Source organism: Monomorium pharaonis, chromosome 1 (genome assembly GCF_013373865.1).
Source record: "Monomorium pharaonis isolate MP-MQ-018 chromosome 1, ASM1337386v2, whole genome shotgun sequence".
Taxonomy (NCBI): domain Eukaryota; kingdom Metazoa; phylum Arthropoda; class Insecta; order Hymenoptera; family Formicidae; genus Monomorium; species Monomorium pharaonis.
Genome location: NC_050467.1, coordinates 15,600,501 through 15,672,589, shown reverse-complemented (window position 1 = coordinate 15,672,589; position 72,089 = coordinate 15,600,501). Strand labels below are relative to the sequence as shown.

At 33.2% G+C, this 72,089-nt stretch overlaps 3 protein-coding genes across 12 annotated transcripts; 2 read left to right on the top strand and 1 right to left on the bottom strand.

Annotated features, from left to right (window-relative positions):
* Positions 1–17,315: 17,315 nt before the first annotated feature.
* Positions 17,316–24,700, top strand: LOC118648906. Of its 6 annotated transcripts, none has more exons than XM_036295468.1 (10): positions 17,316–17,498; positions 17,591–17,735; positions 20,519–20,755; positions 20,856–21,122; positions 21,187–21,318; positions 21,912–22,055; positions 22,141–22,373; positions 23,954–24,113; positions 24,394–24,493; positions 24,577–24,700. In XM_036295468.1, the coding sequence occupies exons 3-10, from the start codon at positions 20,566–20,568 to the stop codon at positions 24,650–24,652; spliced, it is 1,302 nt and encodes a 433-aa protein (XP_036151361.1). In that variant the 5' UTR covers positions 17,316–17,498; positions 17,591–17,735; positions 20,519–20,565; the 3' UTR covers positions 24,653–24,700. The 6 variants fall into 6 exon arrangements, 5 of the variants coding, with proteins under 5 accessions (XP_036151361.1, XP_036151362.1, XP_036151364.1 ...); XM_036295469.1 differs by having other exon boundaries at positions 17,583–17,735; XM_036295471.1 differs by having other exon boundaries at positions 17,317–17,485.
* A 1,404-nt stretch (positions 24,701–26,104) lies between these two features.
* LOC114255611 lies at positions 26,105–55,715 on the top strand. 2 transcript variants are annotated; one of them, XM_036295472.1, is made up of 5 exons: positions 26,105–26,259; positions 27,050–27,242; positions 28,493–29,887; positions 54,644–54,744; positions 54,953–54,975. In XM_036295472.1, exon 3 carries the CDS (start codon positions 28,747–28,749, stop codon positions 29,878–29,880), a length of 1,134 nt encoding a protein of 377 aa, XP_036151365.1. In that variant the 5' UTR covers positions 26,105–26,259; positions 27,050–27,242; positions 28,493–28,746; the 3' UTR covers positions 29,881–29,887; positions 54,644–54,744; positions 54,953–54,975. The 2 variants fall into 2 exon arrangements, with proteins under 2 accessions (XP_036151365.1, XP_036151366.1); XM_036295473.1 differs by lacking the exons at positions 26,105–26,259; positions 27,050–27,242; positions 28,493–29,887 and adding exons at positions 45,301–45,614; positions 45,693–45,830; positions 55,603–55,715 and having other exon boundaries at positions 54,953–55,182.
* LOC105832566 lies at positions 32,495–40,994 on the bottom strand. 4 transcript variants are annotated; one of them, XR_004965495.1, is made up of 7 exons: positions 40,834–40,994; positions 37,458–37,656; positions 34,727–34,980; positions 33,812–33,964; positions 33,477–33,714; positions 33,091–33,251; positions 32,495–32,706 (listed from the first exon to the last, which is right to left on the bottom strand). XR_004965495.1 is itself a non-coding variant. In XM_036295466.1 (6 exons), the coding sequence occupies exon 1, from the start codon at positions 40,032–40,034 to the stop codon at positions 37,875–37,877; it is 2,160 nt and encodes a 719-aa protein (XP_036151359.1). In that variant the 5' UTR covers positions 40,035–40,442; the 3' UTR covers positions 32,495–32,706; positions 33,091–33,251; positions 33,477–33,714; positions 33,812–33,964; positions 34,727–34,980; positions 37,458–37,874. The 4 variants fall into 4 exon arrangements, 1 of the variants encoding a protein (XP_036151359.1); XR_004965496.1 differs by lacking the exon at positions 37,458–37,656; XR_004965497.1 differs by lacking the exons at positions 37,458–37,656; positions 40,834–40,994 and adding an exon at positions 36,312–37,192.
* Positions 55,716–72,089: the final 16,374 nt, after the last annotated feature.

The following is a 72,089-nucleotide window of genomic DNA, read 5'->3' as shown; positions in this document are numbered from 1 at the left end:
AGTGGTTACATTAAACATTTATTATAAGCATATTTTTAAATAAAAAATATTTAACTTTGTTTTATAAATTTGTTGTCATTTGTTTAATGTTTATTAATTTTAATTGTTTAATGTTTATAAATTTAATTATTACAACATTATTAATATTTGTATTATTAAACATATTTATACCATTAAACATATTTTTTATTTATATTATATAAACTATTCCTAAGTAAAATCCGATTCCCCTTGTTTCACTCACCGTCGGACTTGCAATCTGAGTTCTATTTTCGAATTTATATGAAAAATTTTCGCATACGAAAGAGACGCTATAACTTTTACTAATTGATACATACCTTTTAGTTGTCATTATCAGTGAACGCGCAGCATCACTTTCGCACGCAAAAATTTTTCGTAGGAATCATTTTCCGTAGAAAACCTCAGATTGCAAGTCCGATGGTGAAGCAAGCGGGGGGGAGTCGGTTTTTACTCAAATATAATTAAATAATATAGATGAAAGATAATAGTTTAATAGTATAGATATGTTTAATAATACAAATATTAATAATACCGTAATAATAAAATTAATAAACATTAAACCATTGAACAAATAATACAACAAATTCATAAAACAAAGTTAAATATTTTTTATTTAAAAATATGCTTATAGTAAATGTTTAATGTAATCACTTCTTCAAGTATAATTCAACTACAAAAATAGTGATATCTAAATATTTTGCGCCAATTATAAGAACAAATATTTTTATAGAAACTAAAACATTATTACTATTCTTTAGCTAGTTTTTATAATACAAAACAATTTTTTAGATTTATACTATAAAATGAAAGTATTAATTTGATTGTTTTAAGTTGGATTGTTTTAAGTTTGTCTTTAGATACAATTTCGTTAATTACGAAGTATTTTAACGATAAACTTAAGAAGATTCTTAAATATAAGATTAAACTATAAATATTAGCCTTTTGTATTAAATTATTGGCTGCTGTGCGCCTGCAAAAAACAATTGTCAGGAAGCAAATTGGCAAGAAATAAAGGAGATAATATTGAGCTGGCAAGTAAGTTTTAATACAAATAAATTATAAATATTACAAATAAATACTTTAATACAAATAAATATTTTACTACAAAAACTTGGCGCTGCTAAACCGAATAATTTGCTTTAATACAAAATCATTTTCTTACAATCTAACTTACATACTAAAATAATACATATAACACACGCACTCATAAGAGAGAGAGAGAGAGAGAGATGGGGGGGAGAGGGAGAGAGAGAGGGAAAGAAAGAGGGAGAGGGAGAGAGAGATTGTAACGTATGCACGCATAAGAGACAGATATTAACCGCATCCTTAAAAATAAATCGCTTTTTTATATATAAATTAAGTTATATACTAAACACACACACACACACACACACACACACACATTCAGATGCACATACCAAAGAAAAAGAAAGAGCTGGCAAATTATTCGGATTAGCAGCGCCAAGTTTTTGTAGTAAAATATTTATTTGTATTAAAACTTACTTGCCAGCTCAATATTATCTCCTTTATTTCTTGCCAATTTGCTTCCTGACAATTGTTTTTTGCAGGCGCACAGCAGCCAATAATTTAATACAAAAGACTAATATTTATAGCTTAATCTTATATTTAAGAATCTTCTTAAGTTTATCGTTAAAATACTTCGTAATTAACGAAATTGTATCTAAAGACAAACTTAAAACAATCCAACTTAAAACAATCAAATTAATACTTTTATTTTATAGTATAAATCTAAAAAATTGTTTTGTATTATAAAAACTAGCTAAAGAATAGTAATAATGTTTTAGTTTTTATAAAAATATTTGTTCTTATAATTGGCGCAAAATATTAAGATATCACTATTTTTGTAGAGAAGCTTTAATTTGTGTGTGTCAGTATAAACTTTAAAAATTTCAGAAATATATATTACTTAGGTTAAATTTGACACACTTAGTATATAATACTTAGTATATAATATTTAGGTTGAACCATCCAAAAGTATAATACTTAGGTTGAATTTGATTAAGTTTTATCTTGAATTTGTTATTTTTTTCTTATATTATTTAGGTTAAACCATCCAATAATTATTTTGCTTAAAGGAAAAACCAAACACTTGGCGCCTTTTTTTACCTTTTTTAAAAAGGTAATTTTGTTGGGATATCACGTATTTTGTAGTGTTTATAAACCACTTAGATTGAATTTGATGCATGTATCACTTACATTGAATTTAATAAAAAATATCTTATTTGATACATAAATTTTTTTTTCTATTCCATATATCACTTAGGTTGAATTTGATCAAAAGTTTTATCTTGAATTTTGTAAATTTTTTGCTAAAGAAAAACCACACACTTGACGCTTTTTTTACCTTTTTTAAAAAGGTAATTTTGTTTGGATATCACGCATTTTGTATTTTTTTAATAAACTACTTAGATTTCTAGACCACTTAAGATTACACTCTAAAACTTTTTTTTTGAGAAAAATTTTACGAAGAAGCTAAAGTTTATATAACGGATATAATACTATAAATTTTTAAATAAAATTTTCCTTTAGGGCATATTTTGAAAACAGGCCTAAGTTGAATTTGACCAAAATGATTATTTTAAATTTGTGTCTTTCCTCAAAGAAGCCCACACATTTGAAGCCCTTTTACCTTTTTTTAAAAGGATAATATAATTATGTTTGGTCACTAAAATGTTATTTGATGTAACATAGACTAAGTGATATTTTATTTTAAAGAAAAAATCATAAATCCAAGATAAAACTTTTGATCAAATTCAACTTAAATAATATATATCTTTGGATGGAAAAAAATCACATTTATTTACGTATCAAATAAATTCAAGATAATACTTTTTATGAAATTTAAACTAATTCAACATAGGTAATTATATGTGTAAGCTCCTTTCAAAAAGCAAAAAATCACACTTTTGATTCAACCTAAATACATACATATCACATTTATTTATGTATCAAATAAATCCAAGATAAAATATTTTTTATCAAATTTAACCTATGATGTAACATAGATTAATTAAAGCGAATATTTTAATCATTGATTAATAAATTGCATTATGCACAAATACAACTTTATTGTATAAAAAGAACATTAACACATAAAACAAATAATCAATCAATGAAAAACAACTCGCTTCAAAATTTCTCAATTTTTTAAACATTTATAAAAATTTACATTTATATTAAATTAAAAATATATACTTAATAAGAATATATACTTAATGTAAAATTAAATTCAAAAAGTAAAATAGCTCTCAGATTTTACATTAGTGTCGATGAGATAGATGAGCTGTTGTATTATGTAGAAGAATTGGTTAAATGTTGCTGTAATTGTTAATCAATATTAATAACTAACTAGATTAATCTTATCCTTACAACATTATCATTGACAATTATAGCAATAAAAATACACAATTTTACATCACGCAAAATCTCATCTATTTCATCGACACAAGTGTAAAATCTTAATGAACGATGATTAAATAGATGAGATGTTAAAAATCATTAAATAAATGATTAACCACCACTACACATGTCACTTGACACGAACTGACCCGTGGCCCAAGCAACCTATATAACCCATTAATCATCAACACCAACATAAAATTAAAATAAAATAGCTCTCTGATTTTACATTAGTATCGATGAGAGATGAGGTGTGTTGTATGATGTAGAAGAATTGTGTATTGGTTAAATGTTGCTGTAATTGTCAACCAATATTAATAACTATCAATTATATCTAACCAAATTTCAAATAAATGATTTTAATAATACTATTTTTATTCTTTCCTAGTAACATATAATTATATCTTGGTGACAAAAGTGATATCTTGGTGATGGTGATAGTTCTTATCCTTACAACATTATCAATCATAACATTGACAATTACAGCAATAATATACATTTTACATCATGTAACACCTCATCGACACAAGTGTAAAATCTTAATGAACGATGATTAAATAGATGAGATGTTAAAAATCATTAAATAAATGATTTAAACTCCACTACACACGTCACTTAACATGAGCTGACTCATGGCCCAAGCAACCTATGTGACCCATTATAAAATTAAAATAAAATAGCTCTCTGATTTTACATTAGTGCCGATGAGAGATGAGATGTTGTATGACGTAGAAGAATTGGTTACATATTGCTGTAATTGTCAAATCAATATTAACAGCTATTAATTAGATCTAACAAAATTTCAAATGAATAGTTTTAACAATACTATTTTTATTCTTTACTTTACTAGTAACATATAATTATATCTTGGTGACAAAAGTAATACCTTGGTGATGGTGATAGTTCTTATCCTTACATTATCATTGACAATTACAGCAATAATACACATTTTACATTACGCAATATCTCATCTATCTACCTCATTGACACCAGTGTAAAAAGCTACGAAATGAAAATAATTTATTTCGCTTATACCTTTATGCCAGCTTTCTTACACTGGATTAATCCTTTTATGCCTAGTCTTACTTCTTATTCCATGCTTACTCCAGCTATTGTAGACCAGGCCTTATACCGTTATATCTAACAGTAACTGATGTCTTTTAAACAAACAATATTTTAAGAGGTAAAAGTTTTGAGAGGAGAGACCAGGCCTAATGCAATATCTATAATTTCAGCAGGATTAATGAAGTGAGGAATAAGAGTATAACAATTGATCATTTAATATTTTCTTACTTCTTATCTTACTCCTACTCCATTACTCCTGCTGACATTACGACTAGTATTCATAGTCGAATCTCATTTAAAGATCTCAAGTAATGTCTTAAGAAAGATGCTAAAAGATAGTACTTAAGATGATCTTAAATAAATCCGACTATACCGGCCGTAGATCTTGCATAATGATTGTACTATTACTTCACGAACTGTCATTATTAACATCATAACCTCACACCGCACGTCACTTTGCGCGAACTCTTGGCGACTCACATAACCCATTATTACACACGATGCAAACGCCGTAGTAACGATGCGAATGGCTGCGTTTCGTTTTATTACGCACATGATTAACGTTAGACATTAATAATTATGCGTGAAACGAAACATTGTCCAAGAAGCATGCGAATGTGACACCGCTGCTCATGCCACTATATTTCGTCGGTATGATAGATTCCTAAATAACCTGATGTTCATTCATTAGCACACAAGCGCCTCTCGTATCAAAAGTGTGAAAGTGACGTTTTCTGATCTGAGAAATCGACGACGATGACGTTTCTTACATGAAAATTTTAACATTTAGACTTTGCGTCGTGATATCTTCTCTCATAGGATACGTAGAGGAAAAATAAAAAGTTTTCTTATATAAATCGACCCCAATCTTTCGATTGAGCCTAGTTAGAACTCGATCCGTTTAGCCGTTTCTGAGATCCGATAATCTCGAGTGCTCGCAAGTCGTGTACTCGCGTAAAGAGCACGATCGGGCTCGCGCTGCGCTTTCACTTGGCGCGAGCCACTACCGTGTCTCTTGATAATACAGATAAAAATATGTTTAATGATATAAATATTGATAATAACATAATAATAAAATTAATAAACGTTGAACAAATAATACAATTTAATTTAAACACAAAACAAGGTTAACATTTTTTATATTAAAATATTATAATAATAAGCTTATAATAAATGCTCAATGTAACCACCATCTTCTTCTAAACATAACGCGACCCTGCGCATAAAATTTTCTCTTACTCTATTCAGCATAGCAGGAGTGATTTCTGCATATGCGTTGCGTATTCTATTTTTTATATCCTCTTTATTTATTGTGTTGTGAGTGCGCGACACTCACACAAACTCTACTTGTAATAACGAGAAGGGTGTCGAGTGACACCTCGCGCGACGACACCGTCCGGCCTTGCTACCGGGCATCGCACCGGCCTTCACACCGGACATCACACCGAGCTACATATCCGGTTACTCATTTTGCCACCCGAAATCTCCTGATTTCCGGTGGAATGCGCCTAGCTAGCAATTGCTGGCTAAGCTAGTGCACGGGCCAAAGGCCCGTGACCGCGAGTGACACCCCTTGGTAACAAGCCGAAAGGCTGAGTATATAAAGACCGCGGAAAGAGAACGAGTGGGCTCATAATCAATAATAATAGCGACGAGTATATGTCGCTCGTCGAAACTACAAACTAGACGAAGTAACTCATCTTTCGGGTTCGCTAACGAAAACTGTACAGGAAGAATAAATATATATCTCTTATTATTAACTCTCGGCGTTATCTCTTGGAAACCTGATCCCGAGGAGTCATCGGCAGCGGTCCCGCACTGTATCCCGAGACCAGGGATACAACAAATTGGTGGCAGCGGTGGGATTCACTGCCGAAAAATACCGAAAAGGGAAAAAACGCTCCCTAACGGACTCAGCGCACAGAAGAAAACCGCCGAAGAGAAACATTAAAGCCAGGGCGACAATTCACCCGAGGCGCAACAAAGCCGACCTGCTGATTCTCCGAGACAAGGAAGGAAGATAGCATCGGACAACAGCGATAGCAGTGTTATCTAAGACGACACCGACCTACCGCAACGTGACGCACCAGCCACAAGCAGCTGAGCGACGGACAACATGCGGCGATACATCGCGGTAATGTAAGTCCACGAAATTATTTTGTATACCAAAAACCTTGTAATAAAAACGACACGCGAACCCGAATTGATTAGGCCCCCGGTAACACTATTACCGAAACGCGTACTAACGATAGCGAATGTCCGACGACAATAGCACACCGATAAGAAACGAATCGTGGCTATTCAGTAGAGCGGCGGCGCGATCCATACACTATCGCGAGTTAGAACTAGCGTGGCGAGCGGCACAGGCCCTCCGTGAGGATCGAGATAACGATCGCAGGGCCTTAGGGCGTCTCCTAGACGGCGATAGCGAGCTACCCGAGCACGTCATACGTGAGCGAGAATTTCCTTTCGGGGCCCTCGACGCCAGTTTATTTTCCACCGACGCAGTTGACGTGACAAGACGAGACCGCGTGGACAGACGGACGAGACCGTACGTTAGTCGCACTCCGAGCCGCGTATCTTCACGAGATGAATTTTCGCTGACCTCGTACGATTCCGATATCTTTAACCCTGAAGAAATTTTCGAGAGATACGAAATGAGTACCAACGAACAAGCTCAACCCTCGGGAACTCAACAATCAGAGGCTCAACATTTCATAGCCGACGCAGAGCGGGAACTTCAAGAAATACACCATGAAATCCGCGAAAACCCAGTTGCACGAGCAGCACCGCCAAACGTAGCACAAGAGAGAGACAATGAAGTCCGAGACACTCTGCGCGCGGTGATTCAAGAATTACGTCGGTTACAAACAGACATAGACGCCGTACGGGAAACGCAAGTACACACTCAGCGCATTCACGACTATCGACCATCGCGACTCAGTAGGAGAGACACAACCTACGTAGATCACGATGATGTTCGCCACCAGCGAGGTCGCGGGTCCCTACCATTAAAAGAAGCGCGCTGCATGATCCCTGAATTCGACGGGAATGCAAGTAAACTACAAGAGTTTCTAAGCGCCATGACATATGCGGTCGAAAACATCGATCCGAACGATGAGGTAACTCTGTTAGGAGCTATCCTATGCACCAAGTTGAAAGGGCGCGCAATGTTGGATTTCCAAACGCGAAAGATTCGCAATTTTGAACAACTAAGACAGGAATTAGAAGCGTGCTACGTGAGTAAAAAGAGCACCACACATTTGCAAATTGAATTTAATACTCTCAAACAAAGAACCGGAGAAAATGCACGGACCTACGGACTTAGAGCCGACAAATTAACAATGGATCTGTATGAGTCCATGATAGAGGGTCGACAACATTACACAACGGAAAATAAACGCGCGATATTAGATATCCTACAACAACAGGCGCTTGAGAATTATCAGATAGGGCTAAACGACGACACAAAAGCCGTAGTCAGATCGCGAGGATATGCAACGTTGCAGGATGCGATAGCAGCCGCGACCGCAGAAGAACGAATAAAGGGAACAACAGTTTCCCGCCCGAAACCAAAATATTATATGCCGGCCGCAGATAATTACAAAAATAAGCTACAATGTCGAAAGTGCGGAAAGTTAGGACACCACGGAAAAGACTGTCGCAACAGTCGTTACTCGAACCGGTTCGCATTACCACAACCTGATAAAACACGTATAAATGCCGTAGAGAAATTCTGCAAGCATTGCAAAAAACGTGGCCATACACAAGCCGAGTGTTGGCACTTGAACGGGAGGCCTCGCAACAAAACGCCATATCACCCTCCTCGACCACAAAATAATGGGAATAAAAATAACAACCCTAGAAAAGCGATCGAACCGCGTAAAAAGAAGAATTCCGGATCCGAGTCTAGTAGCGAAGACGAAAGGAAAACAGCCGGAAAGAAAGATAAGCGCGCTCAGACGTATCAGGTCGCGCAAGTAACTCGAGCCGCCCAGCCGAGCAGCGGCCTAGATCAAATCACGCTTCCGATACAAGAAACGCGCTCAGGAGAAATAAACATGCTTTTCGATTCGGGCGCAACCCTTTCACTCATCAAGGTAAAAAACTTAAAAGGGAAAACTCGAATTTCCCCCGAAAAAATCACCCTTGCGGGAATAACGGGGCACAAAATGTATACAATCGGAAGCATGCAAGCCCACATTAATATAGGCGAACAGGTATTAAGACATACCATGTACGTGGTCAAGGATGACTTCCCCATGGAGTACGATGGAATACTGGGACTGGACTTCATGAAAAATCACCGCGTGATCTGCGATTACGACAAACAACAATTGAACATCGCCGGCGTCACTTTCAAAATAAAACCTTACGGTAAGATAATTCTACAACCGCGCAGCGAGACTATTGTCCGAGCAACCACTAACCGAAATCAGCCCGGAGTAATCCAGGCGAAGGAAACTAAGCCCGGCGTATATATCGGACGATGCATGGTCAAGCCGAAGAATTTTGCATGCGTAATCAGCATCATAAATACCACAGATAAGCCGGTAGAGATACGCACGCCGCACGTGACAATAGAAGATCCCGACGAAAGTGATCATCAAATATACGCGGTTATCAACGAGGCGGAACGCGCGAATAAACTCCCACGAAGCAAACGAATCTGACAAACATTGCGTACCCAGCATCTCAATTCGGAAGAACGACAGGCACTCACACGGATATGCGAAGAATACCAAGATACCTTCCACCTCAGTGGAGAACCACTGACATGCACTGCAGCAGTGAAACACGAGATACGTACACAAGCCGACTCATCGCCGGTCAACGTACGGCCGTATCGCCTCCCCGCAAGGCATAAGGAAGAGGTGAATACACAGATAAAACAAATGCTGCATGATGGCATTATCAAAGCCAGCACGAGCCAATGGAATGCGCCACTGCTAGTGGTACCCAAAAAGGCCGACTCGTCTGGAAAACCGAAGCTCCGAATCGTGATCGACTTCCGAAAACTAAATGATCTAACAATTGGCGATTCTTTTCCCCTACCCAATATTGAGGAAATATTAGATCAGCTGGGAAACGCCAAATATTTTTCGACGCTAGACTTAGCGTCGGGGTATCATCAGATACCGATGGCTGAGCCAGATAAACAAAAGACAGCGTTCTCGACACCATACGGACATTATGAATATAATCGGATGCCCTTTGGATTAAAAAATGCGCCAGCCACATTCCAGAGGCTGATGAACTCGGTACTCATGGGAATTCAAGGACTCAGATGCCTAGTATATCTCGATGACATAGTGATATACGGATCGAGTTTAAGCGACCATAATAAACGCCTAACAGAAGTATTGCAACGCCTACGAGAAGCGAACTTAAAGTTGCAACCGGACAAGTGCGAATTCCTGCGCAAGGAAGTAAATTACCTAGGACACGTAATTTCCGAAAATGGAATATCGCCCGACCCGGCAAAATTGCAAGCTATAGAAGATTTTCCGGAGCCCAAAAAGGTCAAAGATATCCAATCATTTATAGGCCTGGCCGGATATTACAGAAAATTTATCAGCAATTTTTCCAAGATCGCGAAACCATTAACAAAACTAACAAAAAAGACGGAAACATTCGCGTGGACTGCCGAACAGCAAATAGCTTTCAACACATTAAAAGAAAAATTAACTACGGCGCCCGTACTTCAATACCCAGATTTTACAAAAGAATTCAACGTGACTACCGACGCCTCAGATTATGCAATAGGAGCCGTACTGTCACAGGGACCGATAGGAAAAGACCGTCCCATTGCTTACGCGAGCAGAATATTAAACCGCGCCGAGCAAAACTACAGCACGACAGAGAAAGAATTACTTGCAATAGTATGGGCTGTAAAACACTTTCGGCCATATGTCTATGGGACAAAATTCAAAATCGTAACTGACCACAAACCCCTTATATGGTTATTTAACGTAAATGACCCCGGATCAAGATTGATCCGATGGCGATTAAAACTGGAGGAATATGACTATGAAATTATTCATAAGGCCGGTCGAGCGAACGCGAACGCCGACGCGCTAAGTCGCAACGTGAAGCGGGAAGCTCACGTTACCAAAGCAGCTGATAGAATCCTCACACTAGACGAAGACGGCGAATACGCACGTGCATCTACAGAAGATGAAAAGGAAGAAGACAACGTATGCGAACCAGCGTACACAGAAGAAAAGAAAAAACAAATTCTATACGAATATCATGATGCACCTACGGGAGGGCACCAAGGAATTGAGAGAACAATAAAAAGAATACGATTGACACATAATTGGCCCGGATTAACGGCCGATGTAGAGCGATACATTAAAAAATGTGAGCTTTGTCAGAAAAATAAACTTTCTCGGAGAATAAAAGCCCCTCTTGTCGTCACAGACACGCCTAGCCGACCTTTCGAAAAATGTGCACTGGATATAGTGGGACCACTAACAATAACGAAAAATGAAAATCGGTACCTACTGACATTCCAAGACCATCTTACAAAATTTAGTAAGGCAATACCTATACCGAACCAGGAAGCAAATACCGTGAGCAAAGAATTTGTCACGAAAATCGTCCTGGAATACGGAACGCCAGAATACGTACTGACAGACCAAGGCACTAACTTCCTGAGCGAAATTTTCAAGAATACGTGCAAGCTACTGAAGATAAATAAAATTCAGACTACCGCATATCATCCCGAAAGCAATGGTATCCTCGAGCGATCACATCGGACCTTAGCAGAATACCTGCGACATTATATAAATAAGGACCAAACCGATTGGGACGAATGGATCCCGTACGCGATGCACACGTATAATACAACGCCTCATACGGCGACAGGGTATACACCGTTTGAATTAATCTACGGTCGACAGGCAGAACTGCCGACGGCCCTGACAAAACCGCCTAAACCTACCTACAACTACGACGATTACGCGCAGGAATTACGGGAAAGGTTAAGAGCCACTAATCGTGTCGCACGCAAAAATATAAAAGACGAAAAGGCCAAGGCCAAGACGCAGTACGATAAAAAGACAAAAGAAATAAGATTTAAAGTCGGCGAAAAAGTATTACTTTACGACGAAACGCTCCGACGCGGAAGATCGAAAAAACTCGACGCGCAATGGACCGGACCGTATACGGTAACCGAAAAACATTCTAATATAAACTATACAATAAGGCGAGGGAGGACAACGACGCGCGTACACGTAAACCGTCTGAAACCGTTTATTGAGGCCTAACCCGCGGTCAAAAGAGAGAATAAAAAACATGCTCACATGCACGCACATACACAATAAAAAGAAAAAAGAGAAATATAATAAATAAAAAAGAATTAGACTCACCAAAACGAAGACCGCCAACCAGGAACATAATCCATAACAGCAAAAGAGGATACACTATACACTAAAACTAAACTAAACACTAAAACTAAACTACACACTACAAACTACTATACTACAAAGTATCTATGCACGGATTAGTCAACCGCGTCCATGTCTGGATCCTCCGGCGGAAGATCCAGATGAGGCAAGTCCCCCTCGCGCAAATATTGATCCACGGCAAACTCGAACTCCAGATCGAGGTCACCACCGAATTCTTCACTATAATCATTAGTTAAAAAACGAGCAAGCAAAGGGGCGGGCATCAAAATTTCCCCAAGCTCGTCGGTCGGAAAACACTCGGAGAACACCTCGCCCTCCGCACCGGCGGGAACAAACATTTCGGACTCCCGAGAAAGATCCATGAATAAATCTAAATCTCCATAAGGAGCACTATCAGGGTTTGATAAATGTTCAAACCCACTAACGAGCAATGGCTCAGCGGCACCTGTACACTCCTCATCAACGGACGAAAAACTTTCGTCCAAAAGAGCCACAGTGTCAAGATCACTGAAATCGTCGAAACTGTTCTCACTCTCCTCAGCACTCTCTTCACTGGAAGACGCGAAGAAAAACTCACGACGAGACATGATTATAAAAAACAAGCAAACGCACGAACAGATAGCCGACAAGAGACTAAAGGACCGGATCGTCCAGAGAAGAAAAGACACACGAAAAAAGGTGTAAATAGATAACAGGATGCAACGCTAAGCATACGATAAAAAATGAGGAATCAACGAGATACACAGGCAACGGAAACGAAAATATGACACATTTCGAAGTGCGAAATGATAAACGATACAAATTGGAGAATTCTTTTCCGCTCCCATCTGAACTTGAGAATCCTTTTCCGCTCCCACGGTCCCACAACGATCACCTATAAAAATACTTTTGTAGCAAGTAAAAATAATATTTAAAAAAAAAAAAAAAAAATTTTTTTTTTTTAAATAAAACAAAATAATTACAGATTTATAATCTGGGTGACGCTAAGTTCCGCAGAAGACCCGGACATGAAGGCACCGTATGAAATAGAAAAATTTACGCACCATCCAGGGATATATTTTGAAAAGCTAGGAGGATTACATCAGGTTGAATCCTTCTGGAAAGTGGTCATCAAGATAGACGTGACGACACTATCAAAACGACTCGCACAGGTAGAAAAATACGTACGCAAAACGGATAATCTATGCAAAATGATAGCAGTCATAGGGAAAGAAACATGCGAAAATTTACACAGCGTTATTGAAAAAGGGTGTGAAAGAACTAATAAATTAATAGAACGCATAAACTCAACATACAATACAAGAATACACAAAAGAGGATTAATCGACGGGATAGGATCAGTCGCAAAATCATTGTTCGGTACGATGGACGCAAACGATGAAAAATTAATTAACGAACAACTAACGGTATTACACGACTCACAGGAATTAAACAAACACGCAATAAAAAACCAAATAAAAATAATGCAAGCCACTATCGCTCACATTGATAACAGTGAAAGAACTATCCGACAAAACGAAAATACTCTCGCGGACGCGACAGACAAACTAAGAACAAAATTATTAGAAGACGAACGCCAAAGTAACTTACACGAAAATTTTATAATAATTAACGCGGTACTGTCTGATCTAACACGCGACGCGGAAGACGTACTAGAATATTTAACGTTTTTAAAAGAAGGAATTCTGCATCCTCGGTTAACACCTATATCAATAATAATAGAATCACTTAAAGACGCTAGCTCGCAATTGCCCGAAGGACTCTACTTCCCATTCAGAATAAAAGAGAATGAATGGTCGACAATAGAGAAATTTGCGACAGTAGGCGCATACTGCGATCAAATAAATATATATACTATTTTACGATTCCCTCTAATTTCGATGCCAAAATACGAAATACTAAGTGTAATTCCGCTACCTATCCCAAGTCAGAACAACATTTTTTCGTTCGTAGAAATTAACAATCCCCTGATTGCAATAGACACAGAACAGCGTACTTACATAACCCTCGCAAAGAACGACCTGCGGAAATGCATAGAGATAAATACCGAATACCTATGCACGGAAAATCACCCCGTATATCAAATAAACCCAGACTCTATCTGCGAGATAAAAATGTATCTAGAAACGAAAGATCATTATAAAAATTGTAACATAAAAAATGCGACGTCGAACCACAGTCTTTGGATAGCGTTAAGTAATTCACACTCGTGGCTATACTCGTCACCACGAAAGCAAGTAATTACTCTACATTGTAAAGACCATGGAAAAATAAAGGAAACAATTGAAAAAGTAGGTAAAATTACATTAAAAAATAACTGTAAGTTAGTGACAGAAAATACAATTATAAGATCACCCAAGATGTCACATGAGACAAGAGTAGAATCATATCTCCCTCAGTATAATATTTCACTACTACAGAAGCCTGGTTTAGAAAACGATACAGGTCTCAAAGAAATAAAATTAAAAAATATTATACCAAATCCGACGGAATTAAAAAATTCCAAGGATAAATTAGAGGAGATAGACAACGAACTAGATAAAAATTCAAGTTCGATTTTTCAGTCGCCACACTTTATTTTTCCAATGGCGACAAGCGGAACAACAATTGTAATAATAATAATAGCCGTAGTAATAGGATTTATTATAATAAAAAAGAAAAAACGGAATAACAATAAGCGGGTGACATTAGATATAGATACAGAATATACGATACCGAGATCTATCCTAAAACGAAGCAACAGCACACGTTTCTAACACAAAAAACATATATATATATATATATGTATATATATGTAATAGTAATTAACAACTATATGTAATAGTAATTATTATATATATCATATACAATTTGATCCATTATTTCCTGCGGGAAAAAACGTGGCATTAGTTTGCACAGCTCTACGTCTCGGATTAACAAAATCAGACCACACGATATATCGCGTTACACCGGAACCAAAGAATCAAAAAACTTATTTCTGCAAATTTCGCTCACACACCGGATGTGCATAGCTGAATTGACTATGACCATATATGGCCCGATTTAGGGAATTACACCCCACCACTTCCATTCCTACGAGATTATAAAAACTGACGACCCAATCGAGCCCCAAAGACTCGATACTGTCGTTACGATAAACAAAGTTCAAGCTCAAGAACAACAGCAGCAGCCAGGCGGAACCAGCCCCGCAAATTACCCCGGTGACATAGAGTTTACAACACACACACCAACTCCAAGGACAGGATGAAAATTCCTGTGGAATTTGAACTCAGTCAGCCCATCGATGGAGTGCGCCCATTGGACCACCCAGAAAGATACGAAAGACTTCTACGAAGCATCTGCCTCCAACCAACAGAGAGATGTCTAGTGGAAACAGAGTTTCCTTGGAGAAGATGGTGCCGAAGCTGTTATCGCCAACGATACCGGCTTTATTGCACCATACGAGATCCATCGGCACACGGATACCGGACGCAGCTCTCACCTGACGAACATTGGGAAACGATCACCGAGTGTTTCAAATGCGGAAAAGTGTTAATGAACGTGTGCCCTGCCAGAAACTGCCGGAAGTGCATCGAGATATTCCTCGACGAAGAAGAGGCCGTAAACGAGACCCTGGACATGAACATGTTCAGTTTTGAAAGATTTTAAAACCTGTGTGTACGCGAATCTGAGAACGAGCAATACCAGCTACAAATGGTATGTAATTATTAGTATAAAACAATAAAGAAATAGCGATTAGTATATAGTTTTTCACTAAGGAAAAGCGATAAGATAGCGTAAACTATTAGTTGCGAAAACTCAGCCCCTCGTTTTCTTTCCAATAAGGGGGAGGGATGTTGTGAGTGCGCGACACTCACACAAACTCTACTTGTAATAACGAGAAGGGTGTCGAGTGACACCTCGCGCGACGACACCGTCCGGCCTTGCTACCGGGCATCGCACCGGCCTTCACACCGGACATCACACCGAGCTACATATCCGGTTACTCATTTTGCCACCCGAAATCTCCTGATTTCCGGTGGAATGCGCCTAGCTAGCAATTGCTGGCTAAGCTAGTGCACGGGCCAAAGGCCCGTGACCGCGAGTGACACCCCTTGGTAACAAGCCGAAAGGCTGAGTATATAAAGACCGCGGAAAGAGAACGAGTGGGCTCATAATCAATAATAATAGCGACGAGTATATGTCGCTCGTCGAAACTACAAACTAGACGAAGTAACTCATCTTTCGGGTTCGCTAACGAAAACTGTACAGGAAGAATAAATATATATCTCTTATTATTAACTCTCGGCGTTATCTCTTGGAAACCTGATCCCGAGGAGTCATCGGCAGCGGTCCCGCACTGTATCCCGAGACCAGGGATACAACAATTGGTAGAGTTTGATATATTTTATTTTTTAAAAAGTCCATACAAAAAAGTCCATAGGCGTAAGATCCGGAGAACGTGGTGGCCATTCCTGAGGACCATGAAGTCCGATCCATCTCCTAGGAAATTTTTGATTTAATACTCTTCTCGCCAAAAGAGATGTATGGGCAGGATGTCCATCTTGTTAAAAGATCATATCTAACCTATTAACTAGTGGAACATCTTCCAAAAGCTCATCAAGCCGGTGGAGAAGAAATTGTGAATAATACTGTGCATCCACATTTCCATCGATAAATTCAGGGCCAATAACGTGATTTCCTATGACTCCAAGCCACACATTTAACATACGTATATTTAATTAGTTTTTAAATATTTATTTAGTTAATATATATATGTCACTAGGTATAAATATTCAATATTTTAATATCCCACACAGCATGTAACATTGCCGTAATATCACAGTAATATTATAATATTTCAGTAATATTTCAACGGAAATGTAATATTACAGAAATATTGCTGACATATTGTATTGTGATATGTCACATTGTAATATTACAAAAATATTGTTAAAATATTGTGTTGCGATATATCACGATGTAATATTACAGAAATATTGTTAAAATATTTTATTGCGATATGTCACGATGTAATATTACAAAAATATTGTTAAAATATTATATTGCGATATATCACAATGCAATGTTTCAGAAACATTGTTTTGTGATATATCACGTTGTAATATTTTAGTAATATTACTGCAATATTTCATTGTGATATATCGTATTATAATATTACTGCAATATCTTACGCATACTACAATGCGATATATGACATTGTAATATTACTGTAATATTGTAGAAATATTATAATGTAATATGTTACACACTACTTAATAATAATTATAATTCGACATGTATTCTCGGATCATTTGGGTGTTAAAGATACAGTAATTGACGCGGCCGCAATCGTTTTACGAACGCATTCGAAATACGACATATTAACATAGGTCAGTGCGTCATGCGCATGTCAGCGCATGTTAGCGCATGATATGTGGCAGCACTTTAATGTATATATACGGTGGTGTACAGATCGGTGTACATTAGTGTTAATCAGTGTGTACGAATAAAACGAAATTAACGCTAGAATATTTTCCAAAGTGTTGAAGAATTTCGATCGAGAACTTTTGGAGAAAAAGTTGTATGTAAGTACTTCTGGTAAGTCTCTACGTTATTATATAAATTTCTATGTAGGTTAGATTCAAGTCGTATACTTATAGTAGGCATTGCAATAAAAATCAGATTTTCAGATCATGGAATATAATAAAAATCGATTATATTCGGATAGACATATCCGTCGTCTCGTTGAAAAGAAAACAAATTCGGATTTGCAACGAATTTTCAATGAAACAATATCGGAAAGAGAACCTTGCCTTCGTCAAGTGTGCAATGATAGTGAGAAAATAAATGTTGCGCAAAGAGAAATAATTTGTCCCCCTCAAGATTTGACACAACTTATATCTAATCCGTTAGAAGATAATAGCGTTGATGCAAATATGTATAATGATGAATATAGATATCCTTCATCAAGGGATAATACATTCTCAAGTGAAGATGAACAATCTGAAATATTAGATAAATGCAACAATATGAAACATAACGATAGATTTTTAGCAGATATTATTACATGGGTGAAACAATGTAAACCTCCAGGAAGTACTGTTAATTCCCTTCTGAAAATTTTAAGAAAACATACAAATGTAGCTTTCCCGAATGATTATAGAACCCTTCTTAAAACTCCTACGTGTACGGAAGTGGCTATTATTGACAATGGCCAATATTGGCATTACGGATTAAAAAATTCAATTATGCGTCTGTTAATGAACTGTGAGGAAACTGATTATTCAGAAAATAGACACATTGATCTTTTGATAAACATTGATGGGGCAACATTAGGAAAAAGTACAGAAAAAAGCATGTGGCCAATTTTGTGCTCTGATACTGTTTCAAAAAATGTTGCTGTAGTCGGTATATTTTATGGAGAAGGAAAACCTAAAAATTGTAATGTATTTCTTAATAAATTTGTACATGAAGCAACAGAGTTAATTAATAATGGTATTATTGTCAATAATAATCATTACAGTATTAAGTTAAAAGCATTAATATGTGATGCTCCTGCTAAGGCATATGTGTTGCAAGTGAAAAATCATACTGGTTTTAACAGTTGCACAAAATGCGTTGTTGAAGGTGATTATATAAACAATAGAGTGACTTTTCCTGGAGGTGCACATAATACTTTAAGAACAAATGAACAGTTTCGAGATTATGCTTATAATTTTGACTATCAATTAGGTGAAACTATTCTAACGAAAATTCCACATTTTGATTTTGTTAAAAATGTTCCTCTTGATTACATGCATCTTGTATGTTTAGGAATCATGAGAAAATTATTATTTTTGTGGTTAAATGGACCACTTACTGTAAAACTTTCCGCGAATGATGTAAACAAAATATCCAATAGATTAATCAAGTTAAGGAAAATTATACCATTAGATTTCAACAGAAAACCAAGAACATTAAAATATATAAAATTATGGAAGGCAACAGAATTACGTCTTTTCCTTTTGTATTTAGGACCAGTGGTTTTAAAAAACATATTACAAAAAAACTTGTATGAACATTTTTTAACTTTGCATGTTGCAATCACAATTTTAGCAAGTCCAAGTTTGTCTTCAGATCCTTTAAATATCACGTACGCAGAAGATTTGCTGCGGAATTTTACTGAACAGTTTGAGACATTATATGGAGAGCAATACATTAGCCACAATGTGCATAATTTATTGCATCTTGCAGCAGATGTTAGAGAACATGGACCGTTAGATAACTTTAGTTCTTTTCGGTTCGAAAATTACATTAATATATTAATGAAATATGTTAGAAAAGGAGAAAAGCCTTTACAACAAATTGCGCGGCGAATAATTGAATATGACTTGCCTGTTAAAAATACAAAAATGAAATTTTCCTATTTACTTGAAAAACGACATTATGATGGTCCTTTAGATGCATATTGTGACATGTTATATGTAAAACAATATAAATTTATGCGTACTGATACATTTTTTATTAATTGTGATAATAATGCAAATAGCTGTTGTTTACTGAAACATGGGTTATTTGTTGAATCGGTTAATTTTATTAGACATCAAAATACATCTTATATTATTGGGAGGCAATTACTTCCTTGTGGTAGTTTATATTCAGTTCCAACAGATTCACTAGATGTTGGAATTGTAATAGTTAAGAGACAACATGAAATTAAATCATGGCTATGTTCTGATGTAAAAATGAAACTTATAAAAATACCATATGATGCAAATAATAAATTTGTTGTGTTACCCATTCTTCATACTAAAAATTAACAACTGTTTTGTATACAAAAATGTAATAAATAATGAAGAACAAATAATGTATGTTGCGCGCACTACACACACAAAGATTTATATATAATTTTATATAGTTTTATATATAATTATAATTATGGATTTATACCATTCAATTTTATAATAACAATATATTATATATTTTATGATTATTTTCTTAGAACTCTTCCCGATATCCTTAAATACTGCAGTAATGTGCATGGAATATTTTATGTAGCATATATGAAATATGCTCTTTTTAAATAAAATACATTTTACACAAATATTTTTTAGAGTGTTTATCAAAAGAATATACTACTTCTATGTGATGTTTAAGGCCGGTATTCATAGTCAGATCTTATATTTAAGATCATCTTAAGTACTGTCTTAAGATGTCAACCAATCACAGAGCCGTATTAGCATCTTAAGACATTGCTTGAGACGATCTTAAAATAAGATTCGACTATGAATACCGGCCTAAAAGTATTTGAAAGATAAAATAGAGTTAAAATTTTATTAAAGTCAATTTTTTTACAAATATAATTTTTAAAATGCTGAAAAAAAATAAAACAAAATATTTTTAATATTGCATTGCTTCTTTTTTTACTTACAAAATTATATACAATATAATACTTTATATATAATAAAATATATTTCCGACAAAATTAAATATCTACGTATTACAATTTAATTGTTATATAATAATCTACATATTGTTTTATGTTAAATTTATTTTGAATATATATATGTACGTATATGTATAATTTACATGTGTATAAAATGTGTTTAAATTGTTTCTAATACATTGATATTTTGTAGTGTACATTACAACGACCAAATAGATACATAGATAGGTACATAAAAAAATGTATACTGTTGTCGAGTTTGAGGACGGTATCATGGCAGTGCCAAGTGCATGGGTTGATACTAAAGAGCTTACATGCAAATGGCCTCCATATTCAGATGTTGCCATTGAGAAAGCAATTATTGATATTGATGAAGTTACCGAAGACTGGGACACGTTGTCTATTATTAGAGTATTTGGAAAATCAGTTCGTAAGTAGCATTTTTGGTTTTTTTTTTTACGAATATTTTACGAAGCGAGTACAGTGCATCGTAATACATTGACACATTTTTAATATTGTACTTATTGAAGGTAATTTGGAAACTGCGAAAGAAAAAGCGCGTTTGGCTGAAATGGTATCCGACTGCGACAACGAGGAAGTTTTGAAAAAAAGTAGACACGAGAGAAAAAGAAAAGCAGTCGATTCTACGAATGAAGACAGTGATGAGAATTCACAAGACCCTAAAAAAATAAGCAAAAATAAATCGTTATATAAGTCGAAAATACCGTCAACTTTATTATCATTGAATGCTAGACAAAATGTTTCCAACAAAAAACTTTTAACTACTATAAATGATGGTAAGCATATTGCATTTTGTAATAATTAACACGAACACAAAATAATCAATAATTTTATGTTTAGGAGAAACATATAAACAATCAAAAGATTGTACAAAAGAAAATAAGAAGGAAATCCCTTCTACATTGAAGACTTCCATTTTGCCACGAAATTCATTTTCTTATTGTGATATTAACAGTGTAAATGATGATTTTGGTAAGTTATCTCTGTTCTAAGGGCCACTTTCACCAAGCTCTGGTTAACTTAATCGTTGGTTAGTCTATTGGAATTGACTAATCGTATTTGTTAATTTTGCTTAACGACAAATACGATTGGTCAATTCCAATGGACTACCCAACAATTAAGTTAACTTGAGCTTGGTGAAAGTGGCCCTAATTGGAGTTAATGGTATAACATATTCAATATTCATATTCAGATCTTATATTCCACATTATCTCAAGATCGGTCTTAAAATCCCATTTTATTCAAATGACCATGTTACAACTAAAAGATAAAGATAATAAGATAATTAATAAAACAACTTTAATCATACAGAGATATAGAAATCAATAAAAGTCTAATTTTTAATTAATAATGGTTTTATACAAAGAATTTCATATAATTAAAAATGTATGTATATATTGGAAATGTGTGTATCAATAAATACCAATATGTACATACTATACGCACGTGTAAACATGTAATACAAATTGTATGCATTAGTTTGTCTTACTATATTTTGTACTACATTTTCTTACATTTTCATTACATAATATAACCAATTTGTAACATCCAAAATTTGTCTACAGGTGATACAAACAATGACATCCCCACGCCAAGACAAAGCGATGTTGTAAAAACGTTTGAAAAAAGTGTTCGTGTTACTAATACTCATGATATAACTACCAAAATACCAAATAACGACATTAATGAAAAACTTAATTATTTAATTGGTAAATAATAGTGTTTGTTATTGTAAATGTAAAGTAACACGTACGTTATTATTTATAAAATTGTAATTAATTATTTGACTTGCAGGTTTAGAAGAAGAAAATGTCAAGAAAAATAATGCTATCTTGCAAGAAATGAAAGAGATTCGAAAAGTAATGATTAACTTACGTCCGAAAACATACAATGACCCTACCGTACAGTCTGTAGAAGAATCTGTAATTAAAGAAACAAATTTGAATGACTTTTTTCCGCTCAATGACAATAATGCGCTAGAGGCACTGGAAGAGAAATTGGAAAATAGAGTGTTCCAGAAGGATGTGGTATATTAATGTTTCCGTATAATTTAATTATATTAAGGATATATTAAGGTTCTTGCTTTCTCTTGTTTTTGTTTTGTAACACTAAAGCAACAAAAACGCCAAATCTTGTTTTATTAAAGAAATTACAAAATAATAAACACACAGAATGCCATTTGTAATCAATTTAATTAATATTCTTTATGAAATACTAATCAGGAATCTTAATATAAAATGTTCAAATATTTCTAACGATTTTGGGAAACATGTGCCGCATGGCAGGCAAATGATGATGATTAATTAGTTGTTTATATTAAAAATAAAATTGCACTGTTAATGCTGTCCGTAATAAATTGGCCAGTAATAAGTTACTATTACTCATTGTCAGTAATTTTATTATTTATACAAATAATACAATTACTAAGCAACAATAATTAATCCCTGGCTATTTATTGCGGTCAGTATAACATTTTTATAAAGAGCTATTAAAAAGCATAGTTAATGCATGTTGATTGGCTAACGCGGTGTTTTGCTGTGCGGCAAGCGTTGCCTGAGCCCTTTTTATTATTAAGTATAAATGTTAAAAGATATATTAGATTTGTATGTTTATGGAAAAGCAACAAGTTTTTTTCATACCACATCAACAATCCAGCAAATTATTGCAATTATGCACTGCGCGCAGATTGGCAACAAATTTAATGAAAAACCTATATCAAAACCATAGGTATTTGTATCCACAATCAACTCAGCATGTTTTACTGACAGAGAGCCTGATCAAGAAATACAAATTTGAATAGAGGCTGCGTAGTAAGAATTAATTTTTACTGTAATCTTCTTAGCTAATTGCCTGTTAGCAGATTGTTATGTTTCTATACGCATGCCACCAGAAACTGTTGCAAAAGTTTTGCAACATAATGTCGTAGTAGAACCAATTTTGTATCAAAATCTGTTGCCTTTCTGCCATAAAAAAATTTTGTAGCAGATTCTGCTCAAAATCTGTTTGCGCAGCTTTGGCTATCTGGGAAAATATAAAATCTATAGTAAGTATAAAATATACTATAAAATTGTTTTATCTAACGTAAACTTTGGCAATACACATTCTACTATTCCAAATAAACTTTTTTCTACAATTATCTGTCCTCTTTGAAACCTGTAAAAATTTGCAATGTTTTAATTAAAGTTTTTAAAACAGTACGTAGTATGTATATCATTGTTTCATAAATCATAAATTTTATAAGATATTTTTAAAGAAACAAATACTCTGTTTTGTGTAAATTGTGTTTTGTATTACAAATATATTATATATAACATGTACTCTTTGCAAGTTTTGCAAGTTACTTTTATTGACGTGCATGATGTTTGCTGAAATGTTACTTTTTATTTTATTACATTTTTTGAAAGTATGCATATATATCAAAGAATTATTTTAAATTATTTTAATTTATGTAGTATCATAAATATTATTGTTTAAAAGACTTTTGTAATGTGTGAAAGATGAATTACATTAATATGTTGAATTGACAATAATGCTAAGAAGTATTAGTTAATTCAGCATCTTAAAATAGTTAATTATTAGTAGTTATAACTTGAAATTATGTTTACAGATGAGATTGTTAACCAAAAGAGGAGGGCGAAGTGCATATGAACTTGCAACCAATATTTTAGCGAAGGTATTCACAAACAGTTTTGCTGCACAATATAGTTATTATGGAAAACAGAAAAAGAAGCCTTTATCCGAATTAAAAATCACCAAATGTATTATTGGCAAGTATAATTGTAGATTATCGCTTGTTTAGGGAAACAACTGTATTTGTTATTTAAAGTAATAACATTTTTAACATGTAAATCTATTTTTAAAAGTACAAAGTAAAAAATGTATTGTTTAATATAATATGTGTTATTAACTTTTAACATTTAATATATGTATTTTAAAAATGTACATAGTAAAGTAAAATGTAAAATAACGAGATTTATATATATATAAAAAATATATATGTTAAAGTAGTATTGTCAAAAAAATTGATATAGAATTTTAACTTTTTAGAGGCAGTTTCACATTCTTACCAAGACATTAAAGAACACGATGTGGAAAAAAAAATAGGCAATTGGTTAGCAAATGCTCCAACACGAGTTTTGAGAGAAAGGTTAATATATGCACAATATACATATGCCTCAATTTTTTTGATATTACAATTTTATATATTAATAATTGAATTTTGTATTACAGAATAAAGAAAGAAGTAGAAGCTAATAAAAATAAAGAAAATGTTAACCAAGATGAAGAGGAATTAGATTCTCCGTAAAATAATATATATATACATTTATATTTTTCTATATTTTTTTATATACATTATAGGCATACACGTTATATATATATATATATATATTCATGTACGTATATTTTAAACTATAGACATAAGTTTCTGATTTTCTATATTATATTAATAAAAATAAAAAAATAAATAAATAGTAATAATGTAATAAAATTATTTCGTAATTATACCTAGGGTGAATTTTAATGGATGTCTCGGCCTTTTACCATGGAAATTGGATTACTGACTGCAACCTTAATACACACATGCACGGCATATGCACATACATATATAAGGTTGCAATTGGTAATTTATTTCTCATGATAAAAAGCCGAAACGTCCACTAAAATTCACCCTTATAGCAATATTACAACAATATTATAATACTGCAGAAATATTACTGAAATTTTACAAACAGATTGCAATAATATTATTATAATATTTCCATAGTATATCGTAATATTTCTGTAATATTACTGCAATATTGCAATAATATTTTGGCGATGAATTTTCGCGGACATTTAATATTGCAGCAATATTTCTGTAATATGACTGCTATATTACTACATAATATTATTGCAATATTGTAATATTGTTGCAATATTGCTGAAATATTACATTGCTGTGTGGGATATATTGTTTATAATAGACATACTGAAGTGACATTCAAATTCGATTTTAGTGTAAATGTTGGCATAAAAATTTTTTGTGTTTATTATAATAGGTTTATTTTATAAGAAAGTCCTTTATCAAATTTTACAAGCTACAATTTGTATCGAGTACTTGTTCTCTATTTTTTCATTTACAGAATTTTTTCTAAACATGCTGGTTATAATATATCCCACACAGCACATGATATCATTCGTATATACTGAATTGACACTGAATATACTGTAGATATCCAAGATATACTAATAATAACCATATAATATATCTTGTAGTATATTATTTTTCCAATATTCTCAGAATATAAGACATTCATCAATAATATTGAGTCTATTTAGTGGATATTCTCAGGATATACTAAAATTATCAGTAATATTACGTTTATTTATCGGATATTTTTGGAATGTATTAAAATGTATTAATTATATATTTAATTAATACATTCCAAAAATATCCGATAAATTAATGCTTAAGCTTTAATTATGTTTAAGCAATAATTAATTAAACGCGCTTCATAAAATTGTATAAGCTAATTATTATATGTTCTTTAAACGAGGTGAAAATTACAAAAGTGAGGAAATTTACTAGAGTATCTACTATTTAATTTGTTGAAATCTAATAAATCTGTTCACTTTTATCATTTTCACCTCGTTCAAAGAATCTTAATTTAATAGGAGACATGGCCGTAATAGGTCATGTACATAGCGTGCGCAGCGGCTACTTCGTCCAGAATTGGTCTTTTACTCGCGTGAGAGCGCAGGCATCTGCGCGATGCAGTGCCGCGAGTGATACGCGCGTTCCCATTGGTCAAGTTGTAGCGCTATTATGCACCTCTCGTATCCATACCTATCATTACGTACGTTGTATTACGTGGGGGTCACCGGCAGTCCGAACGTCCGAAGCAGCTAAATCTGGCGTTGTGGTAATAACAGGTAATAAGTCGCGTTCCGCACAGTTCCGTAGTATAATTTAAGTTGCGTGCTGTCGTGTAGTGTTTCGTCGTTAACTCGTGTGGCGTTCCGTCTCGTCGCGTATCATCGAAATGCATTTCGATGGTACGCGCAACAACGACACACATTAATCACGTTACAGTTCCTACGTCCTTTTCCGGCATTGCTTCGCGGCTCAGACACATATCTTACACTAATTAGCTTAACTTAACTCCGTTTCTTTCTAATTGTCTCCTTAGAAAGAGACGAAGTGAATTAAGCTAAGGTTGAAGTTATGGGACGTTGATACAACCGGGTCTTAATCGTTATTTTCTTAGATTCCATGTGTGTGACGTTAGAATACCAGTTATTTAGACCATTCAGCTTAGATTTATTCCGATATCAGTGTTTCCGTTCCTAATGTGCAAAGCCACTTCATAACTTCGAGACAGTACATGCCACAACCATCATACAGTGCAGACTATATATAGACTGCACTGTATGATGGTTGTGGCATGTATACACTCAATCTGCAATCTGTGGCTACGGTCCACTTGACGCTACAAACGTTTTCGAAGCATTCTTTGATTGATCAATTCGTAAAAATCTTTGTTTCGATTGGTCAATTAAATGCTTCAAAGCATTTGTAGCGTCAAGTGGACCGCAGCCTGTGTACAAAAATAGCAATATAAGGTAATTATAATTCTTATTATTTTAGTCAAGATAGTAGCTATAATTAATTATTATGCGTGAGCAGATGCATTGTCTCTATAATTATTATTTTCTTTGTTAGATCAAGAGAAATTAGGATACGAGTGTGAGGATACGAGAAGTGAGGATACACGAGTTCAGTCCATTCAGCCACTTGGACTCATTTCGATTGGCGTATTCCAATTCTTGTGCCATTTCATATAACTGCCAGTTTCAAACTTCCTATTTTTTTAGTAACGACTTAATATTCAATATATTGTTCAATATATTGTCAGGTAAGCTTTAAAATATTACTTCAATACTAGAGTTCTATATAAATAAAGAAAAGCGCAGTCAGTGAAACAATTGGCCTTCGCTTATAAGTATTCTCTTTCACTCCAAGTGCGTAGAGAAAATAGCAAAGGCCAATTGTTTCATTGATTGCGCTTTTCTTTATATATAGGACTTTAATACATATTATAATTGTTTCATTAATAATTATTGTAAAACTAAACAGTGCACAAATTGAGTATTCTGTATATAATGTAATGTGTTTACGTTTTATAATTGATCAAGATATATATTTAATTATTATCTACTGGAATGCTCAGGCCCAAGAATATCCAGACAGCACAAAATATTTTGAAAAAGTATTTCTAAATATTTTTATAAAAATATTTTAAGAAACATTTAAAAAATATTTTAAGCATATTTTAAAATAATTTATAATTCTTTTGTGGTGACATTTTAAAGAATATTTTAAGAACTTTTAAAAAATATTTTTTGTAACGTTTTTCTTTGCCACCCAGATAATATTTTAGCAAATATTTTAAATATATTTTTGAAATATTTATTAAAATATTGTCTGTATTACTAAAATATTTTTAATATTTTTAATTCAAACTTATATTATATTTATCATATTGATTTTATAATCTTGACTCAAATTATTAAAAAAATTATTTTATATTTATTATTGGTTTTATAATCTTTTTAAAAATATTTTTCAAATATTATAAATCTATTATAAATTATATTTTTTCTCACAATTACAAAAGTTTATATCAATATTTTTCAAAATATTTTTTTAAAAATTACATACAAATATATTTAATAATATTTGTAAAATCTTTTAGAAATATTTTTTTTAATATATTGTAGACATGATCTTGAGGACATAGAAACATATTAAAAATATTTTTTACAAATATTTTAATCTTTCTAAAAAATATTAAAAAAATATTTTTAAAATATTATGTGCTGTCTGGGTAATTACATCCATCTAGGACACATCCGTATTTGCTTTATATTTTCGTTCATAATTTTAACATGTAAATTTTTATAATTTAAAATTAATACTATTTTAAGTATTATTTTATTTGTAATTATTTTATCATTGCCATAACAATATAATAATATATAAATATAAAATATATAAATATAATAGTGTGCCGGTACCCGCATATCACTAAAATATAATAATATAATAATAATAATAACAATATAATATTTAAATATAAAATATGTACTTATTTTAATACAATAGAAATGGATCGAAAGCGTCCAAGGAAAGACATCTCAGATGTATCAAAACGACAGTTAAACAGATTGATTAAAGATGAATCAGAACTTATTTGTAAATCTGTGTTAAATATGACTGTCATACCATCACATAAAAATATTAATGATCAACGTACAAACAATATTGATAATATTTCAGAAGTTAAATTTGACATGACAAATATTGAAGGTGATGCAAGAGTAATTGAAAATAATAATGAATAGGACCAGAGGAACGATATGTTAATAAATTATGAAAATTTTAGTTCAAACAAATATCAAAACAAGCACAATTTAAATTCTCTACAATGTATTGCCACAATTCCTTGCGATGAATCGGAAACTCATGTGACATCTGAATCTGAAAATACACACTTAGTAAACAGCGATTTCGAAAAGGGTTTTGCTGTCTGGGCTACGAAATATCAAATTCCACATAATGCTCTAAAAGCACTACTCGAAAAATTAAGACAACATTCTTGTTTTTCGACATTATGTGTAGATCCACGATCATTATTAAAAACCCCAAGAACGCAAACGATACGTGTAGTAGAACCAGGAATATACCACCATTTTGGATTACTAAATTGTTTATCAGATGCATTGACATTACAAACAGACATTGATTGTGTCAGAATATGTATAAACGTTGATGGACTACCATTATCAAAGTCGTCACAACAGCAATTTTGGCCTATATTAGGCTCAATTATTCCCTATAATAATGTATTTATGATCGGACTTTACCATGGAAATAAAAAACCAGCAGACGTAAATAATTTTTTACAAGATTTTGTCGATGAAGCAACAGAAATATGTGAGAATGGTATTTACATCAATAATCGTCATATACAATGTAGAATTGAGGCACTGATATGTGATGCGCCAGCCAAATCATTTGTTTTGCATGTAAAGGGACATTCAGGGTACTCTAGTTGTACTAAGTGCATTACTGAAGGAGAATACATAAAAAACCGGATATACTTTCCACAAACGGATGCACCACTTAGAACAGATGAAAATTTTCTGCAGAAAGTTGATGATAATTATCATGATCCAGATGTGACATGCAGTTTGTTAAGAATACCACATTTTCAACCCGTCACAAATGTTCCTTTAGATCCCATGCACTTACTATATTTGGGAATTATGCGCAAATTAATTAATTTATGGCTTAATGGAGATTTACATTATCGTTTACCACATAGAGCAGTAAAAGAAATTTCTACACGGTTATTGACACAATTGAAGCCATCAATACCTTCAGAATTTTCTAGAAAACCACGAGGGATGGACTGCGTAAAATTATGGAAAGCCACAGAATATCGATTGATACTATTATATACGGGACCATTGGCTTTTAAATCTATTTAAAAAAAAAGTATATATACACATTTCATGATATTTCACGTAATTATCAGAATTCTGTCTTCCAATAATTTATATGAATATTTAACCTATGCGCAAGAACTAATTGTATTTTTTATTAAAAGATTTGAAAAACTTTATGGAGCTCACAATGTGTCGCACAATGTTCATAGTCTTATGCATCTCGTAGAAGATGTCAACAAATTTTGGTTACTTGATAACTTCAACGCATTTAGATTTGAAAATTATATGCAAACATTAAAGAAATTACTTAGAAAATCTGAAAAGTCTTTGCAACAAGTTGTACGGAGATGCGTTGAAAGAATGAAAAACTTAGATGTATCGTCCCAGCAAACACAAAGTTACATGTAACGTGCCTGTTAGTTATAATTTCCCACTCAACAATGTAATTGTAATATAACACGTGTGTTATATTACAATTACATTGTTGAGTGAGAAATTATAACTAACAGGCACGTTACATGTAACTTTGTGTTTGCTGGGGTCATTACGAAATTCTTCGTCAGATTCTGTTTTAACATGCCCAAGTCTATCATTACATTATGATGGTCCACTTACATCTGACTGCAATAATCCGCAATATAAGGTTATTAAATATAGTATAATCACATTCAAAGCTGGAACACTCGCAAATAATTGTTGTGGTTTAAGCGACGGTACTATTGTATGTATTGAAAATGTGGCGCATTGTAAAAAGCGAAACATTCCTATGATTATAGGATATGAATTTTTAGAAAAAAAAATTTATTTGACGTTTCTTGTCCCTCTTCCTTGCTTGGGATTTATTCTGTAAGTTCATTGTCACATTTGAAATTGTGGCCGTTAGAAACTGTGATAAGGAAATATGTAAAATTACCTAATGGAAATAATACATATGCAGTTTTTCCACTGTTACATATTGAAACATAATGTGCTTATTGGTATGTAACAGGATGACTGAAAAAAAATCGTATTTAGTTGTTGAATTCGAAGATGGGCTTCAAGTTATTCCAAATAATTGGTTTAGCGCACATTCAAAAAAAGCTTTTTGGCCCCATTATACAAATAGCAAACGGTATGATACAGCAGTAAAACAAATGGAAGAACCAAAATCTACATGGATAGAACACCCAGTCCATAAAATATTCGGGACATTTTGTAAGAAATATTTCCTAATTTTCTTTTTATTAAGTATATAATTAGTATTGTGTAATATACGTAAAATAAATGTATGTAGATTAAATAATATAACATAGGTTTGTACGTTGCTTCTTCAACGGTTATTTTGGCCTATCTCACAGAAAGTTAAAATTAGCTGTTTATTTGTTCACTACATAATAATGAAGTGATTTACTTTAGACATTAAAAATAAGACTAATATAAATTTTCCTTTTTTATCTTATTATTTCTTACTATTTAACTTATTCCCTTCTATTATTTTTCCTCGTTTTTAATAAATATAGATAATAGTTTCAAGTAAATGGTTAATTAATCCCTAGTAGCAATATATGTTGGCGCAATATTGGCAAATTATTGGAAATATATTGGATATAAATTATTTCTCAATATTGGTCCAATATTGTAAAATGGATACTTCATTTTATTTAGCCAATATTGTTTCAATGATATTGGACCAATATTGGTCTAATGATATCGCACCAATATTGGTTCAATAATATTGGGTTAATATTGGTTCAATGATATTGGTCCAATATTGTAAAGTGGACACTTAATTTTATTTAGCCAATATTGGTTCAATGATATTGGACCAATATTGGTCTAATGTTATCACACCAATATTGGTTTAATGATGGGCTAATATTGGTTCAATGATATTGGTCCAATATTGTAGAGTGGACATTTTATTTTATTTAGCCAATATTGATTCAATAATATTGGACCAATATTAAGAAATAATATTTACCCCGTTCTCCTTATTGAATATTAATCGCATCCTAATGTAGAGCCAATGTTATACAGTACATGATTTTTTGTTAAGCCAATATTGTTTCGAAAATATGACATTGCAGAAACAATCAATGTAAAAACTGAATAAATATTACTGCACAGTATTAATAGTGCGTTATAATATTTATTCAGTTTTACGTTAGACATTGATTATTTCTGTAATGTATTTCTAAGACATTGGCTTAATAACAGAAAACACGTACTTTATAATATTGGTTCCACATTAGGATACAATTAATGCTTAATAAGAAAAATCGGGTAAACATTATTTCTTAACATTAGTCCAATATTATTGAACCAATATTAATTAAATAAAAGAAATGTCTACTTTACAATTTTGATCCAATATCGCGTTATAATATTTATTCAGGTGTAAAATAAATGTGTAATTTTCTCTTAACATATAAAAAAATATTACATATTAAATTTTTCTTGTAATTTTATTAAAAATTTTATATTTTTTATACTATAACAAAAATATCAAAATATTTTTTATAAAAACTTTTTATAGAAACTTATAAAACTTAAAAACTTTTCTCAAAATGATTTATAAAAACTATCTCTATCATTTTATATTAATCAGTCTTTATTTTTCACTTTCTTCCTCATCTTTTTTATCAAATGATCTTTCTTGTCTTTCTTCTCTTCTATCTTCTTCTTCAGTATGCGATCTCTCTCTTCTATTTTCGCTATCTTCACTTTCATTAAGCGATCTTTCTTTTCTTCTTCCATCCTTATCTTTGCTTACAGCAAGAGATCGTTCTCTTCTTCCTCTCTCTCTATCTCCACTTTCAGCAAGAAATTTAGATATTTTATTAAATATCTCTTTTCTTGTTGCATTAGGCAATTTTTTTGATACCACTTCTATAAACAAAAAAATTATGTATATAGGTTATTTTATTAATAAAGCATAACACAAGTTTTCGTTTTTAAAATACATTAAATGTAATGAAAAATTATTTGTAAAAATTAAAAAAAAAAGTATGTAACTTATATGCGTTTAGGCAGCATATATTGTGTTTATTATTGATTTTCGTTACACTTGTTTTTGTATTGCAATTTCGAGCCATTAATTCTTTATAACTTCAAAAATTATTTCTAATGTAAACGTGAAGTAGGATAAAAGTTTATATTAAAATTATAATGCACTTCTCTCTCTAATTAAAAAATTATAAATTTTAAATTTATACTTTTATAATCATTATAATAAAAAAAAACTAAATATTATTACAATAAAAAAAAACTTACCAAGTACTGCAGCAGCAATTTTCGTTGCAGAAAAATCACGTTTCTTTTGTTTACCACAACCACTAAATTGTATGGACACGGCTTTTTTTCATGATCATTTTCATTATTGATGGTATGAGTTTATTTACTGTTTCACCAGACGCGAGATTAAGATATTTTATCTAAAAATAAAAATATTAGTTATTATATATTTATTTTTTAATAAATTACCTGTAATTTTATAATTACAGTATGTCTATCATTTACTATTCAACAAAATAATTATTAAATATTAAAGAAATTTAATAATCTAAATTTACATACTTATTTTATTTTATGCTTATGTACAATACACGTATTAAATAATTTTATAATATTAATCAGTATAAATTATTATATTATTTTACTTTGTTATTCTTAAAAGAGATAAAAAGTCCTCTTCAGAGTTTGTCACAGAGTTGTCAATTTCGTTGAATGATTCTATAGAAGTAACTGGAAGTAGCCGACTGAACTTATTTATGTTTATTTTGTCATTTGCTGTTAATAAAGCATCGATTCCTGCTTTAATTTCTTGCTGATTTGTTTTGAACGTGTTCATATCATATTTTATTTCTTCAATCAATGTAAAAATCTTACTTAAAATTCCTGTAGAAAAAAATATAGAAGGTATAGTGTTTATACTAACAAAATAATTGTATAAAAAATATGCTTGTTACATAAAAATAAACAGCAAAAATTTTACCTTCTTTAATGTATTTCAGAAATTGTGACCCTGTAACTGTTTCTTTAGTTCTTACAATATTTTCTGCTCTTTTATTGTTATGTACAAAACTTTCTTTATTCTGACAATCTGTTTGTATATTTCCTTGTCTAACTTTTTCTATTACGGTAGAATCTGTAATTAAACAATTTTTTAATTTTAGAAATTTCTCAAAAACAGCTTTGAATAAAAATATATTAAATAATGTTTTAGGTAATATTTAAAAAATAAAAAATAATTAAAATATGTAATTTTATTTAACAAATATATTAAATTATTGTTACAAAACGTATATTATATAATTATATAATTTAATTAATTAATAATTATATAATATACGTTTAAGATAAGAGAAACGAACCAATATATGTTAGCTTAGTTTTTTAAAGAGACATCTTATTTTTCGTAAACATTGTATAAATATAATAAAAATATAATCTACCTAGAGAGAATTAAAGAAAGATAATTTATGTATTTATGGCTTTTTTCAATACAAAGTCTGCTAAAAATTTTTTGGCCAAGAGAATAAATTTGCACAACTTCTTTTTGCAAATTGCACAGTTTAATACATAGTTATAATAATAATAATAATATTATTATTATTATTATGTTAGACATTATTAACATATTAAATCATTTCGCATATTTTACATATTTTTTTTCAAACTATAAAATTATCAGATCATAAAAATCTGCATAACATAATCAAAGTAAGAGGTATAAATTAATAGCATTTACTCTTCAACTGTATACGTAGACTGATTTTTTACTTCTTCAAACGTTGTTTTATTGGCATATTGCGAAAACATTAATTATTAAAAATATGAAACATTTTATTATAAAAACTATTATTTAAAAAATATCATTTGATGGAAGACAATTTGGTGCATATCTTACCTTGAAAATCAGGAAAAGCTGGAACGACGGGACGTTTAAACGAATGTTCTGAGTTAATAGTTTTATTTTGATATCGTCCTTTTAATTGCGTGATTGGCTCTTGTGTGTCTTCTTCGTCAGAAGAAATATCCTCAAATCTAGAAGGTTTTTTCTTTGCTCGTTTTGATGGAAGAAATGTTTCCGGATCGGAATCACTACTTAAGTAAGACGTATCTTCGGCTTTTTGCGCTTTTTTTCAGCGTTAACGAGAGTGTCTAAAGGAAAATCGTTTTTAATTAATTTATGTCACAATGCATACGTATCCTATTTTCAATATATAAATATAAAAGTAAATATAAAATAATATCATATATATTTTTTATTTTGGCTTTATTTTATATATCTTTTTGTTTTATTTTATGTCTATTTTTTACTATCTTACATTATTTTACGTCTAAATTGTGTGTGTGTGTACATAAATGCAAAATTAATCAAAATTATGGGGTAACACTTGTAACCGCCGCTCGCGAGCGACGGCCAACTTCGCCTCCGTCCCTGGTCGCGGCCCTGAGCCGCCCGGGTGTCGGGGCGACTATCTTCGCGAGGTTTCCCGACGCAACGCTAAGTTGGGCGCCAGGTACGTTAAGCGTACCACTTTGTGTGCACCAACTCGCAACAAATGCTACTATCCTTGAATCTCGGGAAAGACGGGCGCACGCTAGGCGACCGGGGCGTTAGCGGCTCCGAGATCCAGCTGCTCAGCCCTCAAATGGCAGAGGGGGGGGGGGGTTCGGTGCGGGCGGATGGAATCGGGAAGGCGAGAGAATTAAGTACAAGACACCAATGTAACAGAAAAATTAACAGTTGTATTTGACCGTAAGAATTACAGTAGATGACGACTCTGCGGAGCGGTGGTGGCTCGCGCGCGTTACCAGCTGGCGTCCGCTGGTTATCAGATTATACGAGAACGGTATTTTGAACGAGCGGGTTATGATGCGTACGCGGGAACTCTCCGACTTGTCTTACGCTTAATCCGGCGTCGTTGAAGGACGCCGATTCCCGTCAGGATGACCTCGCCAAGGGCGAACGGGACGGATCGCAACTCCGAGCCCGCGCGGCACGCGACGGACTCGTGTTCTCCCGTGCTCTAACGATTCTCGCGAAAAATAAGCGCAATAATTATGAGTTATTCGACAGTCCGACAGTATACGACGATTGCGTCGATAACTATCAGAGTACACTCCCCGAAGAGGCTCGCGATAAAGGTGCGATCGACCAAATTATACAAAAGTAACAACTAAATGTTTCCACGACGCGACAAGATACAGCGCGGGAATAACCCGCGACACGACGACCGGACGAAACGATAATTGACTCGGCTGCGGATCGGAACGCACACGCAACGCGAAACTATCACGAAATACACAGCACGTAGCGAAATCACGCGGACGGGCGCGATCGGGCGAGACGACGATGCTCCGCTGAATCCGCGAGCTCGTGATTCCAGTAAACACGCCGAAAGATGTTGCGATAAATACGCGATTTCCCCGCGGCTCGCCCAACCCGCGAAATCGGTGGCTTTACAATTGCGCGACGCTCGTCTCACCACTTTGCCTCTCCTCTCGTGGCCTCCTCCGGGTCGGGATGTCTTTCGTCCCTGCGTCCTTCCTTACACTCGGCTCGGAATAGTGGAACGCACACACAGTTAACTCTACTTCCGCAGCACGAGTGAGGAATCCTGGATCTCGCGGGGGCCGCTCGGCGGCGCGCCCCACCTTGCCTCCGGCGTTCCTGGCCCTTATTGGTTGATTTCGCGAAAATCGATTTTCGCGCAGAGCGCGGTGCCCACGCTGTCGCCGGCTGATCGATCCACGCACGGCGGTCGATGATTATGGGCCCCGGGCACAGGAATCCTGGCGCTTTCTCGCGCGTCCGACTCTTTTCTCCTCGCCCGGCGTATCCTCCGCCATCGGGGCGTCATTTCCTCCTCGACGGGGCGTCGGCGCATCTTAAGTTGTCGTGATCCTTCCGCCGGACTTCCCGCGGTATCGGGTCTGCAATCGCCCCGTCGGGATGTCGGCATCGCGCGCCGTCGCTGGGTCCTGAAAGCGTGATTCAGCGGCAGTATCGCAATTCTTACATGGCACAAACAGTAGGCAAGATAAGGGCGGCATTACCTGCGGACCCCCGCTTAGAAAGGGTTTTCGTTGACTCCCTTGTTGTCCATTCCTCTGCAATCTCCGGGAAGATTTTCCGTTGAGACGAGACGTCCGACAACTACAACGAGATCTTCATAGCCACCGATCTCCGCCGCACCCGCGGTATAACGCTCGCAAAAATCTTAACAAGTAATTAGATGGACAGCACGTGGGACGTCACACACACAAAGTACAAAAGAATACGCTTTTGCGTCCGCTTCCGAGCGGGAGGACGCAGGGCCCGCGAGATGTTATTGCGTAAGGGCCTCAGGGCCTTGTGACGGACAGCAGCCTGCGGCTGTCACGTCACACACTGTACCATTTAACTGATAAATATTTTTAAAAAATTGTTATAATTTTGTTTTAAGATATATTTCATATTATTTCCAACAAAAAATTAAACTTACATAAGAAAATGTACTGATATATAAGTATATAAATCCAATGTGTTTTTTCTTAACTATTAAATAAAATTGTTTTGAAGCATTACTTATATATGGAAGTATTATAAGTTTGTTACTTAATAGAAATAATAAAAAAGAAAATGACTATACCTGCATGTCCCAAAATTCTTATTTCCACAATGGACCAATCGCCAATGGGTTTAATTAAATTCTTTAAATGTTTTTTTAAAACTGATCGGTTTATGCCTTCAGGCCATAATGCAGTTTTATTATTAGGTAGAATCCAAGAGGAAGGAATTATTTCTACTGTGCTCTCTTTGACAAATTCTACTATTGAATAATTCTTCATCTAAACGTTCAAAACATTTTCAGATTATATTTTTAGTATCTTTATAAAAATAACCAAAGCACTTCAGCATTTCTTATATATTTAACAATACTGTTACAAAAGTATTAAAATGTTACTTAAATTTTTTATTTGTAAAAAATATATAGTATATCAAAGGAACTTATATACAAAAACATAAAAAAATTAAAAATTAAAAAATATATATTTGCTTATTTAGGTTACATAGTGATTGTATGTAAAAGAGGATATGCAATATGGGAAGTATTGTCTTCAAACACAATGCATTTAGCTTTTATTTGTGCCAAATTAATTATTTTAAATGAATCTTGCAATTTATCAATTCTAAATATTTGTAATTTCTGAGATTCACAAGGATAATTGAAATAGTTATCATATTTTAGAAACTGTTTACAAATTAAATTGATATGTTGCAAGCTCTTGGTGACAATATTATAAATCTTTACAATGATCCCATCTTCTAATAATGCATAACAATCAGAATCAGATTGACGACGAATTACAAAGTGATACTTATCAAAAATTATTTCTTCATATTGATTTATAATATCTGTATCATCAAAAAGAGGTCCACGTTTATGCTCACGTTTTAATTTCAATTTGTTGTTAGTGCAAATATATTCAAAACAATTGAAATAATTTTCAGAAAGTCGTCGTGACAATTGTGGTAATGGTTTATTTCCAGAACGAAGAGATCTTTTTATTTTTCCAAGTAAATTTTCAAAATCAAACGCGCTTAGTTCATCTAATGGTTTGCCAAAATTTCTGACATCATCTGGAAGATGAATAAGACTGTGAATGTTGTAAATTTTAGAGCCTGGTCCAAAAAAATCATCAAAAGCCTTAACGAATTGTATTAATAAAGACTGTGCATAAGTACATAATTGAACTGCTAATTTGGGATGTGAAAGAATAAACACGGCTGTATGAAGAATGAGAAAGTACTCAACAAAATTATTTGAAATAATTCCATTAAAAACAAAAGGACCAATATATAAGAGAAACAAACGTAATTCTGTAGCTTTCCATTTTTTAATTTTGTTTAAACATTGTGGTTTTCTTGCAAAATCTACAGGAATATTCTTACGCAACGACTGCAATCTTTCTGATAAAAGATTAACTCTTCTTGCATCTAACTTACAATAATAATTAGTTCCTTGCACTAATTGAACAAGTATTCTTTTCATAATTCCTAGATAAACTAAATGCATTGAGTCTAATATAAATCCCGTAATCATAGGAAAATCAATTTCTACTAAAGGTGAAACACCATTGTGATGTTCAATTTGCGTTTGTAACAAAAAATTTTCATTTGTTCTCAATTCGCTGTCAATTTCATTAAATATCATCGAATGAAAAGGATGTGCTCCTTTCTGTATGCATCGTTCACAGCCATAATAACCATTATGACCTTTTATTTTTTTAATTAAAGCTCTAGCAGGTGCATCACAAATAAAACCCGAAATTGAAACTAAATATAATTTTGTATTGATAACTATTCCAACTTTATTAAGAATTTTATATTCCTGTATGAAATCTTTAAGATACTCATATATATTAGAAGGTTTTGTTTCACCACAGTAAACAGCAACAATAAAAGGTTCTAATATGTATGAAGACTGAATTATTTTGCAAAGTATTGGCGAAAATTGGATCGAAGAGCTATTAACTAATGGTATTCCATCAATATTTACAAATAAGTCTATTTTTTGTAGTGATTCTAGTCCAGGTACTTTAGAAAATATTCTTCTCAAATTATTAGCAATCCCGAAATAACAGTATTTCCCATCATACATATTAAGAACAGAAGACTTTTTCTGTGTTTTTAATAAAGTTCTTGCGTCGAGAGGTATAGTGTCATCATATTTTTTTAATATGCACATAAGAGAATTTAAAGCTACATGAGAAATTTTAAATTTAACAGCCCACTCAGCAATGTCGTTTGATAAATTACAATCTTTAAATACATTATTATCATAATTACTATTATTACTAAAAAATTCTGCATTATTATTACTGCAACCTTCTTCAATTTTATCATTTTCAATTAAATGGTTTTCTATTGAAGAACAAGATTCGTTGTCAGATTCATTACTTGAACAATAAGAAATATTATTTACATTTCCAAGAGAGTTTTCATTTAAAAAATCAGATTGATCAAATTGTTGGCAATGCTCTAAAACGTTAGAATCAAAAGAATATTCTGGTGTTGGTTCTTTAACAGTTTGATTATTATCCAAACAATTTTTTTCTTTTTGAAAACTATTTTCCTTTTCATTATGTGTTTCAATTGTCGCCAGAAGTTTTTTTACTCTTTGATTTATTACTTGCCACTTGGCATGTTTTATTCGTGAGGACATTGCAGTAAATAATATAAACAAGAGTAATAATAATGTAAACAAGATGTTTGATATATATAAATATATATGTAACCTAAATAAGCTTTTAATTATAACATCTACAAATTTTTTTTCAAAAGAAAAAATATAGAGCACATAAAATTCCAGAGGAATAATAATTGCACCTGTAAATAATAGTCTAAAATTAAATTAAAATATACATTTAATAATTTATTTTGAATAGTTTTTCCATCACACATGCAATCCAAATTAATATAAGAAGAGTTACAAATGATCATAAACGTATTACAAGTTTGCGGAACAAAATAAATAGAATCAATTTTAATTAATATTTTTATTTGTTACCAAAGTAAAAAACTTGTTCTGTAAACTAAAAAAACAATGTTCCGCTAAAAAAAGATTAAGTTAATGAAAAAAAATATATTCATATATTATTATGTATAATTTAGTTGTTTGTTTGTGTGTGTGTGTGTGTGTGTGTGTGTGTGTGTGTGTGTGTGTGTGTGTGTGTGTGTGTGTGTGTGTGTGTGTGTGTGTGTGTGTGTGTGTGTGTGTGTGTGTGTGTGTGTGTGTGTAAAACAAAATTATACGTAATAATAATAAAAACTTGTTGCTTACGAGGATCGAAATCCTATAAATCCTATAAATGGGAGTGTCTTCCACAAAAAAAAGAAGAGGTTAGTAAAAGGTACTTTTCTAAATTACACAAATTAGATTAGAGAGAGAGAAAGAAAGCTCCCTCCCCTATTTCATAAGCATTTATCTTAATATATATGTATATGATGTATTTAAGACATACCTTTAGGCTTTATCACTATTCACGAGATACTCGAGGGATGAGCGACGAGGGACGAGGCACGAGGCACGAGCACAGAAGAGTACGAGTTTACTTAGATAATCTCCCTAATAGCAAAATGCTAGCAGATTGCGAGAAGATTGGCAGCAAATTCAATCAGATACCCATTGCAGATCCATAGCATTCTGTGTCCGCATTAAGCTCAGGATTTGTCGACAAAGCCTGCTGGCATGGCATGCCAGCAGATTGATTGCAGAAACCGAGCAGGATTTGGTGACATAACCTGACAGCAGATTGGCAGCAGAAATCAAGCAGATATCTAAAAGATTTCTTAAATCGGATATCTTTTAAGTGCAACTAGAAATAAAAAAATAAAATAAAAATTTCATTTTTTTAAAATTATTTTTATTAATAGTACATACTAAATTTAGGACAAATTTTTATTAATTAATTAAATTTAAATTATTTTATTTTATTCTTACTTGCGCTGGTTTTGAACCCGGGACCTTAGGATGACGAACCTTGTACTCTATCTGCTACACCAATTTGGCTCATCGACATGGGTACTTGTTATTGTCTACATATACCAATATGTTATAAACTGACACAATTATATTATTTTTTATAAAAGCAATTAAATTTTGCAAAACATATTAAAAATAAATAGCATTAATTTATTTACTTATTAATTTCATTGTTAAATTTATCTTTTTCCATAATAATTTTATGGAAATTGCGATCTATTTAGCATTAATACTTTGAAGCGTTCAAATAGTTAATTAGATGATTAACTATATAGATCATATATTCTAAGAAAAATTAATTGTACATCTATTATCCTGTTTTTGTTCAGTACATGATGAATTTAGATTTTGTGCATTTTTTTGTTCGCAGTTGTAGACAAACCGTAATTTTTGAAAACATTATCTTTATGATAATTTTTTTAAATATCAAATGGATTTCTCATTCAGGATGTTATAATGTTGTCTGATTTTTGCTACAACGCGCATGGACGGCTCAAAAATCGGACAGCATTGTGTGATATCTTTTATGAGACATTAAGCTGATATCATTTAGCTGATGTCATAAGGATAACATTTTTAAGAAACTTAAATGAAACTCTTCAATAATATATCTCAAAGACCTCTCTTAGATATCTCTGATAAATGTTACCATTTTGACATCATTTCCAAGATATCTAAATGTTTTCTTTAAAAAGTTCTCTTAAAGTTTTCTGACAAGCGTATTGTCTGGGCTTTTTTAATTTATCTGAAATTCTTTTATCTGTATTATTTTCTATTGGTTGCCGGTATTATACATATACTTTAAACTTATGTATAATACAAGTAACCAATAGGAAATAATATAGATAAAAGAACTTCAGATAAATTAAAAAAATATAGCTGCCTAATACTTTTGGCCAAGCCTGTATACATACATATATTTCTATATAATTAGGGATCGTAAGGAAATAAAATTATTATAATTGTCAATACATTTTTAATAAGAGTTTAGGCATCATTTCTGTTATTTCAAATTTACCGTTATCGCGCGGTAGCCCAATACAATAAAGTACTTAATCTTTCAATACAATGTATATCGGCGAGAGAATAATTAAACTCTTATTAAAAATGTATTGACAATTAATAATAATTTTATTTCCTTACGATCCCTAATATATTAGAAATATATGTATGTATACAGGATTGGCCGAAAGTATTAGACAATGATATAATTTAATTTCTCAATAATTTCTACTGCCGCAACCTTTTTTCTTACGTTTTTCTCTATAGAAACATATTAATGCAAGTTTTAAATTGACATTTAAATGGCAATTAAGATTATAAAGTAATTAACGGACATACTGTTCGATTTCTGCTGCCGATCTGCCTACAGGTTATGTCAACAGGCTCTGCTTGATTTCTGCTGCCAATATGTTGTCAGATTATGTTAGCAAGTTCTGCTTGATTTCTGACAGCAGTTTGCCGACATCGTTGGATATTACAGACTCTGTATAAAATTTGTTGCCATTCTGTCGTGAAAAATTGATAGCATGCTCTGCTCAAAATCTGTTCCTGCAGGCTTGGCTATCTGGGCTGTAGCACGAGTCAGGCATGAGCACATGTTCCAATATGTCGATACGTAATAAATCACGATCAGCATCAGATACAACGGCGCAGATAGTTGCGCGCGCAACTTATGTAACAATCAGCCAATAGTAAACCTAGTTGATGCGACATGCGCATCAGAGACGTGAGCACGTGCAATATTGGATGACCAATATTGAAATTGTATTGGGAAATCTTGGCCAATGCATTTCCAATGTAAATGCAATATTGTTTTATTACCCTAATAGCAAAATGCTAGCAGATTGCGAGCAGATTGGCAGCAAATTCAATCAGATACCCATTGCAGATCCATAGCATTCTGTGTCCGCATTAAGCTCAATATTTGTTGACAAAGCCTGCTGGCATGGCATGCCAGCAGATTGATTGCAGAAACCGAGCAGAATCTGCTGACATAACCTGACAGCAGATTGGCAGCAGAAATCAAGCAGATATCTAAAAGATTTCTTAAATCGGATCTTAAAGTGCAACTAGAGATAAAAAAATAAAATAAAAATTTCATTTTTTAAAAATTATTTTTATTAACAGTACATACTAAATTTAGGACAAATTTTTATTAATTAATTAAATTTAAATTATATTGTTTTATTTTATTCTTACTTGCCGCTGGTAGGTTTTGAACCCGGGACCTTAGGATGACAAACCTTGTACTCTATCTGCTACGCCAATTTGACTCATCGGAATGAGTACTTGTTATTGTCTACATATACCAATATGTTATAAACTGACACAATTATATTATTTTTTATAAAAACAATTAAATTTTGCAAAACATTAAAAATAAATAGCATTAATTTATTTACTTATTAATTTCATTGTTAAATTTATCTTTTTCCATAATAATTTTATGGAAATTGCGATCTATTTAGCATTAATACTTTGAAGCGTTCAAATGGTTAATTAGATGGTTAACTATATACAGGGTGTAATGTAATCGGAAGCCATCCCGTAATGGAAAGATAGATGGGATCGAGATGAACATAAAAGTCCAATATTGTCTTGGGTTAGGTCTATCAATAATCGAGATATAAATTTTTCAAATTGTACGAATGAGAGCGCGCCGTGTGAAGAGCCGAGACGCTCGAGCTGTAGCGCGGCCCACTGTGTCGAGCATTGGCTGCCGGCGGCGGGGTGAAGAAGGAGAAGCGGTGCCGCTGCCTGTGCTTCGCCGCCTTCGCGTCTCATCGCACCGCGCCAATACTCGTGGCAATGGCAGCTATGCACATTCGCGATTACTTGACAAATTAGGAGTTAGCAAAGATATGACAAATTAAAACCATAATAAACTGCTGTCATTAAGAAAGTGTCGAAAGAGCGAAAGCGATAGATACTTATGGAATCTACAAATAATCTAATTTCTATCGTAATTGTGAATAAGTAAATTAATAAAAGTTTTTCGTACATTCACGAAAGATTCTTTCTTTTCCTTAAATATCTTGTATCATGCCTGATCTAACGATTTCGTGATTAAATTATACGATACGATCGTAATTATACTTGGAGATGTTAATGTCACCAGTATGGTTAACAACAAAGCGTTTTCTTTCGTTATTATACAATAGAGAACTTAAGTTTACGAAATAGTCCAACAGAACTATTAAACACGATGTCTCCGTAGATATTTTGTCATATTCCAACGAGAAAATATACTTTCCTAACAGGAAACGAGAGAACGATAGACAATGATATCACTTCTTGAAATTCTTTTTTTTTTTTATTCAGACAAATAATGGATTACGAAAGAGAAACCAATTAGATTTTTGTATTTTTCTTGATATCTATTCTGAATCAATAAGTAAAAATCTGTCGTAATTAATAATGTAATTAAAGATAAAAGAAATTCCGAGTTCCCTATCGTTATGAAAGAAAAACTCTTCGTTATATTAATAACATTTGATATTGAACATCTCTAAGCATAATTATCGTAGAAGGCATAATCTATTGTGAAATCGTTACATCAAGAGATATTTTTCTATCGTGTTATGAACAATGAGTGTAACATATTATATGGATATTTTCTAAAACGTCAAAATAACGGCTTTTACTACCTGGGATAGTCATAAAAATGACGTTAAAATGTCGTCTTTATTAAATGTAACCTAAAAACCTATGTTTTTTCATAAAAATAACAATAAAATACCGTCAAATGTACGATACTAGTTTCTTGAAAATGACGTCAATAATATGAAAATAATGACGTATTTTTGACGTCAATCCCAATGAGAAATAGTACATCGAATCGACATCGATTCGACGTCGAAATCATCATTTCGATGTCAATTCGACGTCGAATTGATGTCGAATTCATTATCGTTTCTCACTGGGATATATGACGTCGTTAAGATGAGACAAATGTACGTCAGTTTTACGACATTTAGACGTCATTTTATCTCGACATTATGACGTCTGGTTCGTCATAAAATGACCAAAAAATGCCGTCAATTAGACGTCACCTTGCTACCTGGGTAAATTCATGCACTGAAACAGAAAACTATTTAAAACAATCACGAAAATTTAGAGCGGCTAAAACAAGGAGTGACTCTGCGAATAGTAGTGATAAATCATCTGAAACAGATGTATCCATCAAAAATATCCCAAAAATTCCAAAAAAACAAGTAACGACACATAGTAGCAAAGCAAGAAAAGTTACGCAAGAAGGTAAAAATCTAATGATATAGCAATAATAGATATTAAAAATGACTAATTACACTATACAATAAATTAAAATTTATTTAGGAAATGCGATTGTAACTTGTGGAAAAACTAATAGTAGTGATGAATCATCTGAAACAGATGTAACCAAAATTATGCCAAGAAATCCAGCGAAACAAGTAACGACACTTAATAGCAAAGCAAGTAAAGTTACGCAAGAAGGTAAAAATCTAATAATGTAGCAATAATAGATATTAACAATGACTAATTACACTATATATAAATTAACATTTATTTAAAAAAACAGATTCCCATAAGTGTAATCTCTTTAAAAGAACGTAGATTAAAATCAGATGTCATGTATAATTCCAAATATTTACAAAATATAATTGTGGATATTCATTAATATACTTTTGTCTTCCACAATGTTGGAATGCACAAACATTTAATTAACAATTTTATGATTTTTGCTTATTATGAAGACAAATATGTCTCAGTGATTAGATTCTCATGCATACGAAATAAACAAAGAAATAATAGCTATATTTAATCAGCGTTTTGTAATGATAATGTATAGTTTTTTAGATTGTATAGTGATGGAATATTTCAAGGGTCGATCAGCAATAAACCACGTATTGGAAAGTTTAGTTTATTGATTTATAAACACACGTAACAATAGCAAAGATCAATCCGTCACTCGTACTAATAATTATCCAGTTTACTACAGAAACTCGTACAGCCGGTGTCTACTCGCTTAGAGTTGCCGAACAAGTGCGTGCATGCACGCGGCGCGGTCCTAGATCCTAGGAGACCAAAAGAGGGGGCAGAAGAGCGCAGCACGCCTTGACAAAACACGCTGTGGGCGCGCAATTCGAACTGCATAACTCCAACACTCCCTCCCAACCACATCGTTGTTTTGTATCCTTAAGACAAGGATTATCAGCAAGAATAATAAGTTCTTTGAGCAGAATCCTGAGTATTGTAGCTGAGTGCAACAGAGAAAACAAAAACAAAAACAAACAAACAAAAAAAAAACAAAAAACGTAAGCTACATCCGCCATTCTTCGGTTATTTGGATTCTCCTGTAACAGACAGCAAACAAAAACTTACAATATAATTCAATCAAGAAACAAGAAATTCTATTAATCAATATAATCATTTAAAATTCGTCCTGTCAGACGCTTGTGGAGTTCAAATGGAAGAGGCTTTGTAAGGATGTCCGCTATCTGGTCTCTAGACGGTATCCAATTGACTGTTATAAGTTTTCTGTTTACACATTCCTTGACGTAATGCTCACGAATTTCGGTCATGTGTCTTAATTTAGTTCCACCTCCTGTTTTAGCACTAGCTTCAGCTGCCTTATTATCACACCAAAGGCGTATCGGGGCGAAAGATGTGTTTAGCATTCGTTTTAGTGAGTTATGCAAGGCAACTATCTCCTGACAGGCTTCACTCATCGCTACATATTCTGCCTGACAGGTAGATAGTGCTACATAAGGCTGCTTATGTGTCCTCCAAGCAACTGAATCACCGTAAAGCTTCACGACAAAACCACACGTTGTTAGACTGCCTTTGCAATCCGCAAAGCTAGCATCCGAAAAAGCTTCGAAATTATCTTCCTTGCCCAAGAAGCTTAGACCTTGATTCTTGGTTCCCTTCAAATATCTGAACACTCGTTTAATCCCTTTCCAGTCGTCTTCGGTCGGATTTATTTGGTGCCTGCTGAGCACGTTTACCACGTAAGAAATATCTGGTCTTGTTGCATTAGCAAGGTACAGTAAAGAGCCTATAGCCTCTCGATAAGGAGCATTTTTTATTGTATTTGTTTCAACCAGGGATTCTTCATCATTCGGTTCTTCTCTTAGTTTACGTTCTCGGTTGGCTACTTGGGTTGTCACCATGGGCGTTCGTTGAGGGTGCATTTCTTCAAACCCGAAGCGTTTCAACATTTTCTCAACGTATATTGCTTGACTCAGAAGCATCACCTTTTTATCTCTATTTCGGCTAATATTAATGCCTAGAAAGGTCTTTGGTTCTCCCAGGTCAGTCATTTCAAAGTCATTCATTAATTTTTCTTTAACTTCAGACAACTTTCTCTCACAATTACCAGTCATAAGCATGTCATCCACATAAAGCAATAGTATGAGAAATTCCGAACCTTCTCTCCATACGAAAAGGCAAGGTTCGTTGTCGTCCGCTTTCAAACCAGTGCCTTTAACAGTTTCCGTAAATCGCTCGTTCCATTTTTTGGGGCTAATCCGTAATCCGTAGAGGGCTCGTTCAATTTTGCAGACTTTTGTTTTCTTGAATTCACTCGAATACTGAGCTCCCTCCGGAATTTCCATGTATATTTCTTCACTTATAGTGTCGTTCAAGAAGGCGGTTTTGACGTCCAGTTGACAGACCTCAAGGTCGTGTTTGTTGCTTACTGCTATCAGTAAGCGCAACGTCGACAGTCGGGAAACAGGCGCATATGTTTCGGTCAGATCATACACATTTTTATCCTTAAAACCTCTGATGACCAACCGTGCTTTATATTTTATATTTCCAGTAATGTCCGATTTTCGTTTCAGTACCCATCGAGAGTCAATAACATTTGGTTTCTTTCCTTTCTCACTTACTTTGGGTCTGTCGACAATTTTCCACACTTTGTTTCTTTCCATCGCATTCAATTCATCATTAATAGCTTCTTGCCATTTAAGTTTCTCCGCAGTGGACATAGCTTCCTTGAAAGAAGTTGGATCTTTATTTATTTCCGCTAAAAGTGCGTGATACGTTTCGTCGTCGAGTTTATTGACTTCCGAACCACTCTGATCGACATTAACATTCGCGGAGTCTGCACGGGGGGCACTCTTGTCCTTTCTTGGTCTTCCTCTCCTTTTCACATTCTCTCCCTCCGTTTTTGAGATTTCTAATTGGTCGTCGCTACGTTCCTTCTCAAAAACAACAAACCATTTGTCTTTATCTATTTCGTCGACTGGCTTTTCCCAGTCTTTTATCTGATTTTTGCCATATTTGTCTCCGTACACTAACTTTTCATTGAATCTAACGTCGCGGCTTTCGTAAAATTTCCCTTCCTCTGGTTTCAGAAAAATGTATCCCGACGACTTATATCCAACCAGTATTACTCTTCGTCCTTCGTATCTGAATTTCGGCCCTGTTTTCCTCTGCACCTTGATATAGGCTAAGCAGCCAAATCGTTTTAGTTGGTTGATATCAAAATTATAAGTTGGCATAAACTTCCGTAACGGAATCATCATTCCATTTGACTTATGTGGTGTACGATTATATGCGTAAACCGCAGCACCCAACGCCAGGTCCCACATATTCTCTGGGAGTTTCGAATCATACATGTAGGCGCGCACCTTCTTCTGAATAGTTTGGTTGAATCGTTCCGCTACACCATTGTGCTCAGGCGTATCCGGACAAATAAGTTGATTCTCTGCTCCCAGGCGATTGAGTACATCTACTGTATAACCTCCGGTATATTCCGTGCCTTGATCAGTCCGCAGATAACAGACTTTTGCATTGTAACCTAAGAGATTATTACAGCTTCTTACAAACGACTCCAAGCAGAATCCTGTGTCACTCTTGGCTTTCATTGGATAAGCCATGGCTAAGCGTGAATAGTCGTCAATGAAGACAGAGATATATCTATATCCTTTAGGATAGGCCGTTGGACTGATCACACCCATGACATCCGAGTGTATTATCTGCATTGGCTTCGTGGCTCGCTGTCTTGTTGATTTGAAAGGCAATTTATTGAATTTAGAAATAATGCAGACCTCGCAGTCCGATATAGAGGAATCAAAATTCGCACTCTGTAGGCTCTTATTTTCGCGAAGTTGTTTTTGCATTGCCTTCAAATAATCAACTGACGCATGGCCCATCCGCACATGCCAAAGCATTGCCATATTGTTTCGTATAAAAGCCTTGTACTTATCATTGAACGGTTCTTCGCTCTCAGGCAATTCTATCTGTGGCAACTCATTCACATCGTTCAACTTTCTATCCGCAACGGTTGTTTCAAAATTTAACCTTTGTAATTGACGCTCCTCTTCCATTGGGTTTGCACTTACGTCCGCTTGTTCATCCTCAAGTTGTACAGTCGTCCGTTCAGTCTCTTCTACATCCAGAATTTTAGGCACCCCTTCAGAATTATTTGTTTCATCCGTTTCAACTTCGTGGGCAGTTTCTTGAGCGTTGTTGCGAGCTGTGACACTCCGAGTTATGTATCGCGGATTTTCTTTATCTCCCATGGTTGATACATATGCAATAATTCTGTTATCAGTTGCTCGATTTGAAGTATTAGTATTTTCTGAATCTTTATCAATTTGAAGTTCTACTATCCAGTAAGGTTGTCTATAAATTCCAGTAATGAATAGATCGTGCGATATGGGATCAAAAATATCTATACGTTCTTTGTCAAGATATATCCCTAATCCCATGTCAGCGAATTTCCTCAAGGAGAGCAAATTTCTCGACAAGTTCTCCGCGCAGATTACGTCCTTTAACTCGTGTGTACCTCCGTCACTCGTTAATATTTGAACGTCCCCTATTCCGTCCGTTTTCAGGTTTGCAGCAGGATCATTGTTTGCGCATTCAATCATGCCCACATTCGATTCGTCGAATGTTTTAAAAATTAGCCGGGAATTGGTGAGGTGTTCTGTGGCACCGGAGTCTGCCAAGAACCTAGCAAATCCTTTGGAGTCGTCATTGATATCGTCAGTTCCTACATCTCCAGTTCGGCTATCATCCTTAACAAAGCCTGAGGAAGAGAGGAATCCAACATGATTAGCTTTTATAAGTGATTGCTTACCTTTGGCATCCTTTGATTTGTCAACTTCCGAAAGAGACTTAGTATCGCCCTTACTCTTATCTTTGCTTCCACGACCTTTATATCCTCCTTTGTTGTAGAGTTTTTGTCTTTTAACATTCGTACCGTACGAGTCAGAATTCTTGCGTTTGGAAAACTTCCTTGTCTGTGTTGTAGTTTTTCCCCCACGGGAGGATTTCAACGAGTCATACCTTCTTGATTTGTGTGGGTTATTTCGAGTTTTTGTCAGACGCTTTGGACACTCACGTGCAATGTGCGTCACAAACTCGTTACATTCGTAACATTTCCGAAGTCCTGTGCCCCTCCTCGGACAGTCATTTGACACATGGTCATAATCGTCACACTCATAACATTTTATTCTGGTTTTTCGAGGTTGTGCACTCATCGCACTTGCAGGGTTCGCCGTATTCGTCGACGTCGAAGCGACTGCCGCTCTATTTGCTTCGTATGTATGACTTAAGTTGTTCATACGTTAATCCTTTTCCGGTGGTGTTATGCGTCAGAAATTCAACCGACTGTATTTGAGGAACCGAAGTCATCACAGCGTTGTAGAAGGCGTCTCGTTTTTCCATCTCTGACAAGGGGACGACACCGGATAAGTTCTCGTAGTTTCTTACGACTTCTTCGAATCTGTCCCAGAATTCTGCTGCCTTCTCTTTACTGGGATTATATGTCATACTGTATAATTGTTTGCGGATGGTAACCGATGTTAGATTAGTTTCACATCGTTTAAGTTCCTTTATCTTCGCGAGCAGTTCTACAGGATCTTTAATATGAACTATTTTCGAATGGTAACGCTGATCCAAGCGGTTTATTAAGATGTCCCGGACTTTGAATTTCAGTTTCTCCTGGAGCTCGGCTGACAATTCTTTAGATGGAGGGACAGACGGGTCTATTATATGCAGCAAATCGAGAGTTCTCAGCTCTGACGTAAAGTAGTCCATAAAATGTTCCAACTTTGTTCGTTCCGTGAGTTTATACTCTCGTTTCATTCCAAAGTCTCTGTTCACTATCTCAAATTTGATTGTTTCATTACGTGGATGCTCAATAACTGTACTCGTAGATGCGTTGCCTCCGCCTAACACACCTAAGTTCAGAGATTCCCTTTTGGCAGCCTCCGGTACGTTATCATGTATGACAGTACCGCCATCAAGAGTAATCTGTGGGTCCTCAGCCGATTCAGACTCCTCTGAGCTATTCACATCTTCAGCTTCCTCATCATATTCCATTCTCCTCGCGATGTTTTCCATTTCCTCTCTCAGTGTTTTCATATCCGCGGCGGTTCTCTTTAATTCAGTCTCAGTCGTGGTTTTCAATTTTTTAATATTTTCCTCTGATCTTTGTACGACTCTGATCGTCTGATCTCTCATCCTTTCGAATATATTGATCAAATCTATAATATGATCTTCAGTCATGGGGCTATGTTTTTCACGTGACTCGCCTGCAATCGTAGAAAATTATGCGTACCAACCAAAAAAAAAGAAAATTAAAAAAAAAACGATATTCGTATAACAGCATTCATACAGATACATTCGTGGAATCATTCATTCTTAAAGTCAAGCCTCAGAAGAATCTGTCGAGCTTGTGTGAATCAACTTTTTGTACATCCGTTTCATCCCCATTATCATACCACATGCATTCGTTTACTTGAGGTAGGCACCGTACCTAAGTCTTGATCGTCTGTCTGGGTCCCAGCATCCTCATACGTTTTTACACACGCCAGATCCCTTGAAACACTCGTACAATCGTCATTCATCATCGTTGTTGATTCATATAGACCACTCAGCTGGGTTTTGGGACTCGGTACTATAGCTAAGGTCTCGCCTTTGCTTTCGGCCAGCCGTAAGGCCTTGGAAACCACTCTATGCTCTTCCTTCGTGATTTCCTTGGGATCTGCATACGAAAAAGAGTTACCGCTTGTCCAATGATTTAGCGAATTGATACAATTCAAGCTCCCATTTCGATCGACCGAACACAAGTCGTATCGGATGGAAATAGACGAATGCATCGGTGTCTGCACACAAGATCACCTCCACACTCGCTCTCATATATGCAGTGACAGAGCGCACAGCGATGCCCACCACAAATATGAACCAGCTTGTTGGTTGGTGCCTTTGAATGAGTTTCGAAACTTAATTTAACATTAATATTACCGGGTTTTTTTTTTTTTTTTTTGTGAAGTTTTATATATCATATAAAACTCACTGCTATAGCATTAGTAGATCTTTGTAATGTAATAAATTACTAAATCTACAGCAACCGTGACCGTCCGCTGTCACTCGTATTAAATCCGTAACGTTCATGCTTCACATGTAATAAAAATTTACAATGTTTGTGAATATCCGTGTAAATTCATTCAAAGTTTAGTAACCGTCCGCGAGCATTCGTAGTCGCATACGTAAATATTTGCAATTTTACAGTAAAGATTACACACCTATTTTGTATAGAATTCCGTCATCCGTTTGAAACATAATTTCGTCATTCACCTTCCGTATTATAATGCCCTGTCCTGGATGTTTCTCCTGCAGTCTCAGTTCATCATTCCAATATTTACAAAATAATAGAAAAGTCATTTCCTCTATAGAAAAAAAAGAGAGAAAAAAAAACTATATATATATATATTTTTTTTTTAATTAGACAAACGGCAAGCAAAAGTCAAGACTCAAACTGCTTCATAGTTTAATTTGTAAATTCAATTAAAAATGTTCATAAATATTTCCTTTATTCAAGTTTCGCGGAAGGCATTGATCACTAAATGCACACATATACTCATAGCCGTTCCGGCCTCAAGGGGTCGTACTCCCCATCTCTTCCCACGTATTCCCCGCTCACAGCGCACGAGGAGAGAGAAATGGGGAGGGGAGAGCTGATGCAACGCGGCTACGCGCAACGCGCACGAACATGCAGGCGATGCATCTTTCATCTCTCTCTTCCCCCATCCGTACTCGTTACACCAACGCGCACGCCGAGCGCGCCACTGTTGTGATGTCTTTCCCATTTCGAATCTTCGAGAACACTACACGCCGCGATCCCACCTCGTACCATCCAAGACAAAGCAAATTCATCCTCTTCTTTTTTTTTAATATCAAACACCCGCTACTCTCAAGGTGACAAACAATTCCATTATGCGCAGTATGCCCATCGTTTGCCTCGCGTGGTAAAGGGCACACATGTGCGCTAATTGCTTATCTTACCTCTTTTGCCAGACATGCGTCCTCTTCTCGTCCTGCCATCCTTTAGCATGTGCGGATGCTCTAATACGGAAGGTTTTCCAAAACACACGTTGTATCACACCACTCGCGGAAGCAAATCGTGAGATAAATCGGATTACGCTTTCAACAATACGTGGCTTTGCTTGCGCAGTGGAAGCGTGCTGGGCCCATAACCTGATGGAATATTTCAAGGGTCGATCAGCAATAAACCACGTATTGGAAAGTTTAGTTTATTGATTTATAAACACACGTAACAATAGCAAAGATCAATCCGTCACTCGTACTAATAATTATCCAGTTTACTACAGAAACTCGTACAGCCGGTGTCTACTCGCTTAGAGTTGCCGAACAAGTGCGTGCATGCACGCGGCGCGGTCCTAGATCCTAGGAGACCAAAAGAGGGGACAGAAGAGCGCAGCACGCCTTGACAAAACACGCTGTGGGCGCGCAATTCGAACTGCATAACTCCAACATATAGTTTTTTGTTTTTTGATAGATTTACAAATATACATAGCAATCACATTTATTAATTATTCAGCAGTTACAAAATTTTATTTTTTCTAAACGCTATTATTAAAATTTGATAACATGTTCTATCATACTTTGTATATCTGTTTTGTCAATTTTTTTACACGTTACATTAGTGTAATGTGTGTACCTTATATATATACCTATTATTAAATATAAATATACATATATTAATTATAAAATAACACATATTATGTAATAATAACCATAGGCACAATGTAAGACGTATTATATGCATTTCCAGTTGATACAAAGCATTAGTTAACAATGTAAATGTAATAAAACATGTAACACGTGCGAAATTATAACATAGATGTAATGTAACTGATGCTCTATGTCGACTTACTTCAATTTTATACTTACTTTTGCGATGTTATACATTAAATGACAGAATTTTGAAAAGAATTGATCTATTCAGGATAATTAATATTATTAAAGAATATATATTTTGTTTTTAGAATCACGAGATGAAGTTTCATCCGAGTTTGATATGCAAATATTTGAACATAGCCAGAACATACCCAACAAAAATGACAACTTGCCAATTAGAAGCATTCAGGTATATCATTATAATAACTTATATTTGTTTTTTATTTCAATTTGGATGATATATAATATACTTTTAATATGTAATATTTATTCTTGTGTAATATTTTGTAGTATTGTCACATTTTTTTTGTATTGCGAATGTTCATAATTGTGTAAAATATATTTAACTTTTTATCTATATGTTTGTACAGCATAACAATATTTTGATTAATTTGCAGTACGTGATAATTTTCGGCGATTTGTCATTGGGAAACTGATAACCTTGGAGACAAAAATAAATATAATCCTAAAACAGCAAAAACTTATTTTAGAAAAACAGACAACTAGTATTGTTGATTCAGAAGAGAAAGAAGATGATATATTCCTAAATTTACCACTCAAAAACGAAAACAAACTTGAAGCAATAAAAACAAAATTAAGCAACGACTTAACTTATAAAAAACATGTGGTACGTTCTATCTCTGTTTATTATTTTACACAGAATAATTTTATGAAAATAAATGTGTTATCTAATTCAATAATATTATGAAAAAGAAATTATATAATTATAAAATTATAAAAACTGAATCTAATAAATGCAAACGTTTGCAATGTTAAAACAATAATATATATTATAAATAGATAAATATTAATATCCAAGATAATTTCGTATATTACGACTATTCTAAAAGCACATATTGAATACAAATATGTTCATATTTTGTTATGTTTATTTATATTTACAGTTTGCCTCCATATTTTTTTAATGCTATTTTTCAAGATTTCAGTTTTTATCGTGGTATATGTTATATAGTTTTACTTAAATTAAATTAATAAATGACACTAAGCTAAATATCCAGCTCATATTAACATTGTAATTGTATTTTAGATTAAACAATTGGCTCGAGTTGTATGCTCAGATATCAAAACGTCGTGCATTCGACTCATGAGGCAAATATTTACAAATAATTTGGCACTAAAATACAGTTGGTATGGAGCGAAGAAAAAAGAGATCTTTTCAAACTTACAATTATGTAAAATAATTATGTGTAAGTAAAATAAATTTAGAACTGCAATTCTTAATTATTTAATAGCCCAGATAGCCAAGCGAAATCAAACATATCGGGCAAATTAATGCACTGCATGTATGTTGTGAACTTGCCCACAATTTGCTGTCATTGTAATTTAACGTGGAACGAAGTTAACATCAGGAGAGCAAATAACCTTCATGAATTTATAAAATTATAAGTGCATGCATTGAGGAATAATAAACTTGTCACATTGACCGCAATTGTGCATGCATGTTGACAACTTGCCGTCAGTTTGTTGAATTCTAATGTAGAATTTTATATGATGTCAAAACAACAGACAGTTTGCGGAAACACCTTGGCTTTAGTTTGATAAAATTAATAAGGAATAAGTGATAGCAAAATAACAATACGTTGCCTTCCTTTGGCTATCTGGGAGTATAATTGTTTATACAAATAAAAATATATACATTTATAAATATATGTATATGTTAGGAAACTTAAGATGTAAAAGTAAAAGTACACTTCTTCCAACTGTGTGATCGAATATTTATTTCTTTTGTCACTATATGCGACAATGTTTCCCTGTTCCTTCCTTACGAGCGACTATCCCCTCCACGTAGTTACTCGTCCTTACGCCGTCGCGTCCTTCCGGTGCGACTGCGCCATCTCCCCTCCTCGCACGGCCGACCCGGGTGCGCACGGGCCCTGAGTCCCGGAAATCCCTAACATATATAATTTACTTATTGATTAAGTAAAGAATTTTTTTTACAAATATTGGTATTTTCATGCAATTTTTAGTTATTTATTGACATTAAAAAACATTTTTTCTTGTATTTCTTAATTGACTAAAATTTAAACAAACATTTATTATAAAAATAATCAATATTTATAAGTTATTAATGCTTCAAAATTAATACGTTTTAGGTGTGATAAGAAAGTCTCATGGAAACGCAACAGATGAGCAAATCTCAGCCCCAATAAAAATATGGTTGGCCCACGCAAAAGAACGCGCTGGAAAAGAAAAGTGATATTTGAAGATATGATTTTTCAAGTCAAGTTTTACGTTTTTTTTTTGTTAATTATTTGAGAATTAAAATTTGACGTGCTTCACATTACCACGTTCGGATTTGATTTAATTTTTTTATTTAGTTGATGTGGTCGAGTTTTGAAGATATGTTATACATGAGTTTTCTAGTTTTATTTTAAAATTATCTATTATACGATGTTTGTAATCTATGCAATATAGGGTGCGTTCGGGGAGACGCTGTTAACACTACCAGCATCAGTCTAACTTCATTATTCATTAAAAGTAGAACAAGGATAGACTGATGCTGATAGCGCTAATAGCGTCTCCTTGAACACACCCATAATGTGATAGTATATGCATATTAATACATATACAGGGTGTCCCAACGCATGTGGACCACCACTCGTAAAAAGGTAGAAGGGATCGAGATGAACATACAGGTCCAATATTTTCTTGGGTTAGGTTTACAAATAATCGAGATATCAATTTTTTTAATTGTGCGAATGAGAGCGCGCCGCGGCGCGCCGTAGGAAGAGCCGAGCCGCTCGAGCCGTAGCGCGGCCCACTGTGTGAAGCATTGGCTGCCGGCGGCGGGGAGGAGGAGAAGCGGCGCCGCTGCCTGTGCTTCGCCACCCTCACGTCCCGCAGCACCGCGTCTAGACTCGCGTCGTTACGCACATTCGCAATTACTTGACAAAATTATTTAGCAAAGATAGGGACAAATTAAAACCGTAATAAACTTTTGTGATTGAGAAAGTCGAAAGAGAGAAAGCGATGGAAACTTATGGAATCTTAAAATAATCTAATTTCTATCGTAATTGTGAATATAGTAAATTAATGATAGTTTTCGGTACATTGACGATATATTCTTTCTTTTTCCTAAATATCTTATTTACAGTATCATACAACTCGAATTTTGTTTCTTATCGAATTGTATCGTACTGTTAAATCTTTGATGAAAACATTAATAAAAATTCATAAATTTATTCGTCAAATCATTATCGTAAATTCACGATTGATTCTCAAATTAATAGTTTTTTTTTCGTCTATTATAATATTTGCTACATCGAGTTCTCTCATCGTTATATTTTTTCTTTTACACGATATATTCATTAATATTTCTTCATATTTAATCAAAATGATGCAAAAATGGATCGAACTTTCCCAACAGAAAATACTAGAACGATAGAAAATATCATTTCTTTAAATTTGTTCTTTTTGATTTAGAGAAGCGATGAATTATGAAATAGAAATCAATTAGATAAGTGAGCAACAGTGATTGGTGTACACGAAATAGGATAGCACATTTTCTTAAAAAAAAAAACGGAATTTATTCAAAACACTCCGATACACGAGCTCGACAGCTCGAGAACCGACATAAACAGCAATACGACAACGTTCTTCTCTATAGCAACCAGCTGACTCGCGCGGCCGGGCGACGCGTGCAGTACGCGTGCAACAATAGATTAGGGGCGATGCGTCTTCTACGATAATTATGCTTAGAGATTAACGTTCAACATCACGTATTGTCAATACAACTCTAAGTTTTCTTTCATGACGATAGAAAACTTAGAGTTTCTGCTATCTTTAATTGCATTATTAATTACGATAGATTTTCAGTGATTTATTTAAAATAGCAACACGAAAATCTAATTGATTTTTATTTTATAATCCATCTCTAAATCAAAAGGAACAAATTTAAAGAAATGATATTATTTTCTATCGTTCTCGCATTTTCTGTTAGAAAAGTTTGTTCCATTGTTGCATCATTTTGATTAAATATGAAGAAATATTTATGAATATATCGTGTAAGAGAAAAAAGATAACGATGAGAGAACTCGATGTAGCAAATATTATAATAGATGAAAAAAAAAAACTATTAATTTGAGAATCAATCGTGAATTTACGATAATGATTTTACGAATAAATTTATGAATTTTTATCTATGTTTTCATCAAGGATTTAACAGTACGATACAATTCGACAAGAAACAAAGTTCGAGTTGTATGATACTGTAAATAAGATATTTAAGAAAAAGAAAGAATATATCGTCAATGTACCGAAAACTATCATTAGTTTACTATATTCACAATTACGATAGAAATTAGATTATTTGAAGATTCCATAAGTTTCCATCGCTTTCTCTCTTTTGACTTTCTCAATCACAAAAGTTTATTACGGTTTTAATTTGTCCCTATCTTTGCTAAATAATTTTGTCAAGTAATTGCGAATGTGCGTAATGACGCGAGTCTAGGCGCGGTGCGGTGGGAGGCGAGAGCGGCCATTGATGCGAGTCTAGACGCGGTGCTGCGGGACGTGAGGGCGGCGAAGCACAGGCAGCGGCGCCGCTTCTCCTCCTTCTCCCCGCCGCCGACAGCCAATGCTTCACACAGTGGGCCGCGCTACGGCTCGAGCGGCTCGGGTCTTCCTACGGCGCGCTCTCATTCGCACAATTAAAAAAATTGATATCTCGATTATTTGTAAACCTAACCCAAGAAAATATTGGACCTGTATGTTCATCTCGATCCCTTCTATCTTTTTACGAGTGGTGGTCCACATGCGTTGGGACACCCTGTATATATATAATATATATATTACAATAGAAGGCTTATAAAAAGAAACAGATTAAAATATTACGAACAAGTTTTTTATTTTTTAATTATTTGTTTTAATACATATAATTTGTTTTAATTTAATTTAAAAAAACATACAATATTTGTTTTAATACATATAATTAGAGAGTACATAATGCTTAGAATCGAATATAGTATGTACATTTTGTATTTGATAATCTATGAGATTTTCATGACTTACAAATCCCCACTCTTCTATCTTTTTGATTTGAAAAGCGCTTAAATGAAAACAATGTTCTACAATTTACATTTTGTGATATAAAAAAAAAATTTTTTTTAAGTTAATTATTATAAATTTTATTTTGCCAAGAGAAACGCCAAAGTCGTTTTTGTTATAATTAATAACATTATTTATTTCGTAACGTGTTCCATTTATTTTTACCCAAGAGTAACAGTCACAATCAAAAAAATTAGGTGAAGGTAAACATTCTTTAAAACTTTCAAATTAACTTGTTAATCTAACTTTTACAAAAGGAATGCCATAAGAAAAATTGTCAGAAAATGCAATATTACGCACTATTCTATAAGAAAACTGTAACTGATGCTTTATTGCTAAGCTGTACGAAGGGTTTTTATTACTAGTGATAATTTTACTAGTTTCTTTTATTTGCCTGTGCTTGGCTTCGTAGCGCATACTGGACATATTTTTGAGTGGACTGAATGCACGCATAATTCGGGGATAGTGTAGCAGAATATGATGTTTAAATTTATAGTTACATTTAAATAATTGTTTATAGGATGTTAAGTATTGGAAAACTAATTTTTCAAAATTTTTAATAATTTCTTCGTTAATAGCATCTGCTGTTGCTATACAAACAATTTTACGCATTGTTAAATATAATTGCCAATGTTTATTACTACTTTCAATTAAATCACCAATAAACAGACAGATTTTTTACTAGATAATGCATCTCAAATGCTGATAATATAATTAGTTATTTTTTAATTGATTCTGATTGTAAAGGTGGTGAAACATTAGAGTCAAAAATGTGATTAAAACAGTTAATTCTTTCATTTAAAACATCTAAAGTAAAAAAGATCTCTGTATTAATAAAATTATTCAAAATTTTTGCCAAATCGTACCTACATATGCCTTCAAATAAGTCATGCATTGGATTCACTGAACAATTTTGAGTTACGTGATAATTTGACATTACATGAAATATGCAATTTTCTTTAACTCCAAAAGTTTTTTCACTACAATGTGTAGAGTAATTTTCTTTTGTTTTTAACATTTCTGGTTTTTCTTTTTTTTTTTGTTTTTTTATTTCATCTTTAGAAAATGTACAAACTCGACAACAGTGTGAGGAATTGAAACTTTTTGAAAAACCAAGAATTGTATTTAGTCCTAAGTTGTCACCTATTATGTAAGTTAATACAAAAAAAATTCTTTTCTTCTTCATCAATGTTAATAATAATTCTATTATTTTGAAGATCAATGATTTCCTCTATAATGAAATTAAAAATTTGTTTATTTCCTAAAGTATCGTGATCCCGAGAGTTATGTAATTGCCATAAAAAAATATTTTCTAATTTACTAACATATTCTGTGGGCAAAATTGGAATAGAGCAGTACACTGCTCCAATTTTGTTGATGGTTCTATGCGTCTCTAAAGGATTATTAATTTCGATCTCATCAAAATATAAAACTATAGGAAAAATAATTTTATTAGTATAATTAGCTATGTTTGTCTTCCAAAAATCACCTTTCATTACCGAATTAATGAGCACACTTTTATTACATTTTTCTATATACTTCATTATTGCAGAAAAAACCATTGGCATCTCTAAAAATTTCTTTAACATCAATTTTATAGGTATTAAATTCAATGTACTTTTATGGATTACGAAACGTCTTTTACTTTTTAATTTGCTATATTTTAAAGATAATTTAACAATAATTTTTTTCGGCGGAAAATAATTTATTTTACTCAAAAATGTTAACGTCATATGTTCTGTTTTAAATGTGTTAAAACCATTTTTCATCACGTCTAGCATATTATGTAATTCAATATTATTTTTAAATTTACATTGTAAAAAATATAAACAATTATTAATGTACGTTGTACATATATTAATAATAATTTCATGAATTACTTTTCTATGTAAATTTCCATTAGCATACAGCTGCGTAACCAAGCAAAGAGCAAAATTAAAAACTTTATTTTTAAAAGTATTAATAGTGAGTTCGTTGTTATTGCATATGATTTTTGGTAGATCTTTGTATTGCAATGATTCAGTTAGAATATTTAAATGTTGTAGTACTGTATTTGTTTTTTTAGTTAAATCTACAATATCATTATTAAATATCACTTGATACTTCAGGAATTTGACAAGGTAATAATTTTTCGGACAATTTTTGCACACAATGTTTATTTTTAATATGTCTTACTAATGAATAAACACAAATGAATTTGTAAAAGCAATCTGTAAAATTGCATTGCACCTCATAATTCATTAGTACTTTATGTTTTAGTTTTACGTGGCTTATCAAAGACTCTAATGATAAAAATGAATAGTCACAGAAGAAACAAGAGTACATTTTCTTTATATTAACACAATTTTAAAATCTAGTATTACAATATTTTTAAATATTAATCGGTAATGACTGTATCAAATATGATGAACACAAAACAATTATAAAAGTAAAATATTTTTTATGGTCAATAAGAATCCAAAAACGCAGTTTATTACTAATTACTAATTAATCTAAAAACTAAATCATCTAAAATTAAATTTTCGAACAAATAACAAAAAATATATTTTCTTTGGATTAATCCCAACATAAAATCTATTACTGTTTTTCAATAATAATTGTTAAATGAATCAACACAAAATAATTACTTGTTCCGATCCGATGTTTCCTCTTCTGCATCCCTCTCAATCAGATGCTTTACCACATGTTGAATAGATGTAATATGTGCATCACAGGGTAAATGGATGTTATAAATTCCTTTTTGAATCAATATCCACAGATGTTCGCTAGCCAAAGGATACTCCAGATTGAATACGTGGAAAGTCTTGAAACAGATATTTAACCCTTGTAGAACTCTTTGAACTTGATATAATTCGTTGTCAATACATACATAAACATCTTGTACATTTTTAATACATCCAATAATAATTATAAAAGGCTGGATTGTAAGATTAAGATTTGTTGCTTTTAATTTGGCTTCTTGTCTGAGCCTCACCATGTCACCAGCAATCTGTAAAAAATTTATAAATACATATAAATTTATATACATATACATAAAAAAGATAATTTTATTGAAAAATATGCGTTGAAATGAATGTCTTATCAATTCACGTATGGCGTTTTCGATCCGTGCTGGGTTAACCCGTTTCAGTTTCTTTTCCTCTAGAACTGATCAATCACAGTTATTCTCATCTTCAGAAGAATGGCTGTAATTGGCCTTATGACGTCATTAATCGCTCCCGGAGCGATTAACCGGTCGAAAACGCCATTAGTTACATACATAGTTTTAATAAATTTATATTTTGAAATATTTTTAAATCTCAATCCTTAATATTACTGTACTAAAAAGTTTTAATTAAATTTTAAAAAAAGTTATAAATAGATGCATACCAACATTTGCAATTTTTAAAATACTATCTTTTGCGAGTCCGATAGATGGTTTGAAGCTCTTGTTTTTAATCCTTTTTATTTGTCTTGGTGGAAACAAGTGAGGAAGTAAACTAAGACTCGCGGCTACCATTGAATCTATAATATAAATCAATAATTTAAAATCTAATTAAAAATTTTAGGTACTTCGATATATTTTTATAAATAAATTTCATGTATGTTTACCATCTGAAATATCTTCAGATTTCAGTAAGCATAGTTTCTGTAAGCACTTTTGCTGTTTCATCTTTGGAGCTAATAGAGGAATGCTGTTGTAAAGTATTTACAAATTTTAACCAAATATCTTTATCCAAATTCACTGTAGATAAGTTTAAGCATTGAAAATCAGCATCAATTAATTCATGTCCACTAGGGTGCTTATACAGCTTCCATATTTCAAATATATCCATTAAATTTTTGTCTGTTGATTGTTTTAACACTTTGGTTTGATAAGTAGAAGTTTTTTTCTAATGCTCCAAAACTAGATCCCAAGGAGCTTGATTCTTTTCTAACCAGTCCACAGCAATTTTAATATCATCTTGTATGGTCTTTGTACAATGTAATATGTATGAAAAATTTATTATTTTAAAAGAATGATAATGGAAGTTTTTAAGATACAAGGTCAAAACAAACTGACTGTTAAACAGAATAGCTTTTACAGCTTATAATTTTTAATAAATATAAACTAAAATTTTTTGTTATTTTTAAAAAAGTACTCATTAAGTTTTTATTTAATATTATCCTTTTTTTCTTTAATTAAAACAAAAAAGTAAATTATTAATTAGAATAAAATTATAAAACAATGATATAAATCAATTTCTATGACGATATAATGCACCTTTTGCTTCTTAAAAAAATAATTGTTGAAAATAAAAGTTTTATTTTTACTCAAAGGCCTCTCAAACTTAAGCTATTTTTATATTTGTTTATACAAAAAATTATCTTACCGGGCTCAGTGCTTTGATTACTTGCAGTTTTTCCGTCATTGGTTATTTTTGTTTGTAATTTTTTATATTGGCATTGTCGGTTCCGCCACATACTCATCAATTTCCCACGAGCAGGTATGGATTTATTACTGGGAGAAACTTTTTTTGCAATTGGTGGTATGTAGTACGTATTTGATGCTTCTGATGGAAAGGTATTAATAATCATTCTAACGATTATGTCTGCTAGTGCGTTATTTAAGCTACAAACAGAAGTAAAAATAAAAATACATATGTGTGTACTATCAAAAAATTTGCCTTCAGGTGAAGCTCTATTAAACAATTTAAAATTGTTGTAAAATTTGTCTAATAATTTTAAAGTTATAATATAAGTTTCTTTTTTGTTGTTAAAAAGAGCTGAATCCTTATATGACCTACGCTTTAAATCTGTTGAGTGTCAGTATCACGAGAATTTCTTTATTTTCTCATATCATAAATTTAAAAAGTTTGCTAGATTTATCATTTTCAAGCAATTATTTTGTTCTCAAAAAATCAAGAATTTAAGTTAAAAAACTGTAAAATTGTTCCAAAAACTTTTGTTTAAACCGTTATAACTTTATCAATTTTGAGAATTTTTATGGATCTTAAAATATATACCTTCAATTATAAATATTTGAAAAATAAAAAAAATTTATTTTTGGACAAAGATTAGTAGAACTCCACCTTAATTTAATATACATATTTTTTTAAATATTTTACCTTATTGATCGATTTTCTAAATCTGTTATGTGACAGTTTATTTCTATGTTTCTCATGCACAAAGTCGTTCTGTTCAAACAAGGCTAAAATTTCTTTTCCTATTAGATTCCATGAGCAGGTCCTTCAGAGGTTTCAGTGATTGTCTTCCATAAATATCATTATATGAAACATTGACAAAACTTGACGAATTTTCTTTACTTTTTAGTCTTTTAACTGAGTTCATTAGACTATTGGCCACAGAATCATCGTCATCATCTCTTTTCTATACAAATTACATACACATTTTATATACAAATTTTTCAAAAGAAGTTTAGTATTTTAATGCCAACGATTTTTACACATAAGGGGGAACAGATTAAAGGGAAAATAGTATGTAATCTGAAGTTTATGTAGTTCTAACATATTGTGTTATACAAATTTCAAATAAAAAGTTTTCGTTTACTGCATAGCTTTTGAAAGAACATAACTTTTAACTATTTCTTATTTATTTAGTATAACTAAAATATTTTTAAACAATTGATAATTTTATTAACACATGAAAAGAATTATAAAAAATTATGTACAAAAAATACAAATTATTCACTTTACGCCGTAATCTAGATTAAAAAATAATTCTTTAAAACTATAGCTTACTTTTTTATTATTTACATAATGATCATCACTTTTATCACCTTCATCTTTGCAAAATGTTTACGCCAATAGTTAAGGAATATAGCTCATTTTGGCCGGCCTGTTTATAATATAACTGTATGTTTGTAATATAACTGTATGTGTATGTTTCATTGTGAGTGATTCGAATTATTGTTCTACGGGGATAGGGCAGAGATTTTTGGTTGCTCGTCTTATCTCTTCGTTGATCGTTTTGAGATCCACCGCTCGCGCTACTCCATCTTCGCCTGGGTATAGTTTAATAATCTTGTCTAATGCCCATTGCGTGCAAGGTAGATTTTGTTCTTTGATGAGCGCAACGGTGCCGATTGTCAGATTGGGAGCATCTTTGTTCCATTTGGTACGTTTTTGGAGCTCATTTAAATACTCCAGATGCCAGCGTGCCCAGAAGTCTTGCCGTACATAAGTTATATGTTGCCAGGTCGACAATCAATTTGCTGGAACAGATTGCAATTTGTCCTCGGGAGGGACCGTTAATGGTCTGCCGATTAAGTAGTGAGCAGGCGTGAGTACATGTAAGTCGTTCGGATCGGGAGAAAGAGAGGTAAGAGGTCTAGAATTTAAAATGCCCTCTATTTCAATAGTAAAAGTATTCAATTCTTCGAATGTAAACAACGAATCGCCGACCACGCGCTTGAAGTGGTGTTTAAAGAGCTTAACTGTGGACTTCCAAAGCCCGCCGAAATGACGAGCGCTATAAAATGTCACGTGATATGATAATTATTCGAATATTGGTTGATGAGCTCCATGTGTTTGTTGGAATTAAACAAGACGTATAGGTCTTTCAATTTATTGTTCGCGCCTACGAAATTGGTACCGTTATCGGAATAGATGTTTTTCGGAAGGCCGTGTCGCGCGACGCATCGTCGTAATGCCACTAAGAAACCTTCGGATAATAGATCGCTTACGACTTCCAGATGCACAGCCTTTATAGTCATGCATACAAATACACACACGTATACTTTGATTTTCATGCGGTTTCGATGTTTCTTTCATGTAAAAAGGGTCGCAAAAATCGATACCGGTATTCGTAAAGGGTACTGTCTCGCATACGCGAGGCGCAGGCAGATTTCCCATTTTGTATTCGACTGTCTGAGAATCGAAGCGTAGACAACGCACGCACGTACGTATGATTTTTCAAACTTGGTTTTTGCCATCGAGCAGCCAATATTTCCGCCTAAGGCTGAAATCACATGGTGCGGAATAGAGCTGCGGAATAGAACGTGCGTCATAGAAGTAACCAATCAGAGCTATTCCGCATTTTCTATTACGCATGATTTTTGTGTGCCCTGTTCATATGGTGCGTCGAAGTGCAATAGCTCATTTGAAGAAATTATAAATTACAAAATAATTTTGTAATTACAATAATTCATTTATTTGCAAAATATATAGTTCTTTATAATGCAGAAGCAATCTTTATTTACGTATTATTAAATATTTTGCTTATAAAATTTGCAAGTTAAAAAATTTTTTTTGAATTCCATTACGCATTTTCAGTCATTTTTCCGCATCATGTGAACAGGGCACACAAAAACCATGCGTAATAGAAAATGCGTCATAGATCATTGCAGATTGCTGAATGTTGATATTTATATTTATATTTTATTTACGTCTATCAGAAAGTGCCGAAAATGCAGGATACATTATCTGTGACAACCGAAGCTATTAAATGTCTAATGACAATTTATATGAAAACTCTTATGATCAGCTATCGCAAGCGAAAAATTTGTTTAGCTTTAACAAAATTATTTTCAATTTATACTACCTTGACAGAAAATAAAATTAAAAGAAGTATGTGAGTTCGACCTATATATTCAGTGGAACAACGATTTCAACAAGGTGACAGCAACAACTTAATTGTTATGTTGAGGACAACAGATCCTGCACTTTATTTTAATTTTTTAAGAATGGATGCAAACGTATTCGAAGATCTGTTCTATATAGAAAGCCCTGGCATTGAAAAACAATTGTGTGTTCGGGAACCAATTTCTGCTCATACAAGATTACAGATTTGTTTAAGATATCTAGCAAGTGGAGATAGTATGAAATCTATAGGATATGCCTTTCGAGTTGCTCCAAATACGGTTTCACATATAGTTCATGAAGTTTGCTCCGAAATCTGGAATAAGTTAAAAGATATAGTCTTGTCACTTCCAAGCAAAGATGAGTGGATAAAGATTGCAAAAGATTTTGAAAAAGTATGGAATTTTCCTCACTATCTTGGAGCAATAGATGGGAAACATATTGTGATAGAAGTAAAATATGTTTATTCTTTTTTATGAAGAAAAGTACGAGTGAGTCCCAGATGCGCAAAGATCAAAACGGACACCACCAATAAAATTCTATAAATTTATCTTAACTTTTTAATTAAATCAGTAATCTAATAATCTAATTGATGGTGTCTGTTTTGATCTGTGCGCATCTGGGATGCTCCTAAAAGTATAATACATACATCTTTTGCAATATAAAATAATAAATTTTATATTTTAAGATGTATGTACCTTAAGAAATATTTGCAAAATAAAATAACATTTAAATTTAAATTACAGGCACCTCCACATAGTGGTTTTGTTTATTACAATTATAAAAAAAATCACAGTTTTAATCTCACTGCAGTTGCAGATGCAAATTACAAATTTATTTTAGTAGATGTAGGAACAGAAGGTCGTCGTGTAGTGATGCTGGAGTATTTGCTAATAGTGCAATTAAATCAAGATTAGAAGCTGACACGTTGAATGTTCCTGAACCTTCAGCTGTTGATCAATATACATTACCGTTTGTTTTACTAGGCGATGAAGCATATCCATTATCTCCGTATCTAATGCGCCCTTATGCAAGAAGTTCTCAACTTAATTAAAAAAAATATATATATGATTATCGACATAGTAGAGCAAGACGCATGGTCGAAAGTGCTTTTGGCATACTTGCAGCAAGATGGCGAATTTTTCGGAGGCCTATAAATACCTATGTCTCAAAAGCTGAGAAGATGGTACTTGCCACTATTTGCAACTACATTATAAGTAAAGAACTTGAAAAGCGCCCTCAAGAAAGACGTTATTTAATGTATAATGACAATGATAGACAGCAAACATCGCTTGGAATGTTGAAAGAAACCTGTCAAATAATATGAATAATCTTATTTCAAATAATTTATGGAATGAATACAGAGAAAGATTTGCGAATTATTTTGTTAATGAATGTGCTAAGGAATGGCAATGGGAGAAAGCAGCGGCTAATGAGTTTTAAGTAAAATGTTTATTTAGGTAATTTAATAAAAAATAAATAATAAAATACATAAACATAAAATATTGTATTGAATAAAAAATAAATCTTAAAGGGATGCTAAAGCTAGGAACCAACTCCGACGAGATCAGTGGCGCCATTCAACACGAACTGAAATGAAAAATGTCGGTAACTGTTACCGACACTTTTCATTACATCCATCTGTACGCCTCCCGCCACCGCTTCGCCTCCCGCCACCGCTACTCCTCCCGCCACCGCTACCGCTCCGTACCCATGCTCATCCGTAGCCGAAATAGCGAGAGTGTTCAGTGAGCACGCACAACGATGCGGCAGTACACCATTTCTGCCTTCTCACATTCTCACACGAAGTTGTATACACATCGATGCACAATCGGTGCGCGTGTCCCGTCTCTATTTCTACACGAATATCGTGTATCATGAAAAGGAACACGAGTATCTAATATACTCTAATATGTGTGTAACTTCATGTGAGAATTTGTTCCCGTGTGTACAGAAGGCATCAATAATGCCTTTTTACACGAAATAAGCTGCATTTGGGGCCAGTAACAACTAGACGTATCTCGTCTAGCTATTCGTGACTCTAAAAAGATGTTATTTCCAAATAGTGCACGCACATTCTCAACAACTATGCACTTTGCAAAATATTGTATCATGTAATGAAAAGATAAATAATAATTTATAGTAATTTGGTATATATAATCTAAGCAGTATATATTGTTAAAAAAATAAGTAGATTAAAATAATACAAATTATAGACAGACCCAATAAACAATGTTTTATACAAAATATATAAATATATATAATTATACACAAAATGTCCATATATTTCTATATTAACTTATTTTTTGTAAAATTTTTATTTTGTATAAAATAATAATCATACTGAAATAATGGATTAAAAAAATAATTTTTCTACGGTTTTGTTCTGTATATTACATTGCTGTGATATTTACGTGACCATAATTTTTTAAAAATTTAATTTAAACTCATGATAATCATAATTTATAATATACAGATCAATGCAAAATTAAAGAACTGCAGAACAAAATAAAAATATTGTTGAATCAGCCGACGAAAATCCTTTCAATGTTACTGCAACAATTTTTGTCTCACCGTGCTTTCCGAAATTGGAAAATTATTATTGCGTAAAACTGTTGTAGCAGCGTTGAAAGAATTTTTAACTAATTCAATATTGTTATCTTATTGTGCTGAATCTGATAACAATTAGCAGAAAAAGTGAATCTTTTTAATGCGAGGATTTGCAATTATTTCAATGCGATTAATGTGAAGAATTGTTTAGACTTAAGTGAATTCTTTTGAATGCAACAGTTGGTATTTGATAGAATTTTATTGAGTGCGATAAAATAAGATTTAAAATAAATTGAATCCTTTTTAAGCAGAATTCAGAAGATATTCAAACTGTCAATATTTTTTATTTCTTTTTAATCCGACGTTTTATGCATTTCACTATGATTTTATTATTATAATGATATTATTATTTTATATTAAATAAAAATTTTATTGAAAATAAGTTAATATAGAAATATTTGCATATGTTTTGTTTAAAAAATTTTTTATTGAGTCTCTATAATTTGTATTATTTTAATCTACTTATTTTTTTTAACAATATATACTGCTTAGATTATATATACTAAATTAACATAAATTATTATTAATCTTTTAACTACATAATGCAATATTTTGCAAAGTGCATTTAAAGCTGTTGAGAATGTGCGTGCATACATTTGGAAATAATCTTTTTAAACTAACAGTTATAATGCACGAATAGCTAGATGCACCTGTTGTTACTGGCCCAGAATGCGGGTTATTTCGTGTAAGAAGACATTATTGATGCCTTCTACATAATTTAAAATACATGCATACATGCATATGATGTAACTGTAATTTCTTGTTACGTCCAATATAACATTTTACGTTAGGACGTAAACACATATTTCCTCTTCGAGGATATCATCACGGTTATGGCATTTTTGGTTTTCGGTCGGAGAATGGAGACTTGCTTTTTGGACGAATCTCCAGCTCTCTGACAGATTATAAGACGTATATAAATGCGTATTATGTTTATACCTACATACATATATGTACGCACATGTGATTATAAGCTTATAATAACGCTTATAATAACTATATATACGAGTACATTTTATGCTGCATTTATATATACTCTTACAGAAAAAAACTACAAGAATACGATAAAATTACTAGTATATTATTAAAGAACTGAAATTCTTCAATAATATACAGTAATTTTATCGTATTCTTGTAGTTTTTTTTCGTAAGGGTATGCAGTGTCGAAAGTGTAAGGCACATATGTAATGTGTATTACAATAATTAATGTCTGAAAAAAAATATATATATCTAAATTGACATATATTTTTAGTATATTTTCAGTATCAAGCGTATTAAAATTATATAACAGAATTATGTTATGTAATTTTAAATATCGAGAATATTGAATGGGGTCCTCCATCGCCCATTCTCGTAACAACGCAACCAATATTTTTCTTTGTCTCTCCAATTCTAATTTTCTCAATAACATTGGGGTACTTGAACGATAACCAGCTCACAATAAACAGGCAATTATTTAAAAGTAATCAACCCATGATAAATGCCAAATTTTTAAAATTAGCCAGCCCACGATAAACGCCTCTAACAATTTTTTAAAACTAGCTAGCTTACGATCAACGCCTTTGGCAATAATAAAAATTAGCCAGCTCACGATAAATGCCTCTGGCATTATATAACTTTAAATATTGAGAATATTGAATGGGCGCCTCCATCGCCCATTCTCGTGAGAACGCAACCAATATTTTTCTCCGTCTCCCCGATTATAATTTTCTCAATAACACCTTAAGGTATCTAAACAACAGCCAGCCCACGATAAACATCTCTGGCAGTTATTTAAAAGTTGCCAACCTACAATAAATATCCATAGCAAATTTTTAAAATTAGCCAGCCCACGATAAACGCATCTGGCAACTTTTTAAACTAGCCAGCTCACGATAAACGCCTCTGGTAATTTATTAAAGATATCTTTTGAATATCATAATAGATTTTTTAAATATGATATACAAATTTATTTGCTAGGAAAAAACATTAGTTTATTATCCTTTATAATTTGTACAAAATGTTGCCTCATACGTTTTATATTTTTGGAATACTTTGTATTACTAGGATTGTCTCCTGTTGTAAGCCGATTACAACTATATTTATTAAAATTGCGACACGCATCTTTCGAAAGACGTTGCAAGAAGCACCTCTTTCGAAAGACGCACAAGAATCCGCCGCGCTCACGGAAGTCCCGAGTAACTTCCGTGAGATTACAACAGCGCGTTCGGAAGCAGTTCGTATCGCCCTAGAAATAGGTCCTACGCTGCAAAATCAAACCGCAAGGCTACCGCGTTCCGATGTCGAAACGCTTAGCCTC

Excerpts from the sequence above, each read along its gene's own strand:
- LOC118648906 (XM_036295468.1), top strand. The coding sequence starts at position 20,566 with ATGTATACTGTTGTCGAGTTTGAGGACGGTATCATGGCAGTGCCAAGT. Across the intron at positions 21,319-21,911 it reads CAGTGTAAATGATGATTTTG|GTGATACAAACAATGACATC; the intron begins GTAAGTTATCTC and ends ATTTGTCTACAG. Across the intron at positions 22,056-22,140 it reads AAAACTTAATTATTTAATTG|GTTTAGAAGAAGAAAATGTC; the intron begins GTAAATAATAGT and ends TTTGACTTGCAG.
- LOC114255611 (XM_036295472.1), top strand. The coding sequence starts at position 28,747 with ATGTTAATAAATTATGAAAATTTTAGTTCAAACAAATATCAAAACAAG.
- LOC105832566 (XM_036295466.1), bottom strand. The coding sequence starts at position 40,034 with ATGTCCTCACGAATAAAACATGCCAAGTGGCAAGTAATAAATCAAAGA.